The sequence below is a fragment of the Aquila chrysaetos genome, chromosome 6 (genome assembly GCF_900496995.4).
Source record: "Aquila chrysaetos chrysaetos chromosome 6, bAquChr1.4, whole genome shotgun sequence".
Lineage (NCBI taxonomy): Eukaryota > Metazoa > Chordata > Aves > Accipitriformes > Accipitridae > Aquila > Aquila chrysaetos.
In genome coordinates this window covers 29,109,200-29,181,288 of record NC_044009.1, presented here as the reverse complement: position 1 = coordinate 29,181,288, position 72,089 = coordinate 29,109,200, and the positions used below count along the sequence as shown (strand labels likewise).

At 40.8% G+C, this 72,089-nt stretch overlaps 1 long non-coding RNA gene across 1 annotated transcript; it reads right to left on the bottom strand.

Moving 5' to 3' along the window:
- Positions 1-25,276: 25,276 nt before the first annotated feature.
- LOC115343216 lies at positions 25,277-46,674 on the bottom strand. The gene is made up of 5 exons (XR_003924034.1): positions 46,610-46,674; positions 44,131-44,251; positions 36,497-36,544; positions 33,628-33,735; positions 25,277-25,857 (listed from the first exon to the last, which is right to left on the bottom strand). It is a non-coding gene; the product is annotated as an uncharacterized LOC115343216 (long non-coding RNA).
- Positions 46,675-72,089: the final 25,415 nt, after the last annotated feature.

Sequence of the window (72,089 nt, the reverse complement as noted above, 5' to 3'; positions counted from 1 at the left end):
GGCGACCAGTTGGCAGCAGGTTCGTGCTTGTGCTGGGAATACAATTCTGGCAGTGAAAGAAAACACAACAACTTGAAAACATAATGAGGTAGAGACATAGGAAAGCAAAGTGGTACAGACACGTTCTTCAGCTTAAGAATGACATGTTCAAGAGGCTTTAGGTGGCTAGAGAGTAACTTCTTTGAAAAGTTAGTGGCCAGAAGAATATTAATTTCTCAGACACTCAGCCAAGCATATTTTCCTGTCAAAATGAAATCAGTTAATTCCCACCCATTTTCAGAAGTCCATAATAGGTGCAAATCTACCATTAAACACAGTTGAAGTTTAAGACAATCTTGGCTAATGTATTTAAGTCCAGCAAACCCAAGCACTAGCCACATCCAGAAAGGTTCAGAAAGATGTTACGTGCTAGCCCAGGCAAACCTAAGTCTGCATCACAGCTTCCCCAATGGTCCTTTCCTTGCTCCCAAGAGTAGCTAGCTAGCTTTGTAGACAACCACTCCTTGTAATCTCGATGCTTGTCGCAATTATACACAGTACAAAAAAAAAACCCCACCCTCCAAAACTGTGCTTCTTTATGTGCGGAAACCTGCCCCAGCCCTGGCGGGCACTTGTTTTGCCAATGAAACACTTACCCATCCCTATGATCACTGTAGTTGTTAGCATTACTGTTAACATTGTCATTGCTTCTTGCAGTGCCTACTAACCTTGTTGTCCTACATAGTGGCATGAACATTCCCATCCTTGGTATCTGAAATACGGTACTTACACAGTCTTTTCACAAAACAGACACCAGTGATTCTTCCCTAGAAGCCCTTGTCCCAGGAAGGCCAAAGGTGGCTTCTCAATTTATGCCCTTGGGGTTAATTGATTTTTCCAATGGATTTTTTCCCCCAGGATCCACTCTCTGCGTTGTTTCTCCATACAGCTCCTAAAGGACTTCTTACAGCACCATCAAGAACCCATAGCAGTTGCCTCCAGGAATACTCTGAAGACTAGTATTTGTTTTCTTAAGTTAGGTTCCTTCAGCTATACACCCTAGAAATGCATCCAAGCGCAAGCATCGCTGTCTGCTTTAGCAGGGCACCAGGTTGCCTGTTACAGACAACATGCAACAAGTCTTGCATTAATTCAGACGTCCATCCCTTATCTTGACATCTGAAAATGGCACCTTCTGGCAGCTTCCCCTTTGGTATTGTCTTTCTTTTAAGGATGATGTATGGTGGCAATTTTGCTTTATCTGCTAAGACCACCAGCAAAGTGGCAATCTTGTTTTTTTCATTGGCAGTATTTTTGATAAGTGATTTGGGCTTTTTTATTGCACGGTAATATGATGTCTGAAAAACCCAATGCACGTCTAAAGGAAAAAAAGGGATGTTTGATTTGTGTTGCCTGTGTACATTAGTAAACATTTGTGAATTTTATACATTGCTGCATAGTGTTGAAATTCTACTATTTCTTCTTGTAGTTAAAACTGACTTTATCCCAGTGTTGTTTTACATCTAACATCTTGAGCCTGACTATTACATCATTTATACATGCCAAAAAATGCTGGTTTTGACTTTCCGTTCAGCAAGATCTATGGCTGTGAAGAAATTTTTAATTGTCATGGGAACCTTGAAAGGAGCCCCTTCTAAAACTAATACGAAATTTTTGCTAGAAATTTCCTAATCTGAATAACCCATTCTGAATTCCAATGTTAATATAATCTTTTTTTTTTCTTTCTGTAAAATGTATAGAAAGACAGAGTCAGGAATCTACTAAGAAGTTTTTGTATTTTTTATACCATGATGCCTAAGGTTTCCAAAGTATCTTCAAAAGGCAGGAATCTACTACTTAAAGTATTCTGTAGCAATGGTAGTCAAGATCTTTTAGAGACTAGAGAGGAAATTATATATATATTATAGAGTATAAATTATAGTATATATAAGCCAGGAGTAAGTAAGCAGCAGAAAGAGTTCATTCTGTCCTCAGCTTTGAAGGAGCCAGTGGCTCAGAGCAGCTGCTTTTGTTTGTCATTCTGAAGAGGAGGAGCAGGAGAACCGAAGCTCTTGGGGCTTCCCCTCCCCGGGGTAAGTGGTGGAGGCTAATTAGGCTACATCGCTAGTGAATGGCCATACTGGAGTAGATAAGGAAGATGCCTGTCACTGCTTACCATCTTAATAATGCACCTTCTTATTTCATCTTTTCTAACATCTGCCCATTACTGCAAATATATGCTTTCAAATGAAAAAAAAAAAAAAAAAAGCAGTAACATAAAATCTCATCTAAAGATGAAACTGATAAAGCATTTGATTTACCCAGTGCTGACATCTGTAAAACTGGGGTACAAGGCTTCTCCGTCTGTATCCAGCTTCCTGGTGTATTCCTTCACAGTGCTAAGAGATGAGACTAACAGGTCTTCCACCTTGAACGATATAGCCCAATTTAGGAGCTGGAAACACAGGGATCTGTGTGGAAGACCTGTCTTCTAGTGACCAACATGGCTTGCGAATGCTTTCTGGTGCGAACAAATTAGTGGGGAAAGTGCAGGAGTCTGTAGCTTGTTGGAACTACAGGAGTTTGTAGCTCTTAATCTCGCACCACGTGAGGGTCGCTGAGCTGCCTGGCTTTCCAGTGACACCTATTTTGTGCTATTACAAAAAAAGTGACACTAAACACGTGCAGCAGAAGAGCGGGGTTGTGCTGTGCTCTGTGAAGCTCTGTGGGCACAGCAGTTCTTCTTGCAATAAACAGCCTTGCTGGACACACCTGAAGTAGGTTACGAGAGCAGGGTGCATAGCAGTAGATAAGTTAATTAAATATGTCTGTCTGCATGTGTGCCTGTGGGGTTCCTGGGATGCATGCCTGGTAACTCATGGTGGGAGAGATGCTGCTCTGCCCTGTGGCACAGGGACGTGGGTGATTTGGAGCAGACGGGCAGATGTGTCCTTGCAGTACTCAGGCACCTCCTGGCTGCCTTGGGATTTGCACCGGGGCACCGTGGGCTTTCACTGGTGACAACCCACTGCACCTTCGCTTCTCCCGCTGCCTTCGTTGTATCCTCGCCCTGTTGTAAATGCAAAGTAGCTTCAGGTACCTTGCTCATTAGTCGAAGACGATGAGCAAATGACCTTCTTCAATGGAAGAGTGCCAACAAAAACACAGGCAGCTGACAGCCTTACCCAGCCCGTGCCTCTCGTTAGTCTGCCTACCCTGTTGCTGATGCAAACAAAGCAAAAGCAGTTTTAACACTTAGGGTATGCTGAAAAAGTCACCATGGAAGTGTTACAAAAAGGTTTTTCCTTGTCAGTGGATCAGAGGACCTTTGGATTTTAAATCCCTAAAGGTTGGGAAATTATCTTTCTGAATTTATATAGTGGTAAATACTGAGCTACAGACACTGCTAAGTTTAAGCTTTTGATAAAAGAAGCTTTTACCTGCCATCATCACATGTTGTTATGCCACATGATCTTCTGGTCTGCAGTGTCCTCCTTGAGCTGAGGTGGAGACAGTGATTTTAATTCTTCCTTTTCCTAAAAGAAAAAAAAAAAAAAAGAAACCCACAACCCTCTACCGTCCAGGACTACATCCTTGCTCCTGCCCAGCCTGACAGCTCCTTTGCTTCTTGCTTTGATGCAAGGCTGACTAATGATATTTTCCTCTCCAGGCTAAAAGGATTGATACAGTTTCATCCAAGGGTCTCATCTGGTCTTTCTCACATCAATGCAAAGAGAGAAACACTAGTTATAGGGGCCAAAGTAGAAATCTGTGTTTGGTCACCATATTAAGCTGTCCATGTCTCTTTGTCCACTGCTTCATCTTTCAGGCCTGTTGCTCCCCAGAGATTTTTCAGAACTTACCTCTCTGAGGTTGTTCTACCAGATATCTTCTTACAGTGTCTTTCACTGGTATTTGTGACCCAAAAGATATTACTTAAAGTCTTGACTTTTTTTTTTTTTTGACCAGTAGGAGTGACTCTGCCAGAAAAACAATCTTGATAAATTTTTTTTTTTTTTTTCTTCCTGGCTTTTCATGCCAGTAAAGAATTGAAAAAACCTGCAACGTCTGAATTTTCCACAGAACAGAAATTCTGGCTCCCCACTGACACTCTAAATGAGATTGAGACTCGCCTTCCCAACAGCAAAGTGGCTTCTGATTTTTCTGTTTAAATGTATCATTTTGTGTCACTTATAAGCTGATAATAATCAGAAGGTATCTGCATTAGGCATGAGCACACCTGCCTTTTTGGAAAGTTTGTGTTTTGGTATGGATCCAAACTTTGCACCTGAGGCCCACAGCTAGTGGATATGAGCAGGTTTTGGAAAATAAAGCTGTGCCATGATGATGAACATCAAATTAGATTATCCTGGAAATTGTAGCAGCAATGACTTCAGCTCCTTTAGAGATCTGAGGTTCTCAAGTATAGACGAAAGCCAACAGCAGAGGAAACCATCCAGCCCTACTAGAGCTGAGTAAAGGCAGGGTGCTTGCTGGGGTCCCAGCCCCAGAGCTGAGGTCATTGGGAAAGCCAATTTTACTAAGGGTGTTACACCCCTGCCAGCCTGCACGTCTGACATAGGGGCGAGGTGGTAGCCAAACCGCCTAGTATGGTAAAAGCGGAGGCTAGTAGAGAGATGCAGAGGGGATGCTGCAAAAGCTGCAAATAGCAGATGACGTGAGCTGGGTGGGAGCCTTGTCCCACCCCAGCAGACACGCGAGGCACTGCGCTGGAAAGCTGGAACCACGCTACAGGATACACCCTGCAAATGGCGGGTCTGTCCAGTCCTCCAGGCAATAAGCCCATTTCCCCACTCCTTTCAGGCTCAAATTCATGCTTATGTGGGAGAAAGCGCTTGCCAGTTGCGGTGGAGGTTTTGCCGTCAGGACTGCGGTAACACTTGTAGGCGAGCACTGGACTAGCCTAGGGGAAGGGCTCCAGGACTCCACCTTACAATGGCAATACTGTATGTATGTGATACATCTTTAGGTGATTATGGTTGAGAACCATTTGCGTTTTAATAAGGGAACAACTACCCAAGTTGGCACAACGGGAGTTTCGCCTGAAGTCGGAGTGACTAAAGGTCCTCAGAGCGTATCGCGTGCTTTGCCCCACTGCCAAAGCTCAGGGGAATTAAACCGCTCTGTGCAGTTAACAGGTACAGTTGTGAAAGCTCTCGGGCGCCTTTTTTCCTGCAAACAAATATGCCCCCCCGTCCTTCCACTTAGGCAATGCAGCGCATGGCTGTTTTTATTATGGTTCTGTCACATTGCACAGTCCGGTTTTATTTCAATAATAAAAATATAGAAATATAATTAGCATCTTTGTTTTAAGGCACCGAGTTTTTAAATTACCACGTGTGACAACTGTTATGGCAGTGAAATCGTTAAAATCATGTAAATGCTTAAACCATGTAGGCCTGGGAGATTATAGTTTCATTAGAGAAAAGGCTATAAAGTTAGACCTAGGTAATTACCTTTCCCATTAATGCTCGAAAATTCTTTGCTCCACTGAGAAGTGATTGTGGTGCATCATGCCTTCTGTGCTTTTACATTCAAACTGCAGGAGCCTTTATTTCATCAGCACAAACTGCAAGGAACCAGCGGCAGCCTTCCAGGTGTACTTTGCAAATTGGGGTTTAAATGTGGAACACATCAAATTAAAATTCAATATTAATTATTTTGTCTTGCTAGGAGCCTGAGTAGTTTAAAGCAGCAAGGGTAATTGTCTAACTCATTGTATGTGTCTACAGCGAACTTAATCATTATGTCAGCTTCCTAATAAAAGGTTATTATAGAAACAAAGATCCCAATTTTACATATGGTAGGCAAGGGAGAATTCGAAGAGCTAGTCTCCAAGGTAGACTTGAGGTTCTTGACAAATGATGCCCATGCTGTGATCAGATACTTAACAAGAAATCTCGTTATTAACTAGGCCTGTACAGATAATTAGCACTTGAGCTTCAAATTTTAAATCTGGCTTGAGATGTATAATTTATCAAAAGCCCTAGCTCGCTGTCAAAGTCCTATAATAAGGCAGTGTTATTGATGAATTGAGATTAAGAGCAGATTGAAGAGAGAATTAGGCCACTGGTTAGTCTGAAAGGTCTGATTTCAATATTTGCAGTACTAATTTGGTATTATTTTGGTAAATGGATGTGGTCCCCAAGTGCTGCATAGTATAAAAGAATAAACTGTACGTCATTATTCTAACAAAAAAAGTATTGTTTACTGTATGCCGAATTTTGCAGCACTAGCAGTCTGGTTAATAAGCCTCTTTACAGGATAAGTGTACCTGTTTTTATTGCATTAATTTATTATAACACATAGAGAATGCCGAGCTTTTATTCGGGGTTAGAAAATGTAGCTTCTTTACATTAAAAATTATATTCCATTAGACTAATGATGATCGAGTATGCCAATCCCTAATTTAGCTGTTTCATTTATATCTCTGCATTGTCTTTCAAGCACTCTTAACACTGGAATGCAGATAAGTACCATTTTGTATATTCAAGCTACATAAAAAGAGCAATCTTTTTTTAATGATCGCCGGTAGCACTTCATTGCAAGTGGTTCCAAGAAAAAAAATGAAAGAGTGACTGTATGCAATCTTTCTACAGTAAACCGCAGCTGCAAAGGTGTTAGATACACATTCATGACCCTTAGTACGCTAAATCTTTTTGATACACATAATAAAATGACATTTAGGGCAATATCTGATTTCCAGAATTATGTTCGGTAAAGCATAAGGTTGGGACAAATTCTGTTTGTTTTTTCAGGGTTTAATTCTTAGCCCAAGCGCACAGATCGTATCAAAAAGGCACTATGTTTTACCGTATATCCTGTCAAATATATATCAAATGCAACAGCGTATCATTGTACGTATCTTACACATCACATCAATATCCTCCAGCAAAATAATAATGTCAGTCTCTGCCTGTTTCCAGGAAACTTTGCACTGACAATCCCTTGTAACCCGTTATTGGCAGCAGCTCCTTCCCTCTCAGTTTCCAGCTGTCCGGCGGGGTATGCCAAGTCACAGCAGGACCTGAGGAGTGTTTGTATTCAACTGTGGCACCGAGCTTTATGGAGATTTGCCTTGTATATTGTGCACTTGCAGACAAGCGGGATTTCCAGGACCCAGCGGGGGCTCCCCGGTGTTTATGCTGAGGTGGTTAGCTAGTTGGCAAATTGCTTTGGGCCAGAAACGTGTGACAGAGGAAAACGTATTGCATTAGCTTTTCTATCAATAACGTCCTAACGCTGACTTATAACGCAATTGCTTTCATGCTGATCCGGCCTCCTAATTTTAATTTTAGGATTGATTGAATTTTGCAATCAGGCGTCTTTGGCGATACTGGAAAGAAGAGCCTTTTCTTCCTTCCTTAGAAAAAATAATATGCTATTAAAAATACAAGCAACTTCAAAAATATAAACAACTTCAACCACTCTAATAAGCCATTGACTAATACATATTTACACCGACTTGGACAACATCTAATCTTTTTGATAGGTACATCGTAATCATTTTAAGAAGACTTAAAATAATTTATTCTTTTAGCTGTTACTCTGCTGTACACGCTGGAGTAGCATTTTGCAGGACCACTTGAGTCTTGCAGGATTTTTAGTGGATTTGTCAGAGATCCAAAAAAGGAGGGTACTGCAATTCTCAGCAGACAGAAACGCTAATTTCTACTTTGGGGGGGTGGTGGGTGGTGTGTGTCATTCAGTCACTGCCATGTATTATTCATATATCGTGGACTGATTCTGATCTTGTTTACACTGAACCTACTTCTACTGTGCATTAGCGCAGTTTGAGATCGGGAAACTCTCCTGGTCGAATTAAGACTTACCTCAGTGTAAGAGGTAAATCTGAGGAGCTTTAAGGGTCATTTAAGATAAAAGTAATCCATAAACTGCAGTTTAACTTTATTTAAAAAAATAATTTAGGAAGTATTTTGTATCTTTAAATGACATACTCAAGAGTACTCAAAGCTAAAAAGTATTGAGGTATTTCAGAATTTGGGAGAAAAATGAATACGTACACGCCAAACCCAAGCATGGGGCACATCACAAGGCTCTGTCAATTTAGGACACTTTGGAAGTCCTCAGATAAGGCTGCTTTCTAATAAGCTTAGCTACCCAATCGCCTGACTTTGAAGTCCTTTCACATGAAACGTTCCCACAGCTTGTAAGGGGAGCTGCGCGCACAAAAGAGCAGCAGTAGAACGCATGTTTCTATATTTCATTATATTCATATAGCAAACGTAATAACGGTTCAACACCTTTCGTGAATTGGGGTAGGAAATAACAGCTACCAGAGACCACCGTGCAAGAGAAAATAATGGAAATGCTTATGATATAATACCCAGCATCTTACACTGCCTTATTAAAAACAAATGGGTTAGGTACTCAGGTGGTTTGTACAGTCATTCCTACATTCCTTTTTTAAGTGATTTGTTAGGGCTGGTGTAAATGACCACATGTGGGCTGTACGAATAGTAACACAGAAGAGAACCAGGCTTGAGGATTCCTACTGATATAATTACAGATAGCGACTACTTAGCGCAGTGCAGGATAATAAAACAGGATTTTGCCAAGATAAATTCCTTCAGCTAGCCCAGATCCATTCCAATGCTACAGATACTATTGTCATCCGCATGATTTTAATGAGCCGAGTTACAAAATTCCAGGAGGAGGATTTCCTGCACTTGGATATCGCTAGAAGAAAGGCAAAGTTGTGCCTCTACTCAGTATGTTGCCCCACCAGTTGTAAAAATACTAACTTGGCGTTACTAGCTCAGAACCGGGGTACAAGAGCAGAGGCCCGAGTGCTGCGCTGCGGCAACGGCAGGCACACACCCGAAAAAAAAAAAAAAAAAAGAAAAAAAGAGAAAGAAAACATTTTTAAAGAGAAGAAACCTGAATGCTCGGGGCTGTGTATTTTGGCCTGGCTCACGCGCGGGACTCTCTCTCTCCCCGCCGGGGCCCGGCAGTCCGGCTCCCGCCCGCGGCGGGCGGAGCGGCCCCGGCCCCCCCCCCGGCCCCGGCTCCCCGGGCCGCCCTTGCGGCCAGCCGCCGACAGGGGTCTCCAGCGCACCGCGGAACCGCCCGGGCGCCGCGCCGCCGCCGCCGGGGCCGGGGCCGGGGCCGGGGCCGGGATGGAGCCGGGGCCGCTCGGCCGGCCGGGGCGGGGGCCGCGGGGCCGGCCGCCCCTGCGGCAGCAGCGGCTTGCGGGTGCGTGCGGCCGTTTGTCTGCAGCGGGCTTTGTATTTTGTTTACATCAGGCGCCGCTTTCTCGGCTTTTAAAAGGAGCGCGATGCCGGCAGCGCCGGGTTTTGTCTTCTTCTGGGAAGAGAGCGAGAGCAGCCGCTTGGGAGGGAGGGATGGCTTTGGTCTGAGGCAGGGTGGGGACCCGAACTGCGATAAAACAAGACGTGCCGGATACAGAACCGGGTAAAAGAATGCGTGGCGCTCACTTCGCGTGTCAAAGCCTTCCTCCCCCAGTTCCGATTAACCAGCTATTTCCAATAGACCTACCTAATACTCACCGGTGCTTTAGTATTCAGGCAACAGAAGGCGGAAAAACCCATTTTGGTATAGGTGATAGTAAATAATAGCGCCATTCTTTTACACAAACTAGGACACTTGCAATTAGTTCATTTTAAAAATGTACACCGAGTTTGAGTTCTCTCTTTTTTTTCCTTTCTTTTTCTTTTTTTTTTTTAATTAAATGATTCAGGAAGACAACTGTCCGGAAAGCTTAGGGCATTTTCCAACCGGAATACAGCTCTATAGTCTGTGACAATGTACAGCGGTTGATGAGTTAGTTCTAGAGGCTTCTGAATTTTAATGATGTTGGAGATGATATTGTGTGTCCTTCAGCTTGTTAGAGTGACACTAGCACTCCATAAATCATAATACCTGTGTATTGTAAAATCAATACAAAAGTGCTATCTCAGCGCTAAACCTTAATAAGTTTTTCAGTGCTCTAACAGCTTAAACTTTGCTGTAATGCCATTGGACCTGTAGGTTAGGATCAGAGCATGCTTAATTTGTTTTGTAATAGAGACTTTTCTTTAATGAAGGACCGATTAGTAAAGCTTTGGTTGCCACTCTGGTGATCAGTTGGCAGAACAGCCTCTGCAATTAAACTCATGTATCTCTGTCCTGAAGCAAAAAAGCAGGCTTAAACAGTCAATAAATGTTAATCCAGTCAGAACCTGTCTGTGCCTTTGAAGGCTGCCCATGAGGGGTTTTTCAAATCACATTTTTTTCATCTTGTTTTAAATATGGAGGTCCCCATAGAGCTGGTACGTAGCGTACAAGGCCTCCCACTGCTCTGTAATAAGATCTGGCATACTAACAGCATTCTGTACAGATCTGTCATCTTTAGGTTTGTTTGTCCCTCCCCATCCCAGCATACCTATCTGTATAGTTACTGGTTATGAAAAAAAGCAATCATTGCATTTTACATTTCCTACACATGAGAGTGAAAAGGCTGCTTGAAAAAATCTTTATACAAAACACGTTACTATGGATGCATATGATTTTTATAATTTACAAATATCTCCCCCAAACTTTTTTCATTATTATTTCTTTCTTTGTGGGGTGGTGCTCAGGGGAGGAAGTTCACATTTACACATAAACTGCAAAGCATACACGGAAAGTGTGGAGCTGCCAAACAACTGTCCTTAAAACAAGCAAAAAGAAAAGTTGAACCTTACCTAGATTGTTGTTGCTCTCTAGGATATGCTGCTTCTCATGAAACACTGCCAGATGTTTATCTAATTCTGTTTTCCATTCTTGTCTGCTTGCTTTCTTTTCCTATGAACAGGATAAAAAAAGGAAGTTGATAACTGAAAGCAGAGTGAGGGTTAGCAGAAAGTTGGCTGATAGAGTTGGGAGGGAAACATGGGTAAAAGAAAGAAGCAATTCCCAGTCTTTAAATGCTTTCCATTTGCAGAAACACAGCCTTTGCTATGAACTTAATTTTCTTCTATTTCCCAGCCTATTTTCTATCTATCCCTTTAGCTGCATGTGTAGCTGTACATAAAGCATTAACATACATGGGAGAGTGCATTAAATTTAGCCTAATCATAATGGGCATCCCCTTTATGTTGCTTTGTAGAGTTTAGCTTTTGCGTTTCATCAGGGGACTGAGCTTGAGACAAAAAGATGAAGAAACTTGTATGAGTCATTGGAGTGGAAATGAAGATTTCCTGCTAGAGAGAGAAAGAGAAGGAAAAGAGGGATATCAGTCTCTTTTTACAAAGGGCCAAATTCATCACTAGCACAACACTCTGACTTCCCCAGAGTCGCTCTGTTCCCGGCCAGCATGACCTGGGAGGGTTCCCAGGACATGAACTGACAAGAGAAACTCGTAACGGCCCTCTGGACAATGCAATTGGTACAGCACAATCACGCGGGATTTCAGCAAAGGCAGGCAAGAGTGCCAATACTGTGATGGGATGTTCTCTGCTCTTTCCTGTTGGCTGTCAGAATGGTACAAACCACCAAGCTGGCTTTAGTTTAAGATGTGCTGAGGAAGTAATAGCTAAGTGTAGCACTGTAGGTATTATTATTAACTACATTCATATTACTTATAGATACAAATATATACATATATCCTCCATATTTGCTGGCTTGAAATAATTAGATTCTGATGAAGAATATTATGAGATTTTTTAAAATACAAATATATACATTTTTAAAACTACCACTCTCCCCTCCTGTTTTTTCAAGCCCTGCCCTATTGCGAGACCAGTTACAGGCAGTGACAGAAGTTGTGGTGTAACTATCCGGTGTACGTCAGGTTGGGTCAGGTTCAGCCTGAGGTACAAATTTAATGATAGCTGGCAGCTGAGATGCAATAAGGAATATATTTTGTCCTATCACTTGCTGTGTTTCCCTTTTCATTACACCTGATTCCATCTTTAGTTTTGATCATTTAATTCAGACTAGTTTATGATACAGGTACTTGCCCTGACTTACCTCTTATGCCACCCCTGATTTCAGCCCTCTCTATGCATTTCCTTTAGTAGCCAGCATTATGCAGCCAAGATCTAGCTTGATTTTTCTCTTCCTTCAGCCTCCTGTGATCTCAACAAAGTCTCTGGCAGCAGACTTTGGGTTCCCATTCAGTCGGGTTGTGTGTAACCTTGCAGAAATCATAGAGGAGATTCTTGCAGAAATAGAGGAATCAAAACTGCAGTCTGCAGGTTTTGATTCATTAAAAACATGAGCAGGGACTGGGAAGGGGAAAAAAGAAGTCAGAGTCTTTCAGATAAAATAGAACAAACAAAGGGATTTCAAATAAGCAAAGGATATCTTTAAATATTGAGAAGAGCTTATTCAATGCATGAAGCTGTAGAGGCCACACAGTCCTAGGCAATGACAGCACAATAGCATGGATATTGATGGCCTGAAAGTCCTAATGCACAAAAGATATTATGTTCCTCTATTATATTACATTAATTGTTGCATTAAAAAAATCTTTTTTTCAAGTGGGATGTGCTGATAAATTTTTTACATTCCTTTCCTTTAATTTTCCAGCATTCCACAAAAAGGAGTTGAGCCACGTGTTCCTGACTGCATTTGGTTAGTCATGTAGTTTAGTCAGCACACCCCCAAATTTAAGAAAACAGGACTTGAGCCTGCAGGCTGTTGAGTCCTGCCAAAAGGGAATCAAAGGGAGCAAACACCTCTTCAAGCAAAACTGTGCAAGAGATATTTACTCATATCACAGAAGACCTGCTAAAGCATAAACACATACAGCATTTAAAGAGGGATAACGTCTTCATGCTCACGAGGTCCTTAATAAGACAGACAAAAGTGAGCATGATGATGGACAGAGACTAGCTCTGTCTAGGGGTGTTGACCCATGGCCATCTATAAAATCCCTCTAGCTGTTGTCCGATGTATCTGCTCACCGAGTCCTGCACCATATTTAAGTATGAACTAACCTTGTAAGAAAACAAAGCTCAAATGAGCAGAACCCCTGTTGGTTTCTTACCTTGGGTCAGTGAAACTGGCTTCTGACCTCATGGTCACGAAGCCGGCTGTGTCGGGTCAGTGGAAAGCAGCAGGATTAGGGAGCGATGCATACCTTCTCTGTTCAACAAAGTCAGTTTATTTATTTTAAAAAGTGCCTGGTTACTGGGCCAGTATTTCCTTCCAGAGGACTAGAGTTGTTTGTGTAAAGGCGAGTTGTCTATATAAGCTGGGACTGAGATGGGGAGGTGGGTTTGGAAGGGAGGAGAAGGGAGACACTAAGTGCTAGGCTTTGGTTGCTTTCCACTACGTGCTGGCACTTGCCCAACGACAACTGCATGAGCACAGCCATAGCATGATGACTTTTGCAAATGGAGAAAAATCGGAAAATTTAAACAGGTCTTCAAGGTGACAAATGGAATACAATTTGTGCCTGAAGAAGCATGCGTGTCTGTCTCTCGCCCCTACGTCTCCTACATCTCTTCACATGCTTTCCCACTTACACACTCTTAGGTTGCCCATGGGTGCAGGTCAAAGTCACACCACCTATTCAGAGCGGGTGCTACCTCAGCAGCTGGAAGTGCTAAAAACAAATTTGGAGTAATCCTCATGTGAGCCACAGTGGTCTGGGCAGCCTCTGTAATTGTGAGACACTCAAAGACTCTCCCAGAAATTTAGGAGCCTCTGCCTGTTGTTTCAGTGGACTCCCAGGGTCAACCTTGGGTGGCTGCAGGAGGTGAAACTTTAAGTAGACTACAGCCTTATAAAATATCAGCAGACACATACTTGAAAGCCTAATGATCAGTTTAGCTTGGCTTAATTGGGTTTATGTGTTCAAGGATATCCTGGCAGCTACTCTTGGAGAAAATTAGAGCTGGAACAAAATTCTGCTGATCTGATGGAGAGCCTGAGCCTACCTCTGCGTGAGAGGCAGCTCTCTTAGCTGACTCGTTGTACTTGGGGAGATGGGCTGAGCCCAAATATCTCGCTTTGTTCATCAGCCATCAGCTCTCTCTTTAGGGTGGTGACAAAGCTCTGTGCTTGGGAAGCCGGTGAGTTGGCTCAGTGCTGCTTACTCACTCGCTTTCTTTCCCTTTCAAATCTCATCCACCCATTGCAAAAATGAGTCCATGATGAATAGATTTTTGGATTGGCTTATAATTGGTTATTCTACTCTATAATATCAATTTTCATCTTCAACTGTTCATTGATCGAAGAATACTGGATGTGGATTGTTAGTTTTCTTCGTGACACTTATATTGAAGAATGATTTGGAGAATGTGTTAGTGCATATTGATGACATTTTCCATCTCCTATGTGTTTTTAGAGTATTTCTCTTATTTGCTTCCTTGGAAGAAGCAAAGCTAGCTTCCGTGGCTTGCATTTTTTACCTATCTTTTTTAATAATCAACTATTATTAACTGTTAAAAATGCAAAAAAATAAAAATCAAAACATGCAACAAAATTTAAACCGCATTAAAATGAGGAAGAATCCCCTGAAGAAAAATAAGTCATCTTTGCTTATCTTACCAGTCTTTCTGATTTCCTTTCAAATACTTCCACTTCTCTCTCCATGTTGCAGTGTTTCCAGGTGCATGGTAGTGTCCTGACTCCTTGGGCGTTTCTGCAGACCGCAATGTAGCTGAAACAGAAACATTTGCAGTAAGATTATTTATGCTACTCAGTTCAATTCAAAATTTGTGGATATAGAGGGGCTATGAGAACACTTCTGAAGTAATGCACTATGCTCATCCATAATACGAAAATTTAACAAACAGTGGTTTACCACACACAACTGGAAGAGATCCCGCAGTTTGATCTGTGGCACAAGCCTAGGAAAGGCTGAGGTTGCCACCGCTATGTGCAAAGTGGAGGAGGACACTGGTGGCTTCTCCACCTGAGAGTTTAGTGGCCTGGACAATCCTGCAGCTCGGGGGACATTGATCCTCCCTTTGGCACAGCTGTTCCAAGGGCTCCAGGGACTATTGGAATACCAGGGCCCTCATGTGAGCTGCTTTTGTGGGGCCTTTTTCTGTCAAAGCTGCTTGATGTCTTTCATGGAGTCAGGATCACGCCCTGTGAAATAAGTTCATCGTGCAAGTGCAACAACCTGCTTTCAAACTTCCCTTGAGATGATTTAATCTAAAACAAAAACGTCACAAGGCAGTATGCTTCTCACCTCAAACCTTCATACTTTTAACAATTAACTAGCTGCAAGAGACTGCCAAAGAATGTAACTACACTCATTTAAAGATTGGTTTATTTTATTATTGTCTTCCAAGAAGTGGCAAAACTAATTTTAATGAAAATTTGTATTTAGGAAACAATCAACAAACCACACACATAACCACACGCACAGCTTGACTTGCTGCTGGGGTGAACCATGGCATGCCAAGTTTCAGCCTGAAGCTAATTTTTTACAGCCAAGTTATAAAGCCCTGAAAAGGGGGTTTTATTGTGGAAATGCTGACAGAACCATAGTGGTGCTACTGGCTGCCTCTCTAATTAGTCTAAAGAATGGAAAGTTATATTTTGCAATATGTGGTAAGCACTATTGTCCTGATGTTGCTGGTTTATGCCAGAACTACAGGCTTCTTAATTTGGTGCAACGTATTCTATTACAAGTTTGAAAAGGCGAGTTTGACTCTTTCACTGTCATGAAATGTTAGCACTTTCAGGCAGCAACCTTGGTTTGTACTTTCAATTATATAAATATTAAAAGGTGCAGTTTGGATTTGGTTTTGGTGACAGTAGCAGATCCCTGCTGTGTTCACTCTACTTTGAAGAAGATGTGGAGTCCACATGGTGTTTCTTGCATGTTTTCCAGAGACTACTTTTAAATTCCTTCAATAAAAGTTACTTTTATTCCTGTTTAAGTGTTTTGTGGTAATGTTTACAGAGAAACATCCTGCCAGCAGACTAAAGTAAATAAAAGACAGGACACCAGTAACATAAACCACATCATTTTACTACTGTTCTCCCACCACCTGCACTCCCCCATCTCTGCCAGAGCTCCCCGCTTGTAATTATGCCTACCTGGTCTGGCTTGCACGGGTTTTGGCTTTTGCAGAGTACGCCGAAGGTGGCAGAAGCCATTTACCTTGCCACCCTATCATTTTCTACTGCAAGGTTGCTGTAGTATCACCGTGATCAAACAACTTCCGTATTTCACCATCTCTTCAGCAATAATTTGTTGTTTTTAAACTGAGACTCTGTTACTGTGCATCCTATCGTAGTGCTTACCAGCTCTTGTTGCAAGCCTGCACCCCCCCCCTATGCCAGCTACCCTACAACCAGTAACAAAAGAGAAGTCCTTTCTCCAAAGGTAGGGCAAACATAAGGGAAATGGATAGCTGCAATTATAAGATTACACAGTCTTGTGACATACCAAGCATATCTTAAAAACATGCATAATTATACGAAAATGAGTCGACCCACTGATTTAAATGAGACAACTATGTGATTAAGTGCTGTGCTGTGCTTTCATTTTGCTAATTTGTTTGTTTGGGTTTTTTCTCCTAATACAGTACCTACGGTGTCTTGAAAAATGTTACTCACTTACAGTTGCTATATAATTGCTGCTGCTGCTATTGTTAGTGTGCTGGGGCTGGGCGCAGACCTGTGCATCAGGGGAGGGCTATAGTAAGGTTCTAAACACCGCTATATATTTGTTTTAAATACACTATTATTCCTTCAAGTGCCTACAAATCCTTATTAGTTATTATACTGTCAGAATAAATTCTTATATTTACACCTGAAATCAAGCCACTGCAGTCCCTCCCTCCTTTTTGGACAGAACTGTGAATTCATTACAGTGCCTCCTGTTGTAGTCAACATCACGCTATTTGCCACTACAAGGATTAATCGAGTGACAGTAAGAAATTAATCTATTCTCTTTCTTCCAGTCCCTGCTTTCTACTCCCATCCATTTGCAAGGAATGCCTTCGTCTGGTACTTGACAGTACCTGCAAAGGCTTCAACGCTGAATTTAGTATGTCTGCTGAGATTACACTAAAGGCAACAGTGGATTATTTTCTAAGTGCTAATCCTTAATGACGAGATTTGTGCTTGTTCAGCAAAGCAAGGTGTCCCTTCCCTTCCTTCTTTGTATTTTATTTGCTGCCACCCAGGCAGGAGGCAGCCTCTCAGGAGCGACCTGATGGGCTGATGCATCGCAATTTGACTCAGCCAGATCTGACCCAACAAGCAGTGCTCAGAATTAGATCACAGTCTCCGCATGCATTAAGATCTACAACCTACAGTAGCTCCGTTAGTCTGCTGAGCAACCAGACTGGCTCTGATTGAAATTACCATTTTGATGCTCTGACCTTCAAATCTCTTAATAAAGCAGAAAACGACCTGTCCGCTTGTCCTTCTGGCTGTGGGGAGGCGGAGTGGCACCAGCTGAGTGAGCCAATACAAGACTTAACTTAATCCGTGCTCCCATATACAGCATCAAGGCAAGAAGAAAAAAAAAAAAAAATTGGAAGAGCCTGATCCTTATTTACAACTGGGACTGCTCCCACTGCCACAAATGGGCCTTCTGCACCCCACAGAGGGTCAATAAGGGTCCTGCCAGTGCCTGGCTAAATGGGCAGTAACAAACATCTCCTGCATCAGCTCCAGCGCCTGGGTGCATTTTAAAATCCACCACGTATCACGTGCCGCAACATACGCTCCAAATACTTTGCACTTAGATAAGCACATACAGATGTCTGGCCACTGTTGAATTATGAGCTCCTCTTCAGAGCTCAGAGGAGAAGGAATGGAAACGGAAAGAATTTCTTCAAAGGAGGAGGTAGTTGTAGCAAAGGGGAATAACTCTTTTCTGTGTTCATCTGAAGATCACATATAAAGTAGATAGCATCAGTGATACCCACTCCTAGGGCAGTTGTACCCTGTGAAACCTGACATGAAGGAAAAGACAACCTCATCTTTGAAAAATAAGTTCTTTAAGCCCTGTATTGCGATTTGATGTTAAGTAGTAGGTAAAAGCTACTAGTCTAGTATAAGCAAGAGAGAATCCACTGAAATAAACTGGATTTTTTTGTATCTGTTTATACTGAGCTGAAATTTGGTTTTGCATTTCCAGAGTAAATACAGGAAAATACCAAGACAACAGCTTTCAAGGACAAGATTCTCTTTCAACCAAGAGATATAAAAATAATTATGTCACACTATATGCAAAAAACACTGAACCAAGCAACACCCATTTCCCTGCCAGACTTGCTCACAAAAATAAGTAACCTTTCTGCATTAACCACTCATCCTGAAATTCAAAGTAAAAGGAGTAAAACAATCAGCCAAGGTCTATTGTCAAAAAAAATAAACGGAGAAATAGTAAAAGGAAATTGAGAACACTAGTAAAAATAATGATGAAATGCACAGATATATGAAAAAAGGTTTTGTATTACCCATGAAGCTGATAATTGGATCTTATTTATTAAACATTTTCATTATTAAAACTAGAATATATCGATGTTTTTCATGAGAATCGGCAAGTACTCTTATTGCTTTGTAAAATAGTATTGAATTGTACTCTATAAATCTAATCTGTATATAGATTTTGAGGGTGTTCACTTACACGTATTTATAAGCATGCATAATTAATTTTGAACTGCACCATTTTTTTTCTTCTAGCAAAGAATAAATCTCACACATTGCCGCTGACCTGGTTTTGTTAATATAAAAATCTGTAAATTGCAACTTAATGTATCTAAATAACTTTGATCTGGATATCTCATAAGAGCAGAACTCAATGGGAGATTTCCAGTACTTCCTGATTTCAGCCACGTGGAAATACTCTATAAGCAGCTTTCCCATGCTATTTACTCTTCCAGATGAAAATAGTAAGAATAATAATTAGCATTTTTACTATAGTATATTGTCAAAGCAGACGAAAAGCGTGATTAAATAAGCATTGAAGAACTGTCTGAAACATTTTAGTATATCAACAAACAGCTAATCAAACTCTTTGGAACATGAAGAGAGGACCTGGTTCCGTTTGATTCATTTTCAATAAAGGTTCAGCTGCTTGTAGCTGACCACAGATAAATCCGTGATGAAGACCTGGTAGGTGCACGTTCAGGCTTTCGGCGTTCGATGAAACGTTACATATCACCATTTCCCTGGTAAAGCAGGAACTTTTGTATGGAAGAAAAATGACCAGTGAACACAAAGTCCCTTTAAGGGGTGCAGCATTTTGTTTGTGCCAGATGCAAAGAGCACCACAGGTACAGATCCCAAAGGTGACATTCGGCTGGAATTTGCGATAGGTTCAGTCACGCTACGTTGATAATAGCCTCAGGGAAAGGGCTTTGTGCCAACGGACGCGCTGTACCAGAAGGGACGACAGAAAGGAAGCGTCCGATTCCTACACAGAGCCGTCGCTTTTCCTGCCGCCTGCAACTACCTGGGCATGAACCTGACGGCTTCTTGCTTGCTTTGCATGAGCAGGAAGGCCAGCAGTGCTGTAAGAACAGGCTGGGCATCTCCCCCTTCCCCTTGCAGGATCCCAACGCAGGGGCTCTCCATCTCCTGGTGCTCCTGCACTGCAGCAGCACAGGATTTCTGTGCCTCCTGCCAGTGGGGCCAAAGGCTGCTTCACAGCTGGGCTGCAACCGCACCTCGTCTCTGGCAGCACCTCTAGATAAGGTGTGCGCGTTTTGGGTGGGAAACTGAAACAGGGGGAAAACGATGTGTGGGGAGAGCACTAGACTCAACTGAGATGAGTGAGGCAGCAGCTCTCCTCCAGAAACGTACCCGAGTGACGCTGGGGAGAGGTGGCCAGGATGCCTCCAGCGCCAGCCCCCTGCAGCTTTGCCCCCGTGGCCTGCAAGGGACCAAACCAGCAGCGTGCTGAGGCCAGCACAGAAATAAGCTGCTTTTTAAAACGCTCTGCTGCTTTGTTCTTGGAGATTTATTTTGTGTTTTCACTGATATCAATCACACATAGCAAGAGACTTTTGTAGACCCAAAATTAAAGCAAAGCAGGGCCGTTACATGCCTTTTTTTTTTTCCTTGAAAAATGGTTTTATACCTGAGACTTCTCTCAGGAAGAGAGCACGCCATAAAAATTTTATGTGTATATTAGAATGTTAAAAGCACTGTAGTAACAAGCCCTGTGTTTTAAATAAAATATAAGTACTGAATCCTGTATTAGGAGCAGTGCAGCGGAGCCTCAAAGGCTCACTCTAAAAATTAAGGACCACTAGCTCTAAACCCAAATAAAATACAGGGAGCTGGGAATACCAGAGGCATTAACAGCAATGGCGTTGCATATGCAATGAGCTCAGGTGATCATAGAGGAGAGATTCACCCAAACACAAATGGGATTTGTAAGCTGCACATAGCCATGCTCGGGGGCCAGCAAAGCAGTAGAGTAGACTAGACTCGATGGTGTTCTCATCGCTGAGCGAAGCGGAGAGGCAGACTTCCCATCCCTCTGCCAGCTCCCTGCTGTCCTTGTGTGGCCCTGCTTGTCCCTGCCCCACTGCCCCACCACCCACCAGTGACCCTGTTTCCAGCCCCCAAAGACTCTCCTTACTCACACCGGGGTGCTGCCCCCCAGCAGCCCATGGCCTCTTCTCCAGCTCTCTGTTCTTCCACCATCTTCACAACACTTTGTGCCAGATCCCTTCAGGATAGTGCACAGCCTGTTCCCTGCAGGGCAAAAGGCAAGAACTGGTGCTAGCTGTCACACGCACTTCTCGCTGGCACAGTATCACTCCAAAGCAAGGCCGTGGGTTTTACTGGTGTTATTCTGGATTTGTCCCTGTGTAACTGAGGTCCAAATTTGACATGAGTGAACGTCCAAGCGAGCTATGCACAGAAATATTGAGAATTGCTCTCTAGGCAAGTCTCACCAGCGATCTATATTAGACCTGTAGCTGCACCGTAGCTGCACTGTAGCTGGGAATTTAGCTCAATTTTATAACTGGACTGTATGTTGTCTAACATGCTGGTATCTACAGTGTGACTCTCCTAGCTGACTCTTCCCCTATCATTTATCCCCCTGCAAAAGAAGTGCTAAGTGGATCTAGAAGCAAACTGTTCTAATATGATAGGTTTTTGTCTTCATTTCATATCGTCTCTCCACAAGCACAAACCACAAAAATTTTAGGGAGTCAGGATTACATGGAATACGTATTTAGTGCTACACAACACCGCTTTTATTGAGTGATATGATAGCTGTTCTAGCCCTTTGTTAATCAACAGGCAAAGAACAACAGGCAAAATATGCTTCAGTAAGCAGAAAATTAATTACCCAAAAAATGAATAGGAAGAAGAGAATACTTAGTACTATGCTTTCCTTCTGTTCCTTTTGTTAAAATTTTAATGACATATTCCAACTGTCTAAAACATTTACAAAATACATGGGAAGCTATAATCTGCATACTTTTCTTTTAGGGCTCTTTAACACATCTTCTAAGAAGTCCCAGAGATGTTAGCCAACCCATTATGTGTAATGAATCTTGGCATGAAACAACAGCACAGCAGCAGCTACACATGAAGCAGCCTATACCATAAATTATCTCAAATACAAACCAAATTCCCCTTGTTTATCATGTATATAAAGCACCAGTGTTCAAGATTCCCTCCAGAAGTGCTGGACTGTGTGTAATATTACTCATAGCATAACAAGGTCTAGTTCTGTCATTGCAATTGCTTCTTTCCTCAGATGATAAAGTGCAGACATGTAGCAATAGGAAGGCTGTCCAAAGAAATAAAAATATCAACAGGTTTAACAAAAAGTCTGGGGCAACTGCGTGAAGAGGTGAATAAGTGCCACTGCAGATCTTTTCCAAGTATTTAATTAAGTTACCAAGGCTGACTGAAGTTCTTCACTGGTGCAGCACAGTGTAGCCCTTCTGACCTCAATGCTGAGTATGAGTTGATTATGAGTAACTCAAGATCAGAATATAGCAGAGAACTTGCAAAACCCACCATTCTGGTTGGACATACATATCACAAGCAACGCCACTTAGTACCGATATTCAGCTGCCTGTACTATTTCAAAGAAGGAATCCATACTTGTGCGGGACACTGCTAAATCTGGCTATGAAAATAGCCCCTTTTAGCACAGCCCTACCTGCTTCAGCTATGCAGAAATCATCCCACCGAGGATCTAAAGGATGATCAAAATCTCTAGGAACCAGAATACAGGCCTGGAAGCTATAGAAATGCAGAAGCAGAGAGGTTGCTGAACAAGGAGCTCCTGCCTTGAGTCCCACAGGCATGTATTTTTAAGCAGGCAATGCTGACAGGGTGCTCTGCCAGAAGTTTAGCTATGGTCTGTAAATGTATTGGCTTAGAAATACAATGGAAACCTCCCCTTTATGTGTTACATTCGCACATCAAATATTATTGGTTTGGTGGGGTCTTTCTGAATTTATTTCAGCAATCCAGATTTCTCTGCTTTTTTAAATGGTATGACTGGAAAACTGTAGTTTAGGCGATTTGCCCCTAATGCCTGCAAGGTTATGTGGATGCAATCAAAATTGCATACTCTTCCCAATGTGATCTTGAGGTAGAGCTCATCCAGCTCAGGAAGGAGAGCTCCCTTCCCCAGGAATGAGGTGAAACCAATGTTATTTGAGAAATGTATGACCCTGCAGTTATAACTTTTGCTGCCCTGAGGTGGTCAGAGTTTTACGCTTTAGATGCACATTACACTTTCAATGACCGAAGAGTCAACCAGAGACACTGGATGTGAAACCTGCCACCAGGGTAGGTGGCTCTTCTGGAAGTCAGTTCTACAGTACAAGGAAAAGGGAAGCATTGCTTTATCAGGTTGCTTGAGAGACAAAATTGTAACTTAATTGAAAGCTCTTGGGAGGTTTGCAATGTTGGAAACAATTCCCAGAGAGGAAGATATCAGCACACAGAAAGAAGTTGCTGAAAGGTATAGGCTATCTATTGAAGGTTTCTGCAACACATATTCACCAGTAGTACCATAAAGTGTGTGAATTCGTGTTTTTCATACAAGCAAATGCAGTGTACCCTTATTGTGTACATTTATATGTACAGAATATCCATCTCATATTATCTATCATCTGTTTACACACACATAGGACAACCTGTTATAATTTAACTAGTCAAACTTGAGCATCTGCAACATCCTTTTCACTATTTATGTATTATTTGAAAATAATTCTTTTGTATAAGCATTGCCAACCATTAAAAATAATCTTATAGAGCAACAATGTATGAAGCAGAAGCAGCAAATAAGAACATAGAAAATTTTAAATATTTCCACAAGACCCATGTCACTTGGGTATTTGTTACCTCTTGTAGCTGAAAGAGTCTGATAGAATTTGTGTATAAGCCATGATAGTTTTCTGTGGCAGTATTTGTACATAACAGCAAGTTTCTGGATCTTGTTAGCTCAGGGCAAAAAGTCATGCTTTGGAGCAGTTGCCCCAGCAGGAGGATAAAAGATGATGGTTGGTAATTACATCAGTTTTGCACTGTTGAGCAGATGTTCTTGCAGATAGATTTTGGCTGGCATTTACAGAACATCGCTAGTGAATCTCATGATAGCGTTGGAGGAATGCTGCTACAAGTGGATGGAGCTACATTCTTGTAATAAAAAGATTATGAACAGAAGAAATAAATGAAAAGAAGAAACAAATGAAAAGTGTACCAGCTAAACTACTTCAAAAACTGGTTTTTGTTTTTAAAAAAGAGTTATATTTAATCTTGAGTTACCTGAATGTGGGCCAGCGGATTTAGAACTTAGCTTAATAAACTATATGTGGTACCAGTTTTCAATATCCAGACAGGACATAATAGTCTACATAGGGCCAAAATTAGAGAAATAGGACATTCAGGGGCTGGAGGAGCAGCAAAGTAATAGAAAGCTAAGAATACCCCTCACCTGCATATGACTGACAGCAGTTTGAAGAAAATTGGACAGCAACCAAAAAGACAAGGTAAAATTTGTCAGGTAGAGAACCCAGCTCAACTCCTATGACTGACTTCATAGTGATAGATGCAATATAGTGGGAAAAGGGATTGTACTTACAACTTTACAGGCAATTCCAAATGTTTAGAAATATTAACTAATTATTAACCAACATTATTCATCCCTGGGATGGAGGGGTATTACTTCCCTAACTATATGACTGGAAAATGACTTGCTTAAGCCCACACAGCAATTCAGCTTCAAAAATGTCACTGTAGCTCAAGATCTCCCACTCTCAACCCTGTGCTCAGCCTCTAGATAGGTTTCTGAATAGGTCCTCTTTTAGGTGTTAAGCTCAACATAAAAGGCAGAATGGTGAAAATATGGCACAGTCTGGGAAATTCTCAGTATTTCTACCAAAACAAGCTTCTGAAGACTGAATGCATTTTTAAATCAGCCAATTCAACGTATAACTTTCTACAAATTTTTCTACATTGCATGATGGAAATGTGATATCACAACTGGAGCTGGACTCCTGATTTGGCCGGGCTGTGGGCTGCCAGCATGTCTGTTAATGGAAGGATTTATTGACAAGAAGTGTTTTAAAAACAGGGCATTTACAATTAGATTAGAATCCATTCCCCTTCATTTTACCTATCCGCGGGAACGCTGACTTTCAAAATCCCCTCTTTCTTGCTCTGGGTGAATGATGCTAAAAAAAGTGACAAACCCATCCCAACTGGCAGGCGCCAGCTTGCAGAATTACATATGGGCGCTCCGCTCACCCCTTTCCTGAACAGGGCATCAGGCACTGCACAAAGTGTCAGATGAAGTTTCCTGTGCAATGCCAAGGGTGTTTGGAGTAACCAAAGAGACTGTGTGGTTACCATATGCTTTGCTTTTAGATCTCAGTTCCGAGGGGGAAAATTTAGTCCAATAGCCAAATTACAATAAACTGGGGAGATTTCTTAAGACATTTAGGGCTAGTGCATGCCTTGACTCCAGCTTGTTGTTTATTATACTCACTCCAGGACTGAATTTTGCTGCAGTATTTCAAAGCGAAGCTACTGGTGTTCCTGTCATGCAAAAGATCTGAATAGGAAGATGACTAGAGCAAGGTTGCTAGGAAGAGACAGTATCCAGAATGGGGAGGGACAAACCAGCAAGTGTTTACATATTAAAAACTTGAATTTTAAAAAGTAGATTAAAAATAAACCCCAAACACCTCTCTCAAATTATCTACTTCCATTTTTTTCTCCCAGTTGTGAACTGAACTAGAATATAGAATGGCTGAGGAGTGCACTGAGGAGGGTATTGCCCCAGGGCCCACAGTGGGACTATGCTGATGCAGAGGGTTCTGGTCAGTATAGGTTTCTAGAAAGAGACAGCAAGCAGCTCTTGAGAGTCCCAGAGCTCATACCGCTGGATCAGATGGACATTGCCACCTACTACCTCTGTCCTGTTGTTGGAACTCCCTTTGACTCTCTCTCTGAGGGATGCAGGTATCTTCTGCAGTACTCAGCTGTCTAAAGACTTTTTGCGTGTATCTCATTGCACCAGGAAGGCTGTGCGGTCTTGCTGTGAAATACTTCTTCTCATGGATTTCTAAGCACAGCCTTGGAGGAAAGTGATCTGTAGTATCACTGCTCACAATGCATATTTTCCCAAACAACTGGAAGAACAGAAAAAGCATTTTCTCTCAAGTTTACACTCACGTAATAAACATATTTTTTTCTAACATGTTTGACTCCTCCACCTAGGGCATAATTTGGTCATTCTTAACAGCAAAGAGTATAGTCAGCCTTTGCAGATGTAAAACACAGAAAGGAATAGAGCAATTCATGTGGGTACTTCCTAATGCTGCTGTGGTTTTCTCATGGTCTCTCCAGTCCACTGGCAACGTGAGCTCATTCTGTCTTGCTTCCTTTCAACCCTCTGCAAGTGCGCTGAAGTGCAACTGGTTTAGTTTTCCTGGGAATCTGCAGTGTGAAAAGGACGAAGCACAGTTCAGGGATAACACTTTGGGTGCCATACAGAAAGGCACCCCAAGGAAAACAAGAGCGTAAAGAACCAAAAAGAAAAGAGGAGGATAACGGGAAGGCTGAAGGTACCTTGCTTTAAAGATAAAATGAGATCACCTTGGTTACGATGTGATCCACAGAAATACCGTAAGTGTGTTCATGACCTTTTTTTGAAGAAACAGTGCTCGATATACCATACCATCACCTATATTTGTAATAAATCAAATGACAGAAAAACAAATGTCACTTATTAGAACATTGAGGTTTACTGTTCAAGTGATTAACTGAGAATCATTTGTATGATTAAATGCTGGAAAATAATTTGCTTTCACTGTGAACCTATAGCATAGATCTCATTACACAGAAGTGCTGCATATTAGTTGAAGCAAATTAACATTCAAAGACTTTCTGGAGTGGCTGCTAATCACAGGCTGTTAATTACTGTCATTACATTCGACTACTGAGGAGACTAACTGAGGAATCATTCTCATGATCTTGGTATTTGAAAGTGATCTTCACCAATAAAAACACGTCAGACATACAGAAATTGCAAATTGCTGCATTTGCTGACGCAGTTGAAAATTCCGCTGACTATAAGTACCCATCTGGTGATAGATGCATTCTTGACACAGTTTCAGTGTTTGGACTTAGGAAATAATGAGTATCAATGTCCTAGCTAGGGAATATGCAAAGATGAAGGAGCCCTTTGTATCCTTAATTAAGGAAAGTAGTAGCAGAGCTCGTTCACAGATAAGTGACTGTACATAATAATCATGTATTTATGTGAGGGACTGTTATACTATATTACTATAGCAGCAATTAGGTTTTCACAAAGTAGTTTTAATAAAAGGCATACTTACGTAATAAATAAACAACTAATTTCCATGGCAGATTAATTATACATGGCTTAAAACGGTCACCATGCTAAGCGAAACCTATAGAGGCAGATTCTTACAAATGCAAACGTAAAACTACATGCTTCAAGTGAACATATTCTTTACTTGTAAATCAGGGACACACGCGCATGAATTTTAGGATGGATGCCTCTGGAAAAAACAGGCGCTTATATGATCTTTGTGTGAAAGAAAGATCCAAGCTTACTGCACTTGAGGGACTTGGTAGGCCAGCCTAGAAACAGTCTCACCAAGAGAGGAGAGGGCTCTCTTGAAAATGTCAGACCCCCACTCAGAGACCTGTAACCTGAAGATGTGAGAAGTCTTTCCTACGGGGTCTTCTAACACCTTCTTTTCTTAGCTTGGTCTTTAGCTTACGGTAAAAAGAACAGGAGGGGCTAGCTCTATTTGCATCTGTATGGCAGGGGGCAGGAGGGAAGCATTAGCATGCTTTCTCTGATACAGAATAGGCCTATAGAATTTAGAATTCATATACTGCCCATATAGTTTTTTACATAACTATAAATTATATTCAAAACACTGCAATGACATAGCAAAGCCAGATGCTGTAGTATATTAATATTTTGTAAAAATATGGTTTAACTCTTTTTCAGTTCATGAATTATCTGTAAACAGACAACTGTCTTCTTGAGTATATTCATTATTAGAAGTGACTGTACTATAACGTAAGGAAATAATTCTTCATTAGTTGCTCATTCACAAAATAATTTGTTGCAGGTACTCTATATTCCAGTTGATGGCATGCTATAAAAGCCTACAGGCTTTTCCAGACAGAAAAAGGGTTACTACTGTTCTGAGATGATCACCTAGAGACAACATATTGAGTCTTGCATGCTACAAATGTTTAGGAATTCAAACACTCAATTACATTTCAAAAAAATGCAAACTCTTTTTGGGTGTTATCAGTAACCTTCAGAGGAGGGGGTACATTGGGAATCAAGGCTTACAAGAATGCAAGCCAAAGCAGAATATAAATTCAGTAAGTCCTCCTTCAGAGTAAATTAATGTTCTGTAATGTCCATGCCCTACTGATGGACAAATACAGATTAAGATCCAAATCCTGCCTTTGAATGGGCACATGGAGCTCCTGTTGTGCCCTAGTTAAATAAACGTTATTTATTTTGTGTAATTGATTGGCAATTTCTTCAAAGAGATTCCTTGAAATGATTCTTATTTCCCAGCAACAAGGGAAACCCTCTACTTCTCCCACAAATGGTGCTCCAGGACTTAGGGGCAGCTGAGCTTAAAAGCTGAGATACCTGGCTATTTTGAGGTGGTGGTGGTGTTCTGGAGGTTTTTTTGTTCGGGCCCCCTGCCCCTACCCTCCTTAGATTTGGAGCAACAGATAAATTGTAACTTTCAGTTCATCTCAGTGGAGAAGGGGCAGGTGATATTGGCAGGATTTGCCACTGCACCTGAAGTACTTTATTACCCAGCAAATGAATGAAATTTAGGAATCTACATCTTTTATGACAGTTCTGGTAGTCATTGTAAGCCTTGCTGCAGGACACAGGTAACTAGAACCCATCTTAGCCTGATACAAACCAGTACAACTTATTTAAAGCCCACGATGTAACTTTGAGTCACATGTCCAGTTTGGCCTGTAGAGATGACACTATCTATATTACCAAAATAAACTTATTAAAATGAAAAAAAAAAAAAAGGCAGAGAACAAAAGATAGATATAGATACTTTTTTCAAATGCTTTATAAGCCAAGGATTAGCCATGACTACTTAGTTCCTCCTAAGGAAGTTTGATTTACATGTCCTTGGCAGGCTATGCAAAGATGACAATGTCAATCCACTGTAATTATTATAGATCTGAACAACAGCTCTGATTTGTCAAACTTTTTGGGCTTACACCACAGCCACAGCATTACTTTTGATTAAAGAAAATACTCTGCAAAGTAATTTTTTCCCCCCTTAGGTTCTTTGGACTAGTGCTTCAGAGGTCTACTAAGTCACTACTAGAGATGTTAAAAAAAATATTGATTGCATCTTCAAACAAAAAAGGTATGATTTTAAGCAACGTTTTTCAGTTCTTGGGCAGCTCTATCTGCTAAGTTTATGCATCTGCCTTTGTACATCATGACTATGTTTCAAAGTGGAATGCAAGGATGTAGGTGTCTGAGGCATGAAGCCATTACATTGCAAACCCTATCCCTTTAGCATTTCATGTGAAAATAAAAGCAGTGTAAGCAGCCTCTGCCATCTTCTTTCTCCCTTCTGAAGACCTCCCACAAACCTCATCCTGAAAGGTATTGGAAAGGGAGAACTTTCCACCTGCCGAGTCTCCTCCCAGTTTACAATACAACCGACTGCGAGAAATCTCCAAGGCTCCAGCATGGAGTTTCCCTCTCCTTAACCTTTCCTGCAGGATTTCCTATAGCAACGAGGATTTGGACTGCACAAGTTTGGTAGGATTTTGTTGCTGCTGCTGCCAGCATTTAGTGCTGCTATGTAGATGCAACAGAGTTCAGTTATAAAATCACATACGTGGGAGAGGCTTAAAGCATTCCCCTAATGCCACTGCCCTGCACCAAGGCCATACCACATTTAGCTACAACTGTGTCTGAACAGCTTCTGTACTGGTGACCCCTGAGAATCCAGAGACTATTTAAAGACCTGCAAGAGGCAGCAAAGACAAACAAGCTGTTTTATCAGCAAGCTATATTCACTCCAGGAGGGTCCACACTTCTATCAGGTGATGAAGGCTTGGAAAAATTGCAAAATGTTGGAAGTTACTGCTCTTGATCATCCCTGAGAGATGTTTGTCTCTCGTTTTTCAGAAATTTTCTCCTGAGAAAAACTCCTACACAGCCAAGTCTACTGTTTTTCTGTGTCTGGAGCTGTAAATTTCCCCCCCCTAATATTTAAACTTTCTCTATACAAATGAAATGTGACATCTTTTTCTACTATCTAACCAGACATTGTATATTCTGTACTTGCTTTTGATTTCTTCATCGTAAGAGTAACTATCATTTTTTCAAGAGATATGTACTCAAAAAATTTCATTAAATTTTCCCTGTTCTTAGTGCTTCCCTTCTTTTGTTATGTTGCCATTACTGGCAGAAATAAGACCAAGCTGCATTAATTAATGTTTGCTGCAGCCTCAAGTAAGTAATCTGAAATATTTACTGAGACTTTCTGCTACCACAGAAGATGATGTTCCAGACACCTAAGCTGTCCCAGCTATATATTTCAGTAGGAGGTGCCTGCGGCAGTCACGCTTCCTCTTGAGATGCGAATTACCTTTGGTCCCACTTACTGATATGGTTGCTATCTGCCCTCGAACCTCTGACTCATGTTTCAAACCAGCCTCTGCACATGGAGACACAAACCAGCCGATCCCTTCACAGCTGCCCCAACCAGAGAATTGTCTGTCTGTGGCCACAGGGGTGGCACTGGGGCATCTGTAGGTAATCAAAATGAGACGGTCTCATCAAAATGCCCAGTAGTGCCTCAGCTTACTCAGATTGAGTCCTAACCATCTCACATAACTAAACTACCCATCTTCTTGTCTCATTTACAGCTCTGCTGTGGGCTGCCTGTGTTGTGCAAGGCTTTGTCCTTACTAAAGATCTAGCAGGGACAATGACCCTTCTTTCCAGGGCGGTGGGAGTATGCTCAATCAGCCCAATATACGCCTGGTCACCATGACGCATGACACTTAGAAGAAACCAACCTTGCTGTCCTTTTGATCCATCCTTTATTTGCATGGATATTTTGTCCAGTTAGCTTACCTTGTATATTAAATCAACAAAGTACCCAATAAAGTTTAAAACGCAGCAACTTTCTTCTTAAACATCAAATTGTGTATTATTCAAGTGCCCAGCAGATTAACTGTAAATTAAAATGGAAAGTTTCAAGCTGTAGAACATGAAATATATTTGCATGTGTTAAATGGTTTCTTGATCGCATTGGAGTCTCCACTGGAGTAGTCTCCTCACAGAGTTCAAGCAATTAAACACTATTTCTTTCTGCATAACCGTAAGTTATATGTCCTTTTGGTTAAATGTGATTTTTGTGGGATGTAGTTATCCAGATTGTTCTTGGTAATAAATCTTCTCCTGCATAATTGATTAAATAACTGTTTGCCAGTTCATCTTGTTAAAATACGTTCGTTCATTTTTATAAGCATGGATGACCTTGGAGAATGGAAGCCAGGAAGAGGGTAACAACATGACAGCTGAACACACGTACAGAAGGGACCTGCCTTGTGTAATCCTTGCATTGCAAGCAAAACCCTGCCTGGAAAACACGGAGGTGTTGCCCAGGAAATGCTTTCAGTGGGGACCCCGAGTAGAGCAGTTCGAGGACTGCAGAGCAGGCGGTCAGCCGCAATCACACATGAAACGCTTGGGTCAACTCAGGGCACTTTCCGAACGTACAAATCAATGACAATTAAAGCAGATTATGAAAAAGCAATAGTAGATAGTTAAGTCTTTATGTGATTTAAGTGAGCTAAAGGTGCAGAGCCACATTCTTCCCATGTGCTGATGGGTTAGAGATTACTATAACTCTAAGGAGGCATAGTCTCTCATTTCCTGGGGACCTTTGAACCTGTTCCTGATGCGACATCACATAATGACTGGGGGGGGTGGTTCTATTATTGAGACTCTGTTGCTGTAGACGCAGTAACTCAACTGCCCGTGCTCAGACATGACATATTGCTGTAACAACTCTTGTAATTTTTTAGGATACTTTGGGTCAGATTTAATGTGTCTTTGATCGGCCTTTTTCTGAAAATGACCTTACTAGAATCCAAAGGCCACAAGTGTTGCCCGAAAGTATAAACTGGGTTAGGACAGATGTCCACCTGTATCTGTTCTTCCTCTCCAACAGTTCTGTTTCTTTAGGAAGAGAATATAAAATATAAGATAGGTGCAGAGTCATTTTTCCTCAGTTATATCAACCTAGTTTCCAGCAATCAGCTGTTTATGGACTTGCCGTATTGAATGTTTTCTCTGGATCACTTAATTTAATAATTACCAAATTGCTCAAATATCTATAAATTTGTCTAATCACTTTTAAAACTCATTTATAATTTTGGCCTCCTGCATATCCTGTGGCAATGAGTTCCTCAGGACCATTATTATTTATACTTGACAGGGTTCTGCCAGTCCAAAGAGTCTGACCCACTGACCTGAAGTAATCTTGCTTGAGATCAAACCACGAGAACAGAGAACAGTAACAGCCCTAGACAACCTATCATATGATAGCAGTGTATTTAAGAGAGGCAATCTGCATAAAGAGCTAAAAATAACCAGACAGTTTGCACAGGGTTTCCAGTAGAAGAATTATATGTACACTTTAGGAAGTAAGAGAAGTAAGTTTTCACATTTATGAATGAACACAACTGTGCAAAACCAGGTATAAAAGCAAATAAAGTTAAAGGTTCCCTGCTGCAACATGGCAAAATTAGTGAAATGCTTTCAGCACAGAAATAATGAACATGCTCAGGGCTTTTGGCTGCAGGGAGAATTCTGGCTCTGGAGATCTGTGCAAGCTGCAAATGCTTGAAGAATATCACAGGGAGAATGAATTGCAATTAACCAGCTAGAGATTATTTTAAAACAAAAAAAAGGCTTGAACGGTTCCATAAAGATACTGAAAGAAAGCTTGAGGATGACAGGGTAGGTGACAATCTGAAGAGATTGCTACTATGAGATGCTAAAAAGAATTTCACAATAAATCAAATCCTCCACCGGATATTTGAACTCAACAGCGTCTTTCTAAACATAAGCTCTGGAAATTGAAATAGCAGAAATAACCTACAAATCAAATAGATATAGTGAGGTGGGTGTCATTGCTGCCTATTCCAGTCAATAACTACTTCCTCTTATTAGTGATCAAATTATTTAGCAATGCAGATGGTGACATTAAGGAGCCAACACAACTGGAGGGATGCTGTGATCATTAACAGTTACGTCATTTTCCACTGGCACAAAGAATTGCAAACCTGCGAAAGCACCGTGCCACAAGAGGAAAACTGGATCGGATTTTCTGTGTGTATGTCTTCGAGTATTTAGTCACTGAGGCAAAAACTTATGAAAGCAGCAACATTATATAAAAAAAGTGTGGGCAATGCATTATGGATTAGGAGCTGGAGTTACATACACTGTAGGTTCAGTACAGAACTACCAGCAACTGATGCCAGAACTCAGAAATCAAGTGGGAGTACACAGGCTCAAGTACACTGCTTTATTAAACTGTACCTGATTGCCCTGAGTTAGTATCCTCTACAAATACGGATTTCTAGAAACTGGCAATCTACCACACGAGGTATCACAACAGAGAAATATACCCATGTATGGAAATGAGAGGAAGACCTTTGTTGCTAAGAAAGGAGCCCGGGTTCCTAAATTACCCAAACTTCAGAGCTAAGTGACAATGGCACTGAACTGCAGTGGCAGCTGGGAATGGTGGGAGAGAAAAAGGCCAAAGCAGGGGACAAAGGCAAATGCAAGTTTAGAGGACGCAGCAACAGTTTGTCAACATCTCTGTCAACTTTTCAAGATGCAATTCTTCATCTTCAAAATGAGAAGCAACCTCAAGGCATGGCATTTTCTCTGTGGTGGGCTCACTCTTTCTCCCCAAATACTTCAACGACCCTTAGTCTGTCATTGGAAAGCTACCAATCTGTCAGTCACAACCTCTGATGTCTCACCAGTAATTCTTCCTCTTGCTTTCCAAAAGCAATTGCTGCATTCACACCACTCGCAGCAAATCAATCTCTGCGTTCTGTCAGATCACCGACTGCTTTCAGTGCCTCCCAGCCCAGCTCCTCCTCCCATGCCACCCCTCCACTCACCAGCGACAGCCTTCAGGAGTCCTCTCCGCCAGCGCTGCTTTGCTCTTGGACTCTCGGATGGAGCTTAACAAAGCTTTTCAGTTGCAACCCTGCAGTCTTAATAGCACTCTTTCCCATCCAGCGCCATACAAAAGATAGAAAGGAAAAAACACAATTTCAATGCCAGTGTGAAGAATGACATTTCAAAGAAGTCTATAGCAGATATTTGTATGACATACCTCACAGTTGTTCAGAAATCTCCTTTACTCTATGGTGTAATTATAGCATTTTTATGGAATTATTAGGAGCAATTCCATATAGTTTCGCTGCCTGCAGAGTGCAGCAAAAACCACACTGTCTGCATCTGAGTTGGGCTAGTCCTTGCTCACTTCCATAACCCGTGGTCACCTCAAGCAGGGCAGGGAAACTGGCTCACCTCATGCTGCCAGCTGTTTTCCCTTCATCTTAACTCATCCTTGTGAGCCAACGTGCTAGAAAAAGCAGCAATGCCCACCCACCTGCAAAGCAGCAAGAAAAACTTAATCCAACGCGTAGATGTCAGCGTGCTTTGCAAAGAAGGGTTGCCTAATTGGAGGGGGAATCCAAATCACAGAGACTGAAGGAAACTTGCCCACAGCCACGCAGGTGACAGTGGCACAGCAAAGCCCAAAACCCACAACTCCAGGCTTCACCCACAGGTTTTCCCCGGGACATCAAACTGCAGCGCTGGATTTGTTTTCTTTCAACTCTCCAATGCAAGTACATGAATAAGGTGACAGCAACAGGGAAGTAAAAGGGAGTTTTCTAGCTCCTTATGCACATCTTGATGCACATTTAGAGTAACAGTCTCACCATTTGTATGCAAAATCTAGAAAATGTACAACTAGTAAATTCAGGCAGATGTAAGCAGTACAAACACTCTTACTTGAAAGAGGGCACATTGCATTTATCAAGATTACTTCAGTCTTTTGGGGTTTTGTATAACTTTTCCCCTTGCTCACTTTTTGCCCCAGTAATTCTAACGAGTACGTGTGTGCATGTGTAAGGTATGCTATTTCAGTCATCTTCTTACTACAGTAGGTAATGTTACAAATGTGTGCCCCTTCCAAAATCAGATAGACGTGTGTGGTACCTCTTCTGCTTTGAACGATAGGCCTGCAGCATTGAGCAGGTAAATGTTTTCTGGCAGGAGCAGTATTTTTCCCGTGGCTGTGTGCTGCTGGAATGTTTATCTTTGCTCGAGTTGCCTGGCTATTGCAAAGCTACTTGAAATGATTCATGGGTCTGACAGATGTCTGGTACAGCTGGATGTGTCCTTGATTATCCCAAAAGTCTGGACAACTCTGTCATTCACCATTGCCCAAATTATCTCTGTATTGACTGCAGAAGCCTCTGTGACAGTACTGTAATGGCTAATTACCCAGGATACCTTTGATACTTACTTTATAGTGGTTTGGAAGAGTTAAATAGAGAGAGAAAGAGAAAGAGAAAGAATTGGAGCAAAAACATACCAGTGAAAGTTATACTCTCCTATGTTCCAAAACAGTATACGCTTTAGCCTACACAAGAATATGCTGCATGGGCTAATTAAATCCAGGCTGTCCTTTTAAAATGGGCAGATTTCCAGCAAAATAGATAAGGAGGAAATGTAAAGAATCCTGACAATGATAAATCATGGAGAATAGAAGGACCTATTAGCCAGGAGAGAATTGTATGTACAACATTCTTGAAAAAAAGATGATGAGCAGCCATTTGCTAGCTTTATATGTTGCTGGAAAAATAACATGTTCCGCTTAGCAGGTAACAAAGAGCGGCATGGGTAGCAATGCTAAATATGTATAAGGCTATCTGGTAAAACTGCCTATAAGGAGGTATGAAAGCAGAGATCTCCTTTTCCTGTGCTATCAATTAATGTGTTTTGAATAAAACAGTTTCTGCAAAGTAGAAATATATTCAGAAAAGGAATGAAAGAAGACAGGGTTCAAAAATCTCATTTTAGTGAAGATGAGGTCTTAATGACAACTCAGGTGAAAAATTATAGCAAATTTCTGCTTCTCAGGGCTGTGTCTCTCCTGGTGATTCAGCCTAGGTCCAGACTGGAAAAGCATGTATCACTCTTTTCCCCCTGAGTTTCAAACAGCTCAGAAATTGTCCAGGATCCACAATGGCTGGTTGTTCCCATGAAGTCAGTGATGACATTCCCATTGGCTTCAGTGGAGGAAGGATTTACTTTCCAGAACCAAACCTTCCAGTTCAGGCCTACATGCCACATATACTGAACTGGAAGATGCCACCCCAGTGCCTTCTGTGGTGGTGAACAGCTGATTCAGTCCAGACACCAAATTAGAATTAGGTGACCCAAATGCATTTGCCTGATACTGCCTTAGTGATATCAGTGTAGAGAACAGAAAAAGAAAGATCACACTTCTGATCGTGGGTTCCCCTTGCTTATCATTTAGCCTTGTTACCTCAGTGTAAATAATGTATTTGTTAGAAGGTGATGAATTATTGACCAGAACATTTGGATATCACTTCAGATAAAAATAATTCTCTTTGTAACTCAGAACTGAACAGTCAAACCCCAGTGAATTAAATACTTGGAGAAAGTTGCCTTTTCCTTGTTTGTCAGGTCCTTCAAAGAGCTTACATTTTTTGCAGGTATATCTGTTATATGAAGTCATTCACTCAAACATATCTATTCATTAAAAAATGACAAATAGAATGTTTGTTGTTTAAAATGCAAGGCTTATCCATTCACCTTATTTGGGAAGAAGATCACATGCTGTAATTTACATGTCTTACTATGATGGCATAATTTTTACAATTAGCATTCTACTACTGTTACTTAAATTTAAGAAATTTTTCTTTTTATGACTCAAAATTTCCTTACCTTTCATTAACAGCAGAAGTATGTCTATTTGTCAATCTGCTACAATACCTGTAAAAATTAAGAAACAAGAATTCAATATTTGTACTGGAGGAACTAACCACAGACAATCATGGGAACATATTCTCTACTTCTTTGCATGGTTATGGTACTGCAAATAGAAAGACAACGTATTAAATATGGAGCAAAACTGAAACATCTTTTCTAGTCCCATTGCTCAAGATTCTGGAGGCTCAGAAGCAATTGTGTGCAGACAAATTAAATTTCCAGTTACTGCAGTGTGAAGTAAAACCTGACTGCTGCAAAATCTTGCAAAACTAAGTTTGTTACAAGGCAGGACAAATGTTTGGTAGTGTAGTCCCACTGATTCTGTGCAGCAAGGTGTGTGTCAGCTAAGGACCTGCCCTGACAACACATATTGGAAACTTATAATAAGCATTAGAAAGGTTTGGTTAGACTAAAGCAATCTAATCCAAATAATCACTTGTGTTGATTTTAGTTTTAATTTTGCAGCATGTCAATACTTTGAAGACATACAGAGGGGCTGAATGTATAAATGAAAACTCTCAGGGAAACGACAAATAAAAATTCAAGTACTTTCTTCTGCTAGAAATATAGACTATCTCATGCAGTCCTTTTGAGCTGAGTGGTCAGGAACAGATGCATTTCTGATATTAGCTCTTTCAGCTAACTAAACAGAACTGGGTGATGCTGGGAATACACAAAACCCCAAGAATGTTTAACACCAATTATATTTGGTGAGAGGTTTTGCAGTGCCTAAGATTTCAGCTCTGAGCTTCCCAATGGCTTTTGAACAATCACATTGTATGGTACAACGACTGATTACTTAATTTGGGGCCATACGTCCTTCAGGTAACAGTCTGAGATGAGTCTCAGTCTTGCAAGCTGTCCTGGAACTCAACAGGTAGGAGCGAGACATTGACTGATGGTATCCTGATATGGAAACGTAGAAGCTATGTTTGAAAATGTGATTTTTTTTTTTCCTGAAAAGGTGTAAATTTAAAAACCTAAACACTCGTGTACTTTGCATTTTATGCAACTCATCAAGATCATCTACTGCAGTGGCTGTGGTTGGATGGATCAGCAGGAGAGGGTGGCACAGAGCAGTGCTCTGCCCATCCTCAGCCCTTAAGCCCACTCTTGGTCACGCATGTGACAGTTGGCTGGTGGAGCTGAAGTATCTCCATAGCAGGTACTGCCCCTCATGTTTCAGTACCTCTTTCTTTTGTTCTAAATTACTGTTTATTTTTAAGATGGATTTTATATTAATATTCCATGCCTGTGGTACTAGGGACAAAGTGCTTGATAGATTCACCAGCCAGGTAAGCAAGGAGTGCATGTTCCCTGCTTTGACTGAACTTTGCTGCGAATCTTTGTGCCACGATTTTCAAGAGACCACATATTTTAACTTCTTGTACCTGAAGCACTTCAAGATGAGTTTTGGAGAGAAGATCCATAGCACTTTCTAAAAAGGCTGTTATCTGGGACTCCCATACTCATCTCTCACTCTTCCTTCTTCCTAGTCACTTTTGAAAAGCTAGACCTCAAGAAAAAGAACAGTGTGGTCCAGATTTCAGATGCCACAACAGACTGTTACTATCGCACTATTTCACAGTTAATGACACCCATCCAGCAACTTTTCAGTAGTCTCGATCTTGAACAGAATTGTCATCTAAAAAACCATCACTCTCCCAACTAGCTGTCAAAGTTATATTTCTCCCCCAGTTGCAGGCAACGGAGCTAATTATTATACCATGGTCACTGAAGGCTGAGAACTGCAGTCACATCACCTTTTCTCCTAAAAGGAGTTTCCACAAGTCTTCCTGACTGGGTTCGAGACAGTCCATACATTTATGCTCTGATGCAGATGGGGCCTGAATTGGGACTATCCCATTCACGACTATGAAATGAGGATTGGAATGCATAACAGGTTGTATGTGGAACAAAAGTACTTAACATCTCCAGTGACTTTTGTTTTGGGAACATGGAAAATAGGTAGGGGAAATGTTTTCTAAAGGAGAGGGAGCTCGAGCCCTGCAGAGCAAGCGCCGTGCCCTGGTCACATCCCACGGCAATGGCTGCAGGGGAACTGTGTGACATTTCTTTTAAGCTTCCCGTGGAGAAGAGGCAGAACGTGAACTGCAGAGCTTGAATTCACTCTACACCAACGCAGGAATTCAGAAATGTTAATTTTAATCAAAACTTCCTTTAGCATGCAGGAAATATGCTATTCACCTAGGACTTAAAGTTTCACTGCAATTTTGGTTTAATACCTTAAATTAAGTACTTGGCAGGAGATCACAAAATATGCATTTTGCACAAGCATGTAATATTTCCTAGGATTTAAATATTGACAAACACAGGTTTTGCTATTCATCATTTTTTAAGACTTTTTTCCCCGATATATAAAAGGTCCTTTTCAATGAACATTGTACTGGTTATATTCACTCAGAGCATTCCTTTTTTTCCCCTGTTTGTTTTTAAAGATCTTGGCGGGGGGGCGGGAGTGGCAAAAAAAAAATCAGTTTGGAAAATTGTCACAGATCCCCATATATCTCAGTAATACAGTCACTAACAAGATCACTGCAACTTTCTTAAGAGCTGTCAGACACATTTACAATTCCAATGATTAAAAGTTGCAAATATATTATAAACTTCACCACATGATATTTTCCAATAATGCAAACAGCCTTTGCAGCTCGGGTAACATGAAATTCAAAGACGACTTTGATTACATCTAATCTGGTAAAGAAATGAAATCATAAGCATGCTTATTTCAACCAACAACGAAAGCAAGCAAAATAATTCATCAAATCCCTGAGTAAGCAGTCACAAAAGACCTTTAAATAACTCAACTTTCTACCATATTTTATTATCCTTTCCTAGTTTTATAGCATTATCTGCTACAGAAATGCAGGGAGATTTGTAAAACACTATAGCATTTAAGTCATTACATTTTATAGCTAATTTCTAATGTGGATTTGATTTTTTACGAGCACAAAAAGAATCTAATTTGCATTAGTGACAGTAACTAGAGAAATTTAACACCTGGCACTGGTTGTACCAGAAATTGAATATTAGCTACTTGGGTGCTAAAAAGCACATTCATACCTTCAAGGGGGATTTTTCATTTATTTATGCTGTAGTCTCATGTTTATCATTACAAAAGTGTTCTTACATCATGATGGAGGAAAACTCTCAGGAACGTAAAAATACCGTGCACTCGATAAAGGGAGTTTGCAGCAACAGCAGCAAAATGAATCATTTATACACTAAAGAATGTACAAACCCAGAAATAAATCTCCAATGAGATATAAAATTAGAACAGCAGCAACGTACGGACAATTCATTTCCACAAGTGCTTTTTATTTATTTATTTTTCCACAGATACTGCTGCTTTCCTGGAGCAATGCATTACACCCAAATTAAACCTCCATTTAAGAAAAAAACCAACCCCAAACCATAGCTGACACGAAAACGAACCACATTTCCACATGAACAATCCACGTATTTATAAAGGGTGGAAAATTAGGAGCTGCAAAATAGACAAAGCCGCTGTAAAATGATATGGGAAGTGACATTTTACATAGCTGGCTACAATTAACACATTGATGGCATTTTGCTGGGCTCCTTGCAGTGATAATGCTGTTGTCAAATGTGTTTAGTGCACCAAATCTCCTGGAGCCTTCAGCTAGGCAGCAAGCTTTTGACAGATTGAAGGTTCGGAGATAGGCTATCATGACAGATGGAAACTGGCACCGATGTTCAGCTTTCGCCGATCACAGGGGACCTGCCCCCCTTATTCTTCAGGGCTCAGCTCTGCAACCTTCCCCCTTCTGATGAAAGCAGGGGATGGCATTGTTAAATAGTGCATCTGTGTGAGTTAGACTACTCTGATGAAAGCATAAGGCAGACGCTCTGTGAAGCAAAAGACAGCCTCTGCTCTAACTGCATTTTAGATAGACTTGGGGAGGACTCCAGGGAGCTGGGATAAAACTTTGGTAAATTTCAGACAAAAAGAAAAAGCCCACACTAGCCATTAAATGGTGCTTCTTATAGATCTATATTCATGGGCTGGAGGAATCCATATATATGAGCTACCAGAAGCTATTGTGCGAGACTCTCCGTAGGAGTCTCTTCATTACTGTTTTGATCATTTACTGAAATTGGTTTCTAAGGACCGTACATTACAGAACCCCATCCAGACAGCAGCTCCAAATAGGAGGTAGATCCGTACAGAGGGAGGGTGGGAGAGATAGTCTGCTTTGCTGTGAGCATCCAGCCTGTTCAGAGGCTAATTCAATTATTAGGAGAGGCTGTTCTTGCAACTGGTCTCGATTCTTGGATGCAATGTTAAAACCGGGGTGGGAGCTTGTGTTATTGAGCTTTACACAGCTGGGCATAAACAGGCAGATAATACAGTTAATTAACCTTTCACCCCCCAACACCTTTTGAAGAAAGGCATTTGTGGGTTTTTTTAACCAGCCTCAGGATATTTCAAAGGCACTTGTCCCGACTATATTTGCTTCTTTCTAGCCCTGACAAATTCCTGTTTGATTTCTTTAAACTGGGCTGGAGAGCTTTCTTTTTGCTGTCTTAATCTTCAATTCCACTCTCGCTGATATAGTATTTGGAGCAGCATACTGCAGCCCATTTGAGGTATGATAATCAGCTGATTAGCTAGTGAAGTCGTTTTCCCTGAGGCTCTTTTGTGTGCAAAATCCTCCCACTCAATTGACATGTGGACATCATAAAGCTGATGAAATGCAATTGTAATGAACAAGAGGGAGAGGCATCTGCAGCAGTCTAAATGAAAGACCCTTCCCTCTCGACATGCTAATTCAGAAAATCTGCTCTTAACTTGTACTCCCTCTGGATCCCAATGGATGTGAATCTCCATGAATGCATATTCAAAACAGCGTATTAGCCTCAGTAGCAAGTGAAATTTGAGCCTGGATGGACCAATTCTAATTTCAAGACAGATTATGCTGCATCAAACGTAGTAATGATTTGACAGTTCATTTGTGACGAGAGTCCTACAGTCAAGGTTTAATGCACGGACAGGCGCAGGTGTGCAGCCAGCACCAACAAAATCCAAAGGCTACCAGTTAGCAAGCCTCATGCATGAGGAAAGGTGAACATGTTTAAGAAATTAACACCATCTTCTTTAAAGCATCTTGTAGCTATGGTTCTCCAGCCACACCTTCCTTATTACACCATCGAGCACTGGCTAGGGCTCGGAGGGACCAGAAAGGGCAGCCCAGTATACCACAGTCACTACAAATTAGTTCCAGGATGGAACAAATTAGGGAACAAGATCAGAGGATGGTTTGGTTTCTTAACCACATTCTAGATAAACGACTGGGCTTGCCTTCTGGAAATTTAGGCAAGCTCTGGCTCTGTCCCTGGAGAGGGTGCAAGCTGCTGTGACTAAGCAGGCACCCACAGCATGGGCTGAGCAGTGCCAGGCATTCCCTGTGTGCATGGTGGATGCAGATTTTCAATTCCTCTCCAGCAGCTCCCAGGGTCCATTTTGGGCTTCTCTGCCTCAAAATCATCTAAATTGTTAATTGCTTTTACCAGGTGGACACCGTATACCTCATGAGTTTTTTTTATTCCTTTGTGGTTTTTAAGGCAGGGAGAGAGATTTAAACCCATATATTCCTGTTGCACACATATATATACACACGTATTTTTTTAAATAAAACTTATCTCGAGTTATTAGAAATGCTTGAAATAATATCAAGTACACTTCTACGAGTTAAAAATGCATGAAATAATTTAAATATACAATAAAAGTCATACATGTACAGCCTTTGCTACAGAGACGTTTAAGTACTAATTAGCTGACATGTTCTGGTAGCCAGAAAACTCCACCAAAGCTCAGGAAGAGTCATTGCTTGACAGGATCTTCACATCACCCAGTGAAATTTGTGCTGTAGGGCAGGAAACTGAGCCTCAAGGAGGCTGCCCCTCACCTCTCCTCCTTTCCTCCATTGTTGGCCGGGCATGCAATATGCAGGTACAAGGAGGGTGGGTGCCCCAAGTTTCCCTTCAGTAAGATTTGGTCTAAAACCAATGCATATTAGGCATGACTGGCTATTGGTGCCCATACCGTATGAGACAAGTTATCTGCAACAGAGTTGAAAAGCACCCTATCCCCAGCAGTACTTCCATTGCCAACATGTAGTCCATATGATTATGGTTACATACCTGCGTCTACTCTAAGTTAAAACACAACATCTTCTATTTGCATGAACATTTTCCATAAAGATCCAATGCACAATTCCAGATCTTAAGCTTTTCCGCTCAACTGTTTCATGAGGATATGAAACCTCCTTAAATTACAAGAGTCCTACTCTTCCAGCGTGTAGCGTGACTCTTTCAGCAACACAAAAGAATCTCAGCATACACCCTAAATAAATACCAACTGTAATGGCTGCTGGTTAGATAGGATCCTCCCAAAAAGCAGAGGGCCACGTCTTCCCTGTTACATTGCTGAATGGACTGAGCAGTTGGGTATCCTGGTATCCTCTATGTTCTTTCTTTCCTATTCCAAGTTGGTTTGGGGGGAATGCGAGGAACAAGTTAGCATCTTCACTGGTTTACTTGCTTTTTTCTTTTATCCTCATAAGAGGGGAAAAATGGGGTGGGAGGTGCAGCAAGACGGGGGTATCTTGAAACAGCACAGCTCCTGTCCTGGTTGTATTGAGGACAGTGCTTCCTCTTGCGGGAAGCTCTGCAGAGAAAGTGGTTTCCCCCAGCTGGCCTCCAGTTGCCTTGGCTGGTTTTATTATGACCAGCTGGCTGATACCAAAGCTCCAGCACACTCATTTCTAAGTACTGTTCACTCATTTCTAAGTACCACTCTCCTCGTGAGCCAAACGATTGAGTAGCTGTCGTCTTTGTGTTACAAGGTGGCAAAGCTATCAGCAGTGGATTTGGGAGAAGCCAATGCCCCTGCTAAGAAGTCCAGATTTGGGAACATCCTAGCCCTTTATGTATACATGCTATGGGAATTGATCCGTATCCATTGGTCGCCAAAGTAATGGGCCTGAGCCAGTCTCCTCTCTTGGGAGGAGGGCTGTGTCAGAAGTTTTACCACTTTGTTTTAAAACCTACTTGCCTAAAAGCCCACCAAAAAATGCACAGGTGCCGTTTTGTGATGGGATAGCTACCCTGCATGGAATAGCAACATTACCAGGAGAGGTGGCTACAGAACTTTTCTGCTTACAAGGTACTCATATAAGATATAAATGAAGTAACAGATTAATGTGTGTAGCTTTAGTTTGTTACTGAGCCTCACCAAAATGGGGATATTATAAAGTCTTTACAGTACTAAAGAATCAGGGACCAATAGTTGTTGCAGGCAGACTATCGGAGACCATAAACATCATAGACATTGGTCAGGCACACAAACATCGTAAGTGTACATGTATCATCAGCATTTTTGAACATTTTCCTCCACTCACCAACTCAGTAGGTACTTTTTAGCAATATTCATGGCTTGGATATCATCCAGTCACTATCCACAATATATTTTGAGAGCTGGGGGGAGGTAAGGGAAGCCAAACACCTGCAGAATTGAATTAAATTTCTTATTTACTTCTACTTACATATTCCTGAATTCATCAGCAGTAGTGGTCTGAGATCATGCAACTCCTTATCTCCTGGTTTCTGCTGTGTGTGCTTACTGAGGCTTAGAAAGTGGACTTTTATTTTCTTCTTCCCAACAGTCTAGAAGAGTTATATGGAATTATTAATTATGAAAATTAGTATCATTCTAAACATCAGAGTTTGATAAGATAATAAATGTAATTCATACCATATGTCATGGGTTTGATTCATATTTTGTACCCTCTTCAAACCTGCTCAAGTATAGTATAAATGAGTGTCACATCTAATAAATTACCACAAGAAGAAGACTTGGTCTTTGTTGCCTATTGCTTCAGAAGCATCAGGTTACAATGATGTTTAACAGAGGAGTTTTTACTTTTTTTTTTTCCTCTATTGAATGCTTCAAATCAGTTTGGCAATCCTTAAAAGGTTAATGAGTACTGTCTGCTACAGAATGCCAAACTGATTTAATTCAGAAAATGAGAAAACATTCCTAAAACGTAATCAGCTGTCACTTAGGAAATGACATACAACAAGATAGGAGTGTTTTACATTTTGTTTCCTAAGCAGGGCTTCTGAGAGGTCTAGACAAAACGTCAGGTGGTTCCTGCGCAAGATGCATCACTCTCCAAAATTGTTTTTACCTGGAAGAACAAGCAGCAGTCGTTCAATGTCCCGGTTTCTGTCCCTCCAGGTAGCTACAGCCTCAATCCTTCTTTGCTCGGGACATCCCAGCCTGTCTCACAGAGTGCATCCCAGTGCTCCTCCAGCATCTCAGGGTGATCTGAACATGACACAGCTGGGACAGGGCAGAGGAGCTTGGCAGTTCCAGGACCTCCTCCTTGGCCCTGGGCATGGCTGCAGGGGGTTGGAGGGACTCTCCTTGTCCTTCCCAGAAGAGGAAAGAAAAATGAGACTGGGTGTGTGGGTCAGAGTGGTAAGGAGAGGAGAGCTGCTCTTTGCTCTGTGCAACCCACACACCCAAGACCAATCCTCCACCAACAGCCTTTTTGACATGGTGGACCCATTGAAAATGCCATTCTTATCACGGGTCTTCCCTCTCTGAGGGGGTACATACAGGTTTCTGGAAAACCTACCGTGCCCACAAGCACTGCAGAGCTTCGGAGGCCTCACACTCCTGCCTCCTTATCAACACCTGCAGCAGGTCGGTTTGACAGGGCCATGCTTTACAGTTTTGCCAAGTCTTGGGAAGAGTCATAGAAATGACATCATTTTTCCCAAGTTGAAATGCTAAGCAATTTTACATTGTTAATGGAATTAAGATGATAATTTAAAATAGCATGATCTCAGACCAAAAGTGATGTCTTACAGATCTTCAGACACTACGATTTTCTGATCCTGAAGTTTTTGTGATGGAGATGTGCTCTAAAATGGCTGCCAGACCCTGCCCCTTTTCACAGCACCATGCTGCGCTGCTCTTTTCACTCTGCACATCACTTCTGCACCACTAAAGCGTTCAGTAGTGATATCTGACACTTACAGAATGCTTTTCATCTACACGTGTTAAAGATAGATCATCTTTATTTCTTTTATAAAGTAGAATTTAAAAAATCCATCTTGGGTGACCTGCCAAAGACTGCTGCAGATCCAGAGCATGGTCCGGTCTTGCTGCCTTCCCAGCTCTGTTTTCCTCCAACCTCTGCGCCCACCTCCACGTGACACCCGGGAACAACCCCCCCAGGAACGTTTCTGAAGCAATATGCAAACAAACCATTTTTAGGCACAAGTTACTTGCAGATACTGTTGGAATATGATACAATGTGCTTATAGCGCTGCTCTTTTTATCACTTTAGCCAGACCTTTTCTGCGGCTTTAATGCCTGCAACCCCCTGCACTGCCCTCTGTAGCAGTTGAATACCCATAATCAAGACCAGCATTTAATCCAAAGATTTCATCCATATTATCACCAGAATTTTTATTTTTTTCTTCCCAGTTGTATTTAGTGAGCCTCAGTTTTACTGCTGGCAGAAGCAGCCCTTCTCGCTTGATCTCCAAGCGCCCAGAAGTAGTGCAATGTGTTTCTTCTTGCTAGTTAGCATAAACCACCTTCCATACATTCTGAATGTATCAAGAATGCTGTAAAGTTTAAATTGGGCTATCTGTAATTAACTATGTTTTTAAGAGTTTGTAGGCAATTTCAGAGCAGGGCTCCACCATATTAACAGTTTCACAAGGAGGAAGCAGAATTTAAACAGAGGAAACAAACACAAACATGTTCTTTATTTGATGGCAATGAAATTAATTTTTTAGAAGTCGGATTGCAGTAAACTGATTTTTTTTGCATGGCAGCTTCCTATGGACAATATCTAATTAACTAATCAACTAATTAAATTAGCAAAAACCCAAGTAAATTATTCATCTGTATAATTCTCAGGAGACAAGGTCACCTAAAAACCATATTTACTCTATTTTTATCACATTTGCAGTTTGTGTAAGTCTAATTGTTTTTTAGTTTACCTGCAGTAATTATGGTTTCCTTAAGTCTTTTATGTAACAGCATATAGGGAAGAGCAACACTGGACTCCTGGAATTTGGAGATAGCCACAGAAAAGAAGTTACTTGCCACTAGCTGAGAGGTTTTCTTGCCTGCCAACTCAATGCAAAGAATTACTATAAACAAGTATTTTTATTCTGGATCTTTTCAAAGAAGTTCTGTTGTTTGTTATATTTCCAATGGTTTCAGTAGATACATGGACAAAGAAATCATTATTAGATTTCACATTGTGCTTTGAGAAAATTTGACAGAAAATTAAAAATTGAAATTTGTCAGAAGAGCAGCAAGTCTGTGATTACTGGTGTGTTTCTTATACCTTTAAATAATATAAAGGCCAAAAGGAATTACAAAAAAATACATTTCCCAGCCCACTTATGTCCGGGTATCTTGTGGTTTTTTTCCCCGCAATTTAGAAATAAGGATAAGGAGGGGGCATGGGGACAAAACAAAACCCATAAACCTTACTTGTGTCTTAGCTCGTGTGAGCTTTCCTCAAGGAATATCCTATGCCTTACTAAACCATGAGAGAGACATCCTGAGAGCCTCCGTGCTGGGCTGGCTGCGATGCCCGTGGAAGGTTTGGGAATGAGACCCCGCGCTTCCCTCTCTGCCTGGAAAGCCCAAAGCACAGCCTATGGGGCTGGTGCATGTTTCTTACCTTACTTTCCTTCTGTAGAGTCTTCAAGGCATAAGCTTAGTAACAAGGTGCAAACTCTCTGGGACAAGCAGGAGGGCCTGGTTTAAAAGAGTGATTCTGCTCCAATATAAAGGAGCAGTTCTTAATAATAGTAATATCTACCAGCTTACTCTTCAATAGTATCCTGGCTGAGAATAATTGTTTTCTAGTTAATCAGCTGATACTTTCTTCAGGATCAGCAGTAACAGCTCAGTGTCACATCACTCTGCAGAGGTAGTGGATGTGTAGGACAGCGGCTCTGGTAAAACACAGCAATGCCCACAGCTACCACAGTATTCCTGGGTCTGGCAATCGATACAAAGGATCCTGCCTCTCTCGTTTTCTATCACCTCTTTAATGTCTTTATTGATACAGTACTTAAAATTTGTCATTAGCTCATACACATGGCTAAATCCTCTGCCTTTTGCAGTTTAAAGTACCATACCAGCAATAGGAAACAAAATGTGTACTTTTCAAAACAGACACAAATGTTTAAAAATTACCACACAGTATGGTTTAATATAAATCTGTTGACTGTCTGGGGGCAGTACTTCAGGCCATGGGGAAACTGCACATTTATATAAGGATTCTCGCATTTCTGAAAGGATTTTAAGTTCAAACTTATTTACAATCACCTATTTCAATGATGACCAAAAATTTAAAAAATGAACCATACAGTGACACAAATGGCCACGTGCCATGGTTTAACCCCAGCCGGTAACTAAGCACCACGCAGCCACTCACTCACTTCCCCCCCGACCCAGTGGGATGGGGGAGACAATTGGGGGAAAAAAAAAGTAAAACTCGTGGGTTGAGATAAGAACAGTTTAATAGAACAGAAAGGAAGAAACTAATGATAATAACAACAATAATAAAATGACAATAATAATAAAAAGGATTGGAATATACAAGTGATGCACAATGTAATTGCTGACCACTCGCTGACTGATGCCCATTCAGTTCCCGAGCAGCGATCCCTCCCAGGCCAACTCCCCCCAGTTTATATACTGGGCATGACATCCCATGGTATGGAATACCCCTTTGGCCAGTTTGGGTCAGCTGTCCTGACTCTGTCCCCTCCCAACTCCTTGTGCCCCTCCAGCCTTCTTGCTGGCTGGGCATGAGAAGCTGAAAAATCCTTGACTTAGCCTAAACACTACTCAGCAACAACTGAAAACATCAGTGTGTTATCAACGTTCTTCTCATACTGAACCCAAGACATAACACTATACCAGCTACTAGGAAGAAAAATAACTCTATCCCAGCCAAAACCGGGATACCATGATACGGGGCTGCACCAGCTCTCAGAACATCTCATTTCTCCCTCCCAAACCACAGTGCCCTCACCATGCTGCCTGCTCACCTCCTCCCACAGTGCCAGGCTTAAGTGCCCTCCCAGGCTCCAGCTGAGCCCGCATTTTCAGAGCCAAAGAGCCACGTGCGACTTGGGTGCCCACCCCTGATGTAGCTGTACAGCATCTTTGAACTCATCCTCAGGAGACTTGCATGTGGTGCTTAGTGAAATTTAGAGAGAAATTTTAGGCTGATGAAATTGGATGCTGGTGAAAAAGGAAAATTTAAAACTGCTGACCTGTTTTCAAAAAAAATACTTGCTCCCTCAGTCATATCTGGGAGTACCATTATCTACAGCTAATATGGCAAACCAAAGGCCATCCCAAGTGGTCTTGCATACGTGCCACTAGCTGACAAGTACATGAAGAGACACTGCCTCAAATCAATGGCTGAGTGCTGGACTTCACTCTCACGTATGATAATTATATGATATAAATACAATAATTATACTATGTGTTCACTGATATAGCCCTCTCTTCATTCAGATGATTCCTTCTCCCTTCTACATGGCCTGGGCAAATCTCCTTCATCTTGCCAAGATTTTAGAAGTCATTCAAAGCAGCGTTTAGCACTCCCTGTACCACCAAAGTCACCTAATAGCCTAGAAAATGTGTGTGCTTTCCTTCCTCCTCTGACAGCTTAAGGAATGAAAGTCAAAAGTATTGCCTGATGCTAGGCAGGTGTCTTCTGTGGTCTGAAGAAAGAGGAGATAATCTGAGAGGGTCATTTCTAACACTGTGACCATATCTGAGTTCTTCATTTCTTCTTCACCTCCCTAAACTTTACCTTGTCTCAATCGCACTTTCTGTAGTTGCTGAAAATCATTTTGCCCTGTTTTCACAGGGAGTTGCCTGGTTTTTACCATCTGTCAAAGGTGGAGAGGTGAAGGTACTGCTGGCAGCCCCACCAGCAGTGGGTTACTGCCTTGCTTGGAGAGACCCATGCAGATACAGTGCTGGACCACAGGAGCTCCAGTAAAACCCACGTATGACAGCAGTGAACTCTTTAAACTCCAGTAATTAGATGAACACTCTTAACCAGGCTAAAAAGTGATTCTGCTTTTTGTTTCCCAGCACAAATTATGAAATTAGGGAGGAACACTCCCCCTAAAGTCATCCCAAGCAAACATGTAATCTGCTTATAAACCCCAAGCTTATTTTGATCTTCAAAGATAATTAAAGAACAAACAGTTCTGCCTAAACTCTCAGTAAATTAATCACTGTCCCAGAAGTCACTGACTGTCTAGTTGTCTGAATGACTCTCCAATTTGACGGACCAGAAGATGCTCTCTGCTGTCTTGACTGTTCACCTTATGTGAACCTCAAAATCAAACACCTCTGAACAGCACCTCTAATAAAGCAGCTGTACACTCTGCTGATCCTATTGCTGCTCGTGAATGGCTCCACAAAGACAACAATAATGGAAAAAGCTTTCTACAGTTTTGTTTTTGTCAAAATGAATCACTAAATTGATGTATTTTTATTCCCTGGCCCCAAATATCATTTCACAGTCCAGAATCATTACATACTCTGCAGTGATTGCTTTCACCAGGAGTAATATTTTCGCAAAGCTCTTTGACTAATATGTTTTCCCTATTTCCCAGGACTACCCAGCATAAATTCCCTGGTAGTGAAACGGCCAAGTCCCTTCCTGGGTGAAGCACTCTACCACAGCCAATGGCTTTGGGGAGTTACTGTAAAAAAAATCACTGGAACCATCAACCTAGTGCACAGCAGCAGGCAGAGAGGCAAACAACGTCAAGAGGTATTAGCAAGGGGATAGAGCAGTAAATAAGAGGTGATACACTTTCTATACAAGATCATCTTTAATAGCTATAACCCATACAGGTTTTACCTAGACCTCTTCTTACAGGGCTGGGTGCTGTGATACAGGAAGCACAATACTGCCTTGCAAAGGATGTACCGTAGGGCAACAAAGATAGTATCAGGTCTCTAAAATCTAAGTTGTAAGAAAAGGTTAAGGGTGTTCAGTTATTCTCCCTGGAAAATAACAGCCACAGGTGTGACCTAAGAGAAGTTTTCAAAATTATGGGAAGGCTCTGATAAAATTCTTAGTGATACTTTGGTCACAGTGGCAAGCCACTCACAAAAAAAAGAAGTGTAAACATTATAAAACTGGGATTAAAGAAGAATTCAGAGAACTGAGCTATTTCATGCATAGATAATAAAAAAAATAAGGGTAGCATTCACTCCCACTAAAGTCAACAAAAAATTGTCATTGATCTGAATTAGGTAGAGCTATCCTGGACTAATTCCCAAGATGAACAAAAACATATTGCACAGCAGTTAAAATGATGTTTTTCTCAGCTATTAATTTCTGAGCAAAGAGCAGCAATAGAATAGAGAAACACCCAGAAGAAATGGTTAAATTACAATAGAAAGGCTAGGTGACATTTCTTCTTTCTGTCTGGGAGATCACAGCTTGAAGGAAGTTTCTGAGTCCGAGTTTTCCTGGGCAGGCACAGAGAGCTGCATTTGTCCCAGATGAGAAGCAGATGGCTGTAAACCAGGATTTTACTGCTTTGCATCCCCTGTCTGTCCATTCACAGATGGGGAGGAGAAATTGTTGGAAGTTGCCACTTAGACAAGAAACCAAGGCCATGGGTGTGGGGATCGGTATCCTGCAAATCCAGTCACTGTTGAGGCTAATGTAGGTGGGAAGGTGCCTGCCATTGAAACAAAGCAACTGTGCTTTTCTCCTGCCCAGGAGCTGGTGTGGGGAGAGAAGGAGCTTTTGTGTTCCCTAACCAAGGGGAGGTATGGGTAACCATCAATCCTGCCTGAAACAGGGGAGAAGTAAATGTATCCAGCACACTGCGGGGAGGGAAACACTTCCCAGAGCACTGGCAGAAATGCTGGACAAGTAGCTAAATTCTTTCCCAGAAACTGCTCCAGTGACAACGTGATGCCTCCTGGCTCTCTGCAGCCCAACTCTTGCAATAAATGTCAGCCTGCAGCCGTATTGGGCATAATTAGCCTATGATAATAAATTACCCACATTTTCAGGAAAATATTAGAGACCATCATTATTTGGAATAGAGATGCATTCAGCTGCACAACTCTACCTAATATGATGGATGGAGTAGTCGTACCACTGAATACATTTATCTAGAATGAAGTGATTATTTCGAAGATGAACACAGTCAGAAATAAGTGCATATGAATCATATACTACTACACACTAGAGAGTATCGGAGTAGCAGGGGTTGTAGGTCAGCTGACCAGCCCATAGCTTTTAGTTGGTAGATTATTTCACACATATACCCTAGGATTTTAAAGCTCAGTCTCAAAATCCCTCTGAATTTAAAAATGATTCCATGTTTTTTCTTGGAAAAAGAAAAAAAAAAAGATACAGGAAAGGTTTTTTTCCCCTACCTTAGAGAAGATCTTTGGTGTTATTTGACTCCACTGTCAACTCAGAGATGAAAGTATATTGCTCAAAATACCACAGGCAAGCATATTGGTAAAATAATTTTGATAACAGCTAATTATTTTATGAAAAAGACAGTAAACAATGAAGGACTTCCTGTGAGGGCTCGCTCAAGTCCAAGTGACTGCAAGAGAAAACAGGAGTCATTACAGTAGAAGAGTGTCATCAGGTCTACGACAAAATTATACATTCCTTTTTGACACATTTTAATTCCAAACAATATTTCTTTGGCCTTTTCCAATCATTTTAGTAAAGCAAAGAAAACCACGCAGGATCATGGACAAGGCTCACAATTCTGTTCTGCAACAGTACCCTGGCACTGGCAGCATCTTGCCTTTTTTCCCACGCGTTCTGATAGTAGGTAGGGTCATTTTAGACATCAAGCTTGCATACCTGTGAATGAAGATAGGCTCCCTGTTCAGTCACTGGGGTCTCCAGAGGGCTCTGAACAAATTTAGATGCTTTGAACAGGTTGTGCGAATACGCAGCTTCGTGCAGATTTGTCTTTCCAAAATGCAGTAGCATAAATATAATTTCTACACGTTCCTCTGAATTATGAGCATGCTTTTTTATGCATTTGGAGCAATGCATGGACTCTTCATGCAAAGGGATCATATCTTGCAACTCAAGAAGAAACAAAGTTCAATGAATTTTCAGTCCCATTCCACGTTCCCATCATCATCATTACTGGAAGAGATGGAGTTTTTCCTCCCCTCAATCTGTCCCAGTTACAAATAATTTTTTGCCCCCTGAAGCTATGTCTAGATTTTTGTGGATAGGGGTGAGGTAGTCAGCTTGTGGGGAAGCTTGTTTACCAACAGTAGTAACTATGCAACATCTTCAGCTGTGAAAAACTAATAAATGGACCTCTGTTACTGTCAGACTAGTGAAAGTATCTTTTTGGATAAGAAAACCAAAAGCAATTTTTAAAAGCTGAATTTATCTGTTATTAGACAAATTTAAGATGAGTTACCACTAGATATATGGCTGCTTTTTTTTAGATTGATTATATTTCTTGATAGGTCATCAGTTAAGGATATTTATTATAGCAGGCATCCATCCCAACAGCTAAATGTCTTGCTCACTGTAGGTCAGAATTTTAAAGCTAGTTTTTGGATAGGATACTACCCATGGCCTAAAGCCAACCTCAGCATCAGTGGAAACAATACAATAATTGCATAAGACTTAATGCGCAGTGATATTTCTTTGGATTTAAAATAAATGGTATCTATACGAAATGAAGACCAACGCTTACTTTTTTGAAATTTGCCCAAAATATTTAAATATATTCTAAACTAAGGAGCTATTTAAAGGTAGGAATCAATGCTACCCCAAACTGCAATTTTCAAAAAATTATAAGTGTTGAACATTTGTAACATACAACCAAATTCAGAGAAGTTCAAACATTTTTGGATAATCTGAATATTTGTTTTCATGTGTTTGATATATATAGGAAGTACTGAGGCAGGTGAAGCCCTTTAATAATGGCCTGCTGAAAGCAGCATTCTAGTAAAAGCATAAAGCATTCTGACATTAGGATGCAGTACCCATGTGGTAAATAAAAGATGGACTGAACAGGGAGGAGCCTTTTATGGCTCAGTCTATACTTCAAGAGCTGTGATGCTTGAAGGAAACAATTATATTGCATCTAATTTTTCAGACTTTCCAGAACAGTCTGTTGCTTTTTCTTCAGATGGAAAATTTGTACAAAGAGCTGAGTAAGCCTTTTATGCCCTCCTGCACTGAGCTGTCTACCCAAAGCCCTAATGCACTGCTTCAGGGTTAGGGCTCAACGCAGAAAGGGCACTGCCACAGCATCTCTGCTGTTAACAGGGAGAAAAATTCCCTCTCCTTTGTTTCTTGTGTGAAAGCAGCATCTCTTCAGCAGTCTTCTCTTTCACCAGCTGATGATCAAGAACTTGTCAGGCAGACTAAACGCCAACGTGAATTGGAAATATTAGGAAAAGATGGTGTCTGTTTTGTAAGTGCTTTGGGTTCTCACCTGCACATGGTCATAAATGAAGAGATTTCAAAATTTCTTTACTTGCTCAGGAGATATTTCCCTCGTAGCTTGTCTTTTTGCCCAAAGAAAGTGAGAAAGGGAACATCATGGCTTTCCATAGTCAGACCTGCTTCTTGATAATTCCTGGCCAGTTGAAGAGAAAATTAATTCAAGATTGAGGGAATGAAAAAAAGGCAGAACAGGATAGAGAAAAAGAACAGAATATGAAAAAGAAAATAGGGATCTTTTTGTTTGCTCATTTGTTCATTTATATGGTTGATCATTCTTTTTCTGTAAAATTGGTATTTTCAGGTAGCTGCTTTTGCCCCAGCCTGGGTGAAAATGAATACTGAAACTTATTAGTTTGGAAAATCTGAAACACAGCAATACCAGAAGTTGCTATTGAAGTGTACTTGCATGAGGTATCATGAAGCTTCAGGGGATCCATAACTAAAGTACTTCTCGCCCCACACTGACAGGATGCGAGGCTGTCCGGGAGGATGAAGTTCACTCGTTCCTCTCAAAAGACTTATTTTCTTCCACTCGTGGGCTGCTTTCTGTCACTGCAAGAGCATACAAAGCTATGTCACTTGGTGGTACAGAGATTTAGCACCTGAAGTGGGAAACTTTCTTTCCTAATTTCCTAATTATTTTAACTGCCAAAAGAGTAAATGCTGCTCCATCGGGCCAGGCACAAGGAAGGCAGCAGGATTTCTCCCCGTTCCTTCAGCAATCAGCACTAAACACCACAAGTGGGGCATCGCCAGCCCCAGTGTGGGGGGATACAGCCCTCTCAGTTCAGTCAGGGGATAAGTAGAGAGGACAAAGGGAGTATTGAGAAGATTGCTGGGTTTTTAATTGTCAGTAAATACTAAGAGACAGAACTTTACAAAAACAGCTTCCATGTCAAACAGAGAAGTTTCTGAGAGTGCTTTTCAAATGCAGCCAGATGGCATTATGTTTCTGTGGTGGGTTGACCCTGGCTGGACACCAGGTGCCCACCAAAGCCACTATGTCACTCCCCTCCTCAGCTGGGCAGGGGAGAGAAAATATACCAAAAGGCTCGTGGGTCAAGATAAGGACAGGGAGAAATCACTCAACCAATTACCATCATGGGCAAAACAGACTCAGCTTGGGGAAATTAGTTTAATTTATTGCCAATCAAATCAGGGTAGGATAATGAGAAATAAAAACCAAATCTTAAAACACCTTCCCCCCACCTCTCCCTTCTTCTCAGGCTTAACTTTACTCCTGAATTCTCTACCTCGTCCCGCCCAGCAGTGCAGGGGGACGTGGAATGGGGCTTGGGGTCAGTTCATCACACATTGTCTCTGCTGCTCATTCCTCCTCAGGGAAGGACTCCTCAAACTCTTCCCCTGCTCCAGCGTGGGGTCCCTCCCATGGGAGACAGTTCTCCATGAACTTCTCCAACATGAGACCTTCCCACGGGCTGCAGTTTTTCATTAACTGCTCCAGCGTAGGTCCCTTCCACGGGCTGCAGTCCTTCAGTCACAGACTGCTCCAGCGTGGGTCCCCCATGGGGTCACAAGTCCTGCCAGAAAACTTGCTCCCACATGGGCTCCTCTCTCCATGGGGCCACGGGTCCTGCCAGGAGCCTGCTCCAGCGCAGGCTGCCCACGGGGTCACAACCTCCTTCAGGTGCATCCACCTGCTCCGGCATGGGGTCCTCCCTGGGCTGCAGGTGGATATCTGCTCCACCATGGGCCTCCGTGGGCTGCAGGGGGACAGCCTGCCTCACCATGGTCTTCACCAGGGGCTGCAGGGGAATCTCGGATCTGGCGCCTGGAGCACCTCCTCCTCCTTCTCCTTCACTGACCCGGGGGTCTGCAGGGTTGTTTCTCTCACATATTCTCACTCCTCTCTCCAGCTGCCATTGCACGGGTGGGGGGTGTTCCCCTTCTTAAATCTGTTATCCCAGTGGCACTACCACCATCACTGATGGGCTCAGTCTTGGCCAGCGGCAGGTCCATCTTGGAGCCGGCTGGCATTGGCTCTGTCAGACATGAGGGAAACTTCTAGCAACTTCTCGCAGAAGCCACCCCTGTAGTCCACCTGCTGCCAAAACCTTGCCACACAAACCCAATACAGTTTCCTATTATGCAGCTTACCTAATGGATGCATGCACATTTACAAAAAACACACACATGCATACTTGCATATTTTGACACTGAAATAGTCTCATGACTAGAACTCAGTGGTTAGAAAAAAAAGAGCTGGATTAGTAACACCAACCAATACCCTCTCTATCAAGGCAGAATTAAGTCAACATATTTTTTAAGTGTTAAAAATCTTCCTTTATAAACTTCATAAAAACAAACTGGAATATGGAATAGAGATGTAATGATCAGCTGCTTTGTTTTTTCTGATAGGAGTTTGACTCAAATCCCAAACCTCTGAAGGTATAAGACAAATAGGAGACTTGTTCAAATTAATTTGCTAAAAGAACAGGTAATCATGAAAATTATCCCAACATTTGATGACAGGGAAGCCTGTGGTCATGCACACCCAGTCACCCACACATCCTGTCACTGAAAACAAAGGATGCATATCAGAATTGAATTGCTAGGAAACCACTGCAAAAGAGCTATTCATATATACACAGGTAAATTAATTAGTAAATAAGCAGCAGCTTATATGAAGCTGCTGCATCCTTAGCAAACTTATAACAAAGCCACCAGAGGCAGGAGGTCAAAGACATAATTTTTTTCACTGTCATTCTGCAGGTATGTTGCAATTATTCAATGTAATGCACTAAATACAGGGTCAGGCTTTTTCCACAAAAGGCAATGTCAAAACTCCAATTGCCTTCAATGTGAACAGAAACGGGCATTAGGTGGGCAGGCAGATTTTCCTCCATGTCCACTAAAACTCTTAATTTCACACAATTACTTAAGACATTCTTTGTAATCTTTCTCTAAAGCTGTTAGTACTTCACGAGATTTGTCCTCCAAAGTATTTGTCTAATCTTTGGCTATTGACTGATCAGAGATTACTAAGTATACACTAAAATTTCAACAGACTGCTTTGTGGGGGGCTTTGCAGCTCCCTTCTTACTGCTGGACCCCGGGGAGGTGCGCTTTGGATAGTGTCTCCTCTTCTTCCTCCTCCTCTCAGCAGCCAAAAGGCTGCTGGAATTCACGTTCACCCCAGCCAAACTGCTCACAGATCCACTTCTTTGGGATAGTCGCTACTGAGCAAAAAAGCTTTAAAGAAAATTATATGGAACTGAACTCCATCTATGTCTATGCAGTAGATGTTCCAAATCTCACAGAGACAAGGATGACCCTTTAGGTGTAATCTTACTTTAAGCAGATCTACACATAGTTTTCTTTTTTCATCATCGCTTCTGCCTTTCATAAACATTTTCAAACTATGTTTTCAAGTTTTTTATTTTTACAAATATATGCTACTTGATGCATTTTACCTTAGATTGGTTTGAGTTATGCACGAGTGAAGAAAACTGAAGAACAACAAGGCAGTATTCACCCAAAGGCCTGGCAAAACCTGGGCTCTTGCACACCTTGTGTCCTCCACGTCACCACAGCATCCTTGTCAGTGTCCAGCAAGCCACAGAGCAAATTTCCATCTGAAATGTACAGGCCAGGTGGAAAGCTGGCACCACAAAGCAGCAGAGGGAGAAGTTTCTTCCAGAGACTCTGATGACTCTGAACAATCTCCAGCCAGCTATACAGTACCAGCACATGCCTTCAAACCTGAAAGTTGGAGGAAAAGCATCCATCACATTTGCATGCATACCCACATTAATCCTTTCTTACAATACACTTGTCAGATACCTACATTTTGCAGTGAGGTTGCAGACACCCAGATTTTCGCTGTATTTCTCTCGATTTTGGCTGAGAGCTTTTGACAACTTGCACTGAGCAACCATTATCTGGCATGACAGCCACCATAACTGACAACAACTATTTTACATCTCTTCTCAGAATTATTTACTACTGCCATGCAAATATTACATACATCAATACAGAAAGTTTTCCCATGGAGTTTACTTTAAAAAATTCTTTCCATCCAAAAACATTTTTTCTAAAAGTGAGATCTTTCTATAAAGTACTACTGCCCTAAGTTGCATTTCTTTTGGAGTAACATTGTTGTCATCAACAGAAAACACAATGACAAATCCTTATTTTCAGAAAAAAAATACCCTCTGAATGTCTTGACATCTGCAAAGAGTTATATTGGACCGCCAGTTCATAGCCAACTGACTATGCAAACCCAGAGAAAACCATCGGTAGAAAGCAGTCTGTCGCAACCGGAATGGGAAAGCCGCTACAGTAAGAATCTGCTGAGCAGTAACCCCTGTGCATCAGATTTACATCTAAAATAAAGCCTTCAGGAAATAAATGAAGGTTGTTAAAGAAGCATTCACATGAGTTTATAGGACGCTTCTCTTTAGCTCTTTGTAGACTCTCTTAACTACAGAATTCAACTTCGATTTTTTTTAATTTATTTTTTATTAAAAGAAGAGCATAAACTCTCATTTAGCCTGTGCTGAAACTAACAAGATTGCAATGGCTTCTACTTAAATCAGTGAAGTTATCCCAGATTCACTCAAAATTTAGTTCAGACTGAAATGCAGTCTGACGTTTCAGAGACGGCCAGCCGAACCTTTTGGGTAACCCACTGCATTTTTTAGACTTTTGTTAAAGCTTGCAGGCATGTCTCATTTCCAGGTCTAGTATCAAAAAGAATGGAAAACAGATAAGCTATAAAGCACTTTTCCTCCAAACTTAGAGGGATTTTAAAATTAGAACAATGGAGAGTTTAATATATAAAAAAAAAAAAAAGCAGCACGATGATCACTGGAGAATGTTTAGGTAAAAGTTAAAGGAACAAGACCAACATAAGAGCACCCTTGGCATGGTAGTCCTTCCCAGCCTCCAGCAATTGATTGTGTAGGGGTTTCTTGAGCTGGGGGATGAACCCAGTCACTGCTGTTAATAACTGCTGGTGAGCTCTCTCCCACAAACTTCTCTAACCCATTTTGATTTTCAGTCTCCATAAGGTCAGAAGACTATGAATTCCAGCCAAAGGATCCCTTTATGTGTGTCCTGTTTCCTTTTACTTTTTCCCCAGGTATCTTCAGATAATGACTGGATCAGATGCAGCTAAAAGTATTAGTGTTTCGGCTAATACAGTGTTGCAACGATTACTATAGCAATATAAGCAATGTGGCATTATGTTCCCAAAGGATAATCCTGTGTAATTAATATGTACTATTTTATTATCTTTGTGTATTCTGTATAAAATTACATTCATGCTACAACAGGGATTTTAAAATAGGCAACACATTCCACAATTTTAATCCATTCTGCTATATTTCTTGCTAATCCAAGTTTGTAGTATGTTCAAAATACAAGCATATTTTTGACTTCTCATGTAGTAGCGCTTCCCTTATTGGACTTGCCTAATTCTTACCCGATTCCTTATTTAATCACAGGAACAGCAAATTTTAGTTTCCGTGACCGCTGATACCATAAAACACTTTCCATATTCTTTCCACAAAGGAGGTGCAAGAGAGATAAAATCAGGATCAAGAGGAACTTCATGGTTAAACACGGCTAGAGCCACCTAATTATTTAATGTAATAATTATTACATTATTCACACACTACATAAAATTCATATGCTAATATCATCACCCCTATAGAAAAGGGGTAACACACATTTACATCTGAGCCTTCAGACTGAAAAATTCAAGGAAGTTTTCTTCAGCATTTCAAACCACCTTGTAAATCACATTAGTACATTATCAAAAATCATTGGTCATAACTCTGTATTTGTTCTTATTTGCTATAAAGTGCCATAAGAGAGAAGTGAAGTATGCCTCAGATATGCATATATTTCTGTCTAAAGAAAGCGCATTACTGGCGTGTTTGCCATGGGCTTGGAGATGAGGATACACGCCAAACCTCTACAGTCTGCAAACATACTTCCACCAAATTCAAGGCAAAACTTCCTTTTAGTTTAAGCTCACAGAGATTTAGTGCAGCAGTGAAGCCTTCCCTCTCCCCAGCCTTGGCTTACCCCTTCCATTCAGACTGGCACTGCCTATTCTGCAATAGTGGTTCAGGCTCGGCTCCTGGATCAGGATCTGGTCCTTACCAAACACCCAAAGCTTCTAACCATAATGCAGTGCTTTGGAAATTACTTGCTAACAAGTGTTTATCAAAATAAATTTTCAAAAGGAAAAAATTAAGTTAGTGGCAAGCAAACTTATACCAACATCAGTAAAAAAAAATCAAAGCCTGAATATACTGAAACGCAAATGGCCTCCCCCCAGAAAACTGGTCCTGTTCTCAAAGTTTGCATTCCTGTGACCAATGCACAAACAAAGCATCACTTGATGTTGCTAACCATGGTGTTTGAAGAAAGTCTCCTGCTTCTCTTTTACAGCATTTCCAGCCCAGCCTTTTTGTCTGTGGAGATAGTCTAATATGTAAATGTCCTTCCACAGTCTCTTCAGAATAAAAAGGAGGTCTTGGGAATTGAAATTCTATTTATATTTATCATAACTTGATAAGAGTAGAGTGTGTTTATTTAAATACTCTACCATTATTTCTTCTTAACAACAGGCAGCTCTGAAGTGCAGTTATAAGTCTGTTTACACCACACAGATATCAAATTGACTTGCTAATGGTAACTTTTATTCGGTATCCATGGGTTACTGTGTCATGTGATTTGACATCAAGTACAGACAGTGCTGATTAGTAGCATCCAGTTCTGTCCATCTCTGTGCATCACTGAACCATCTGGTCATTTATTCACTAATAAGCCCCTAATGGCCCAAATATTCACCGGCCTGTCATTGTGACATGGCATAAAATGCCTACATCTTTCAACTTGCTTTGACATGTTGCTTGTTTCACATCAAAACCCGTCATTTACAGGAAAAGAGCTCAGAGGGGTAAAAACTTGACCTAATCTGCAGTGTTAACACAAAGACAGAGGCTTTGTTATCTGGTAGCCTGACTGAAAGCATGTAAATGGGCATGAATTCATTTTGTACATTTTTCCATGCTCATTTTACAACATTCTTTAAGTTTGGTATCATTCCTAATATAGGTTTTTATGTGGGTTTTGCTGTGAAATCTCTTTTCTTTATCTGTTAGTATTCTTAGGAGTGCTTTAAAGGGAGCTGGATTCCCAGAGACGTTTGTCAGTTTTCTATATGGAAAATGTGTATCAATGGGAATATTACGGGCAGCCGCAGAACTTTTCTAAACCCTTCTATTAAAAATTAGTATGATTAATAATTTTACTTTGTGCTTCTCTCTTATCTTTGCCTAGATATCAATAGGCAGTGCAATACTTTCTGCCCCAAAGGTAGGAGATGCATTAACTATTTCCAGTGTAGTATGTTAGGTTTTGCAGAATCTTTCTAGATGAGAAAAATCTCACAGTACATAATCACGCAGCAAAGTCAAACGCGTTATTACTTAGAGTCATGAATACGTAGTAGCTGAAAAAAATCTCTCTCTTCAGTCCCATCGCACAAAATTGCTGGAGAAGAAAGAGGTCACAATCAATGCTTTATTTTTTTTTTTTTTAATCTTACTGGATATAGCCACAGTTAAAATAGTTTAAAAAAAGCAAACACCCATTAAACTAATTGCTGTTGAAATCTTGGTTAATACATCATTAAAATGTGATTAAAGCATGATGTAATTGATTGTAACTAGAACACTTAGGGTGGTTTTATGGCTCTGCAGTCATTGGTGTGATGGGACGCATAATTCACCCAGTATGTTAGCTTCACTTGATGTGTGCCTCTATTGGCACGCTAGCTTCTTGAAGCAAGCATACTCTGCTCAACAAAAACTTCCATTGTGTTGCCTTCTGGCTGTTATACCAGTTGTAAGGTGATAAGCAAAAAAAATTATTTTAACATGATAGAGCATTTGCTTTTTTTAAATAACTGCAGTGTTTAAAGTAGTCTTTTATTTTCTTTTTTTGTGGGCTGACATTATGTGTATGTTGCCGGTGGTAGTTCTTGTTAATGACATGAACATCATCCAGGATAAATCCTCTGCCTGTGCATGCTAGTAAATTTTATCAGAGAATTCAGGTCAGCTAATGAATCAATTTGAATGTTGGCATCTTCATGCTGAGATTCAATCAAGTTTAAATTTCATTTAAAATTAGTTAGTTTACAATACTTACAGTCGAACCCATAACCCCGTCTTAGGAATACATACACAGAATTTAGCGTATGCATTCAAATGTTTCTAGTTTTTGATTATTCACTTTACCAATCCTTGCTACACAATGTTATTCTCAAGGGCATCAATAAACACATTCACTCCTGTCTTATAAGCTTGAGAATACCTTTTGCACTTACTCAGAGCCCTCAAACCTAGAGAGGGCTGGAAAACAATCGTGGTTTGTGAAAAACGTTGAGGTTTTGAAACTAATCTCTATTCAACATTAAAACAAAACCCAAAGCAGAGCCAAGTCAAACAAGATATGAATTGATAATCTTTCTAACCTGCTAAATGGGCATCTTATTCATAATGTTGTTAATTCCTCTTGCTCTAAAGAAAAATCCCGTCTGACACATGCAAAATCTTCTTGACAACATTTAATCAAAGTGGAAAATTGCTATGAAAAAAAAAAAAAAAATCTGTTTTGATGACCTGTCATTTTCTAATGGAAAAAGCAGTTTTGTCAACACCACAAACCCTGATCAATTCAGGATATATTCCTGTTTGTGCAAATAGGACTTAAAGGTACCAAAATACTAAATGTAGGTTCTCAGCCCCTTGTAGGATTTGTTCTTTGGTTTTAACTTTTTTATGTGCTAAGCATTCTCAAATCAGTATTTACAGTAATGTTAAATACAGTTACTGAGTACAAGTGGCAGCTGGGGACGGGTTCTTTTACATCCTATTTATGTTTTGCAGATTTTGAAAATTAAATAAATTTGTATTAGCTGAAAAATATTATTCTAGCTATTTCAGTCATATTGACACTTCCTAAAAACTTTTAGAATTTAAAAATCTTTTTTCAGATACTGATCCTTTGAAATTTAGTTTTTCATTTTATTTGAAATTTAGTTGACATAAAAGTGATTACTTGAAATAAGTCAGAAAGAATAAAAAACCATTTTTTTTAGTTAGATACATTATTGAAGTGAACCATGTTGATATTGAAAAAAAATTTTAAAGTTGAGAAGGAGAATGAATTGTAAGCACTTCCATAACCCTGGCATCTCTCAGGGAAAATGTTCTGTTTGTCTAACAGGCAATGTCTCAGAAAAATCCCAGTTCTGCTCAGCGTCTAATAAGCCTGGGGTCACCACCAGATCTCATGGAATAGTGCTGGTGGAATGGGAAATGGAGACAAGTGTTTACTACTGAGATTTAGGGGAAAACTTCCTTGGAAGAGTTACACTGATCTATCTGGAATAATCATTTTTTTCAGGAGGATACAGCACAGGACATCTTAAATGCGTCTTGAACATTGTGAACAATACTGCTTATTACAGGATTTGCAGAAATCTTTAAACATACTGATGTTGTCAGTAGCAGGTATACAGATACAAGTGGAACTTTTTTTTAAACTAAAAAGGCATGATTCATTTCAACAAACATAAATGTGTCATGCAGTGACAGTCATAGATATTGGGTGGTAATATCTGTGATCATCAGCTGGCCATATTTTGAATACAGAACACTTATAAAAATTTCATCCTTTTTTTAACTGTATAACTGCTTAAATGCAAGATCATACTTCTAACATGCCCAGTGAATAGCAGAAAGACAACTGTGCTCATATGCGTAGGTATTTCAATGACCAGGCCATGACTTCAGCTAGATCCCTTTGAATCAGAATTAGCAGAACACAGCACCACCTATTTTTGTAAAAACAAAACAAACCAGAAGACATAAACCAATTGTTTGGCCACAGCTAAAACTCAAAAGCTATCCTTTTTCAAAGGCTGATGATCTTTTACACTTACCAGACACAAGTGGTTGCATCCTCAAAGTGACCGTTTAAGAAGCCAGCTAATAAGTATTTAAAGGAAATCTTACTATTACCTTCTTAAGATAACAAGATTGCATTTATAAAGCACTATTTAACCAAAGATCATACACTATTCAAAGTGGGAATAAATGTTACTCATAAATTTTAAACAGGTGAAAAAAATCACATATGGACAGCTGACAAAGGGGATAAAAAAATATTGCACACCCAATCAGTAGAGTAGCACAGCTGTCCCGACTATGTCGCTGTTCTTGACAGGGTAACTTTGGCCATCTTCCCCAGACCTCCTTTTCAGAGTGTGTAATTCCCTGCTTTTCAGCATAAATACCAATATCTTAACACTGGTAACATTACAAAATGTCTCTCTACAGCAAGCAGAGCTGCTTCTTTTTTAATACATTTTTAATTCGATGTAGCAAGAAGAAAATGGTTCCTGGCCACTGGTGAAAATATCTGCTACCAAGCTTAAACACACTGAAATAGCAGCATATTGCTACTGTTCGCTTAGATGGAAATTAATGCGGTAACAGCACATTTCAATACTGAAAGCCAAAAATGTAAAATCTATTCAACCAGCCTCTCAGTATTTTTCTTGAAAATACCCACGTTTTCATATATAGAAGCAAGCGTTTGGGAAAGTGGTACTTGTACAACCAACTAAAATAGCAAGCATTAATACTGCACCCTTTTAGATTAGATAAGATCATAATGCTGTTTTTTAATGTTCCAGTTAATTACTTCCCAATCCTGCAAAGATATTTATGCATTTGCTTAACTTTTCATACATGAATATTTCCATTGATTTAACATGTATCCAAGTCTTTGAAATACCAGGGCCTGAGCACAAGGCTAATTATATGCAAAGAGCATTTGTAAGTCTTTTAATGACATCAACCGTCCCGTATTTGAAACTAAATACACCTACTGCCGTGCCTAATTGTTGACTTTCTATTAAATATTTTACTTGGAAATAGAGTGGTAGAAATTGAATTTTAAACTTGCATATTTGTGTATTCAGACCCAAACTGATACAGATCATACAGAAATAAACGCTGTTTATTAATGCAACAGAAGTACTGCTGATACATTAACCAAACTATAATCAAGAACATCAAAAATAGCATATGGCTCTGCATTGGCAGACACACTGGAAGTACATACTGTATGCACCCACACATGACACAAAGTTTGTAAAATTCAGATCCGTTGGTACTTACAAACAATTAAAAGAAGCTCTCTCATTCAATAAATCTCAAGTAGGGTCAAATGCATGTTTTAAGCTACTGAACAGGCTATAGTGATATCCATATGGTGATCTGAGATGCAGACCTAGATTTTTAATAAGTCTGATTCCACCTTTTGATATAGTCATCATGACGACTCGCCACTACAACTTTGGAGTACAACTACTCGTCCGTACGACTGACTACATATTCACAACAGTAGGCAAAGCACCCATCACTCTGGTCTCAAAGTCACCCTTTTTACTACAGCAATGTCAAATATTTTAACAGGTGATAGAGGAGAGCGAAAGAGCAAATGGTCCACTTCCACATGCGTATATTTGCACACATGTACAAAGCTATCCGCCTCCTCGCATTTCCAGACCCACTAATCAAAAATGATCTGATCCCACATTTGCTCTCCAAAGTAATTATCTAACAAAGGTGATTATCCCAGGGTCACCATCAGACTACCAAGAAATGATTGTTACCACAAAACAGAAAGACTGGAAGCAAGAAAACCACAACTGTCTGATCCAGTATATAGTTATGAGCCACTCTTCTGCAATAAGAAAATAGTGACTTAAAGAAAGTCCAGCACATGCCAGCTGTGCTTCAGTGGAACAGAGGCTCTAAAGTCTACAGCAAAGATGCATTAAGTGCTGCTTCATCTGCTTACTCTGGTGAGCAGTCATTTATTATTTTCTACGAGAATCCATTGTCCCCTGTAGCTTCTTTTCTAGGTTTTCATGGCAAATAACAGAACCCCACAAGGGTCCTTGGGTGACAGAGGCTCTGCCACACTGCATTTTCTGACAAGATATTAATTAACATAATTAAAGGATCCATGCCAGAAAAAATATGATTGTTACAGCATACACCATGTCATCACTGACTTTAACAAAAACTTAAAGCCTCCATTAGTGGAAATGCATCCATCATACAAAAAGTAGGTAAACAAATTTGAGATTATCACTAAAGTTTGTCAGTAACAACAGACTTTCCTGGTTCAGCAATAAAAGGCTTTATGTACATTTTCTCGATCCACTGTATCTGATGCACATTCTAGACTTTTTAATTGACATCTGTACAAGTATCTGATCACAATTTCATTTGCAAACTGGTTTTCTGTGGAGCTTCTACTGCAAAAACCACAGATATTCTCCTCTCAGCAGTTGTCCAACACTCTGGTCAGTGTTTTCGGAAAAATCCCTCTTGTTCTGGAAATCCACTTTCTAGCAATCTACTTGGAGACTCCTGGCAGTTCTTAGATCCTTAATACGTACAAATTAATCCAAAACCAATGGCATTTAAGGGTGTACAGTAATTCTGAAAACAGAGTCAAAACAAACTCAGATGCTCAAAATCACAGACGCTTTTGGGGGAAAAAAAAGACCCACAGTGTACACCCACCGTAGGTCAAATTAAAGCTGTGACACAACCCTTGGTCTTGCTCTACAGCCAAGTGTGAGAGACGGCATTCATCAGTGTGCATTTCCCTAAGGGGCCCAGTCCTGAAGACCGCACTCAGGCAAATCTCTTCTTGGTTTGGATCTAAGAGTTCAGACTTTTACCCTTCAGCAGCTGCTCTGCCGCTGCTTCCTTTTCCCCTCTGCGCTGAGTAGAGGGTGCCCTTTGATCTGGAACAACACCAGTTTTGCCACAAGATTAAAAGTACACCCTGTCTTGTAACAAAAGACAATACTAAAGACAGGCAGAACTGCTTTTTTTCTTCAGCCCTTTGCATGTACTTAGAATATATTTCTGCTGAGAAAAATCTGGAGAAATATTTGACTCATCTTTACCTACCTCTGCAAGAACTACTTGCAGGCAAGAGCAGAAGTGGAAGGAGCATGGAAGCCATTCCATACAGGTTATTGCTGCTACCCCAGATCTTCAGAAATAAAGCACTGCTGCTTTTTTAAAAGTTTGTTTCTTAATTCTGCTTATAATACAGTTAAGTATCTAAATTTCAGATGCACTTAAACTGAAATGAAAGAAGACTTTCCATGTTTTTTCTCAGACTTATACCCTAGTTTTCTCTTATCTGTTTATTCCTCCCAGTCCCAAATTTACAGACAGTGTCAATAGCTTATTGTAGTGGCAAGACCCATTACACTCTTTCTTTGTATGCCAAGTTCTGACTTGGATTCTTTTCTTACATAACACATCCAAAATTCAATTCTCAGAAACAAGCATTAGAGCACAAATCACCAGACCTCTCCCTCCCTTGTCATGCTGCACTGTTCACTTACTTTAAGAGAAAGATGAGCTTCCCTTTAGCTGGCTTACCTCCAGAACTAATTATCTGAGATTAGTGACCTGCACAAACCTTGCTGATTTCAAGGAAATTCATCAAGCAGGCTCCGAAACAAATGCAAAAATCAGAGTTTTTTCACATTGACAACAGCAGTTAGTGTAAAGTATTCTTCCCTCCTCTAAAATCACAGAAGAAAACACAGACCAAAGCAGAAACTGGAAAGGTGCCACTCTATGGTTTAGGAGACTCTATTAACAAATCTTCCCATTTTTAAGCCTTTATTTACCTTTTCTTTTTCCTCACTGATTTATTTCTTTGGTTTCCCCCCATAGGGTAAATCCTAATAAAGACTATATCCTGTCATTACTCTATATCAGGTCTCAGTTTTGAGTATTTTTGTTAATCAGTTGTGTCGTGCTATGCCCAACCAGCAAGGCACAGCCATCAACCCTAACAAGTTTCTGATGTAAGCAGAAAAAGAAGAAAGTAAGAGAACAAAGGGCATAAGGATAAGCCTTTCCTTTATCGACCCTTGGTGGTTTGCACCATAAACTGTCCTAGATAAAGACTACCTCTTCTCACTGGTATGAGCATCAGATAGTAAAATGGGAGCTTAACTGTGGGTATAAATACCACAACAAAGGAATAACAATGCTATTATTAATATTGCTTCTACTTTGATCAATTTTCTTGTGACAATCTTAAAAAGTGCTTCACAGTTGCTGAGTTCATAGCTACTGTACGCAGTGCTTGAATACAATCTTGAACAGTATCAAGGGCAACTTAACAAAAGCAGCATGGACCCACCTGTATATGTACAGGCTGGGCTGGACCCTGCTCTCAGACACCGCTCACTCTGCCTTTCTTGTTGTCCACAGTTTGCAGAAGTATTTTCACGAAGGCCTTTGTGTAAGACCCTTGCACAGGAGCTGCAGTTTTAACAGTTCACCGTCATTGTTGATTTTTAACAATATTTAGGTCACAGCAGCCAAACCTATTTGCATGTTCAGGATGTTTATTGACTTTTCACAGGGGAACACTGGTATCTAAAAACTGGAGCCAGAATCATTCCCAAGTTCATGTGCTATGTAAGGAACTTCATCATACCCGAGCCTCCCAAATGCAATAAAAATAATTCCTTCTCCAAGTCAGGATCTCGCTCTATGGAAATGCTAAGCTTTCCTAAGTTAGAGGTTTCTCACAGTTTAATAGTTAAATGAGAGAAAATGGTTTGTTTGTAGCTTCCAGTTAATTTTTGACAAATAAAAGAGATGCTTAGTTTAGACTACTTAGCTCAACAGGCTAAGGATGCTAGGAATTAAAAGTTTGGGGTTGGAAGGATTGTATCACTGGAAAGAGAATAATCAGTACTATTTAGTTTTGGCACCTTTATATTCTTTTAATTTCCACCTACTGTAAGAACAAACAGTGCTGGGCAGCCTTCCAGAAAATGTTGCTGAAACAAAGAAAGTATTATATAGAGGGCTGTAACTCTTAATTAAAAAAAAAAAAAAAAAAAAAAAAAAAAAAAAAACCAAGATGCTGAGATAAATCATTCGTATTTATTCATATGCTTGTCTGTAGAGGGAGCATAACTTTTATATCAATTCCAAGACTCAGACTTTTGACCGATTTTATATTGGCAATATTTTGTTCTATAATCAAAATTGTATCAATCTCTAAGATTGCATGTTAAAGCCAGAAGGATTATCTTCATATATTATTAAATCCAATGTATATATAAGTAGTGCTTACTGATGCAAACTGTAGTGCCTTCTTATTCTGAGAATAATAAAAAAATAAGCTGAATGAAGTAAAATGAATGTAGAGTATGCCCTCTTTATAAAGCAAACATTATAATGTAGTTGCAGAACTCCGTTAACTACAGCATGGCAGGGGGACGTGCTTTTTTTTTTTTTTTACACTTATCTAGGTTCGCACGGTTTTTTTTAGTTGCTATCAGGAGTCCATAAAGGAGTGACCATATATGCATACTTTCATTTCACTATACTGTAATTTAATCTCAGTGAATAATAAATTTTTGTAGCAGTGTGAATGGGAGTGCTAAGCATTATTTGCTTTTTTTCCCCAAACTTGTCAAACAAATAACTGTAAAAGTGTTCAAGCATTTGTATCTTACACAAACTTACTGGTTTATAATTTTGCATGATGTTGAACTGTTCTAGAACTTCAGCTCAGAAGGGCAACCTCCAAGGCTGCTAGGCAAGAAGCATCCAGATACCAGATACTAGCTGTAAGAGAATAAGTCACTTCAAGGTACTAATAGCATCATTGCAATTCATAGACAGATACAGATATTCTATTTCTTCCTCAAACAGGTATTTTCTCTGACGTTGATCAGAGCAGAATTTTAACACCTCCCTCAGTTTAATGAAGATGAGTAAGATTCCTGCCATACAGTAATAATTTAAGTTTACAATACATTGTGTCATAGGAAGAAAAGGCAGAGGCAGTAAACAGTAGACTGAGATCCATCATTCCCAGTTCCACTTCAAGTCTGAAAACTTACTGGCTGGAATGATCTCAAACCTATCACTTGTTTCTTAACTGCTTTCTTCACAAAACAGAAATACAGGTAGCAGAGTCCTGGGGGCACTGAGAGAAAAAAAGTTAAGATCACCCATAGATGCCAGGAAAACATTAATTTCTCTCCTCAATTTGGTAAGCCTGTGAATCCTTCCAGAGATGAAATGGTTGCCTAAGTGATGGTTATACACATCTATTCATACACCTTTTCTGAACTCCATTAAAGCTCCTGCTTGCAGACCTCTGGCAAGAGATGAGAAAATTCTTATTTATCCTCTGAATGAAAGAAAAGCCCTCTATATATTTAACTTACACTTTATTTGTTTTTAAAATATGCTCAGGCATTCCTGTGCAATTTGTTGCTAACACTTAATGAGCCAAATCCTTTTAGATATTTGTCTACAGCTGTAAAATTCTCTGCTGGCCGCCTCCTCAAACTAGAGGTTTTAGCCCCAACTTATTAATAGATGCCAGTGAAAAACACCAACTCCAGAGACCTTCCCACAGCGCCTTGTTCAGCCTGCTGCCCTTTACACTTTGCTTGTAACCGATAGAGAGTCTTAATGTGCATATCCACAGGTGTGTAAGGCAGCCCAGGAACTAGTATCTATGCACTAATATCCCCGTGAAGGGCAAGCCAGGCAATCAAGCATCTTGATTTAGCCTCCATGCAAAAGGTCAGATTAGGCACTCTCTTGAGGTCCTCACTACATTTCTGATTCTGTGCTCATGCTGTGACACCTGCAAGAAATCCAATAGCTAGGTAAAGTGAGGTTGTAAGGAACTTGGGAAGAAAAAACCCCACCATTTGTTCCTAAAAACCAGAGAAACTCAAAACTACCAAAGGCAATCCCCTATCTGCCCTTTCTCATTATTTTTATTATTCTTTATACGCATCCTAACTAAACAACAAGCTCTTTATGCCCAGGATGACATCCAAACCCCCACAAAGCTGTCTGATTGCCTCACCTCGCCGCTCAGGTAGGGTCTGCCCACCCGGTGCCACGGCTGCCCGCGCTGGCACGGCTGGCAGTTGGCAGGGGCTGCGGTGCTGCCTCCGGCAGCAGAGGTTTCTGCGCTGGGGAGTTTCCTCCCCGGCACACGGCTGCGGGCTTGCAGAGCCCTGCACGGCGTGCCCCTTGCTCTTGCATGTGGACACATAGCAATGGGTGCGTTGTTCCCCGCTGGATGTCCTGCTTGAGGGCATCGTGGACTTCATCATGATCCGAGTATGAAAAGCCGCTTAGCGGGCAGACAGCAATTGCCTGTATCAGCTGGAGGTTCAACAGCACTTTCTAGAGTAGTCCCATACAGGGAACACTGCAGTAATTCAATGTGGGAGTGAAGAAAACCAGCAGAGAACCTGGTGAGGTTCACCCTCCTCCCCGAAAGAGCTCCTTTGCCAAGTGTGCAGTCAGCAATCTCTTCCAAGATTGCTTAACCCTGCCAAGATTTAGATACACTGTGTGTGGCAGCAGTACTCAGGTCTAACAGCCTGCAAGCTAGGGAGCCTGGAAGGGACTGGGGCTGCGTGTGTGGTCAGCACCATTAGTAATGAATCCCCTCTCGTGCAGGGAAAGCTGGGTCCTCTTTCCTCAAAGAGGACATTACACCGCGTATCTGGAGGAGACCAGCTCTCCTGGGCACTGCTGGTAACCTGCTCTCCAGAATTACGGTAGCAGCATCAGAGTTAACTAAACTCTAAATCTGTTAAGATGGAGAAATCTTAGACGAATACGGCACTGTTGGGAAATGAAAAATAAGAAGAAATTCAACTGTAACCAATCCTGACTTCCTTTAGACAAGGCAACTCAAGAAAAAAAGACCTGTAAGAGCCCTCTGTAGGCTATTCAGACACCTTATTTAAATTTTGTAAGAGGATCTGAAACCATAATGATGGTCACATG